The sequence below is a fragment of the Calliphora vicina genome, chromosome 4, assembly GCF_958450345.1.
Source record: "Calliphora vicina chromosome 4, idCalVici1.1, whole genome shotgun sequence".
Classification (NCBI taxonomy): Eukaryota; Metazoa; Arthropoda; class Insecta; order Diptera; family Calliphoridae; genus Calliphora; species Calliphora vicina.
In genome coordinates, this window is record NC_088783.1 from 56,980,220 (window position 1) to 57,052,308 (window position 72,089).

General features: G+C 30.5%; 5 protein-coding genes across 13 annotated transcripts in view; 2 read left to right on the forward strand and 3 right to left on the reverse strand.

The window, feature by feature from the left end:
- Positions 1-24,532: 24,532 nt before the first annotated feature.
- LOC135956302 (probable cytochrome P450 4s3) lies at positions 24,533-33,228 on the reverse strand. The gene is made up of 3 exons (XM_065506746.1): positions 33,046-33,228; positions 27,125-27,578; positions 24,533-25,512 (listed from the first exon to the last, which is right to left on the reverse strand). The coding sequence occupies exons 1-3, from the start codon at positions 33,194-33,196 to the stop codon at positions 24,636-24,638; spliced, it is 1,482 nt and encodes a 493-aa protein (XP_065362818.1). The 5' UTR covers positions 33,197-33,228; the 3' UTR covers positions 24,533-24,635.
- A 1,427-nt stretch (positions 33,229-34,655) lies between these two features.
- Positions 34,656-36,768, forward strand: LOC135956303 (steroid receptor RNA activator 1). The gene is made up of 2 exons (XM_065506747.1): positions 34,656-34,928; positions 35,117-36,768. Exons 1-2 carry the CDS (start codon positions 34,877-34,879, stop codon positions 35,938-35,940), a joined length of 876 nt encoding a protein of 291 aa, XP_065362819.1. The 5' UTR covers positions 34,656-34,876; the 3' UTR covers positions 35,941-36,768.
- A 5,809-nt stretch (positions 36,769-42,577) lies between these two features.
- sni (SDR family oxidoreductase sniffer) lies at positions 42,578-46,493 on the reverse strand. 3 transcript variants are annotated; one of them, XM_065510132.1, is made up of 4 exons: positions 46,365-46,493; positions 45,064-45,381; positions 43,346-43,397; positions 42,578-43,285 (listed from the first exon to the last, which is right to left on the reverse strand). In XM_065510132.1, the coding sequence occupies exons 2-4, from the start codon at positions 45,187-45,189 to the stop codon at positions 42,720-42,722; spliced, it is 744 nt and encodes a 247-aa protein (XP_065366204.1). In that variant the 5' UTR covers positions 45,190-45,381; positions 46,365-46,493; the 3' UTR covers positions 42,578-42,719. The 3 variants fall into 3 exon arrangements, with proteins under 3 accessions (XP_065366204.1, XP_065366205.1, XP_065366206.1); XM_065510133.1 differs by having other exon boundaries at positions 46,357-46,457; XM_065510134.1 differs by lacking the exon at positions 46,365-46,493 and adding an exon at positions 45,928-46,059.
- On the forward strand, positions 44,747-64,119 carry Trxr1 (Thioredoxin reductase 1). 3 transcript variants are annotated; one of them, XM_065510131.1, is made up of 6 exons: positions 44,747-44,987; positions 61,941-62,158; positions 62,228-62,358; positions 62,426-62,655; positions 62,723-63,479; positions 63,545-64,119. In XM_065510131.1, the coding sequence occupies exons 1-6, from the start codon at positions 44,975-44,977 to the stop codon at positions 63,672-63,674; spliced, it is 1,479 nt and encodes a 492-aa protein (XP_065366203.1). In that variant the 5' UTR covers positions 44,747-44,974; the 3' UTR covers positions 63,675-64,119. The 3 variants fall into 3 exon arrangements, with proteins under 3 accessions (XP_065366203.1, XP_065366201.1, XP_065366202.1); XM_065510129.1 differs by lacking the exon at positions 44,747-44,987 and adding an exon at positions 45,810-46,079; XM_065510130.1 differs by lacking the exon at positions 44,747-44,987 and adding an exon at positions 56,019-56,165.
- Positions 64,120-71,310: 7,191 nt separating this feature from the next.
- Mnt overlaps positions 71,311-72,089 on the reverse strand; it is a 90,579-nt gene continuing 89,800 nt past the window's right edge. For all 5 annotated transcript variants that reach the window (XM_065508746.1, XM_065508748.1, XM_065508745.1 and 2 more), the window contains one exon: positions 71,311-72,089. This exon is cut by the window's right edge and continues 4,718 nt beyond it. The gene's annotated coding sequence lies outside the window, so the exon portion shown is untranslated.

Here is a 72,089-nt window from a genome sequence, read left to right on the forward strand (position 1 = left end):
ATTTCTATTGGACGATAATTTTCAGGGTTGTTAGCCTCTCCATTTTTAGGAATTGGCGTTACATTAACAAACTTCCAACACTTAGGTTAGCTAATGGACGACAGCTTCAAGACCAGTGCCAGTATTTATTTATGTTGAGATCCGCTAGAAAGCTTTTAACCAAGCTAGCGCGAAAGAATATATTCAACATAGCCAGGAATACTTTTTCGAGCTCAGTTAATGGTTGATTGCTTTCCGGTGAGTTCGAATTATGAGCAAATAATTCAATCAAAACTTTAGCTTTATCAACCGGGTCAGTGAATGGTTGGCCGTCCCTTAAATGGCAAATAATATAAATCTGTCTAAAATATAAAATTAGGTTAGGTTATCAGGCAGCCGTCTAGTATAAACAGGAAAGAAACAGCTCACTTGGGTCCATACACTAGGTCCCTTTGTGTTATCTGAAAATAGAGAAATAAAGAGGACCAGATAGTGAAGAAAAGAGAAGAGGAAAGTCAGATAAATTAAAGGTGTAGAAAAATATAGAGAAAGAGGTCAGATAAGGAAATTAGGAGTCATTTGAAGAATACTATGTCACCCAGAGGCAAGGTCCGTGTCTGGCGTGAGTAGCCAATTGATAACCCAACTTACTCCAAGTACCTATCTTTTATTTAACAATGTAGGTTTTTTCCAAGATACAGCCAAGTATTGAGTTCTCACTAATTTTGAGCCTAAATTATATAACCTCTTGATTTGATTTTGTCTTAAAGACCCACATTAATCTTCATTTCAAGCTGTTTGTTTTGGCTGGGTCTCAAAAACTTTTCACTATATGTATTAGATTTTAGTATTTTTCATTCTTTTTTGGAATCAAGTTTATTCTTTATTTAATTATGACTGCCAAGTATGCATGTGAATGTGTTTGAATGAATATGTGAATTTCAAAGAAGATTTGAAAGATAGGTGTTATTAAATGTTTAAGACAAGTGTTTTTATAGACTTCACCTTTGTGAGATAGTTTTTTTAAAATATTTTGCTATTTTCTTTATATATTGGGTGTATGACTTAAAAATGAGGTATTTAAAATAGATGAGGTTTTTGTTTTTAATAACTTATATGTCATTTTGAAGGGTACATATCTGTCATTATACCTTTCACCTTCGTGAGAAGGGTATATATAAGTTTGTCATTTGTAATTTCCACAATATAATTTTCCGACCCTATAAAGTATATATATTCTGGATCCTTATAGATAGCGGAGTCGATTAAGCCATGTCCGTCTGTCTCTCTGTCTGTTGAAATTAATTTTCTGAAGACCCCAGATATCTTCGCGATCCAAATCTTCAATAATTCTGTCAGACATGCTTTCGAGAAGTTTCATATTTAAAATCGAGAAAAACGGTCCACAAATGGCTGAGATATGGGGAAAAAACCAGGACAACTTCGATTTTTGACCTACATATATCTGGGTTACTAAGTTATTAATATAGACAATATGGATATCTAATGATAGATCTTTTGCATCGACTTATATAAGACCATAATAAGTTGGACCTACAATGGGTCAAAATCGGAAAAAATAAATATAACCCGAATTTTTTTTTCACCAAAAAAAAATATTTTTAAAATTTAAAAAAAAAAATTTAAAAAAAATTTTAATAACAATTCGAAAAAAAAATTTCAAAAAATTAAAAAAAACAACTTTGGAAAAATAAATAAATAAAGCCTAAAAATATTTAAAATTTGTATTTTGAAGTAGAATTTGGTGAAGGGCATGATACAATAATTGTAGAAGGTAGAATCACTAGGGAGAGTTTTCAATATTTAGCCCTATAACGTGAAACTTTGATTTTGATTTTTTTCATATTTTTTTACATTTTCTTTTGTTTGACGTTACAAGAATTCTAAATTTGAGAATTAATTTTCTACTGAGTATACCTTATATTGTTGTGTCATGGTGAAGGGTATATAAGACTCGGCACAGCCGAATATAGCTCTTTAACTTGTTAATAACAATTTTGATACACAAATTATCAGTTTTTTTTATAATTTTGCCATTGTCTTAAGCTTAGATCTCATTTGCAGTTTGCAAAGTAGAATATAAGTTTCTTTTAGTTTAAGAGGTTCGAAGGACCATTAATTTAAAAGGTTCGTAGGACCAATGAATGAATTATTTCAGTTATACAATAAAATTTTGCAATTAGTATATTATGAGCTTCTTTTTTGATTTTAAAAACATCTTTAATAATAACCCTGTTCATATACTCTTTCATATTATTATCATTAAACATTTCTAAATATTTTGTTTCAGTTTTGTTCGTTTATTCTTCCACTATTTAGTTTATTCTATTCTAGTTTATACTAAGTCATCTATATTTACACATATGCATATATATATTTCTATTAAATTAAACACAAATTTGACTTTGACCCAAATGCCTCTTATTTTTTGACAATTGTACATACACTTTTTTGTCGATTTTTTTCATTCTTTGTATTTTTTTTTGGAGGAGTGAAAATTTAAAATCTTTCTTTTGTAGTCCTTTAGTCCTTTGTTTAGAGCACACAGCAAGAATTGCAATAAAAATATTTTATTTAATTAGTTTTTCTATCAAAAAGAAATAAAACTAAAATTTATTAAATGGGAATTGTTTGTAACATTTTAGAAAAGTAGTATAACTGAACTACAGTCAAAAAAAGGGGCGGGGTTTAAAAAATGGTATCTTAACCCTTATAATGTTTTGTCAGCATTTGATATTTAATGATTTTTTTCAGCTTTTTCCATTAATACTTTTTATTTTCCTTCTATAAACTCTCAAAGGCCACATTTTTCAACAGGAAGGTGTTTTAGTGTTTCATTTTGGGGTAATTTTTAATTGGTAAATCTTTGTAAAAACAGCATTAAATTTCTTTTGTAATTATAAATGCTGATGGTTTGAAAAAACACACAGAAAAGTCAATATTTGCTACACAAATAATGAAAGTTTTATTTTAAAACAAAATTAAGGACTTAGATTTAAACATTATACTGCTCTAACCTATATTCAATTGCTTAATATTAAACATATCTAATTCCCATTGAACCATATTTTAAAGTCATTTATTTTAATGACATTTTTTTTTTCTCTTCTATCAAAGACAAATTATTTTCAATTTCAAAAACCTACATAAATCCCTTTAGCTTTATTATCCAAATATGAAGCAAGCAGATGTCTTCCGTTACACTGCATCGACGAAGTTCAAAAGTTCAAACTCTATAATGATGTTTAAATACCCGTATGTATTAAATAAATAACTATTCTAGGCATCTTTGCACAACTGTATGGTAGAACGAACGCCTCAATTTAGTATTTATTTAGCCATAATTCATAATATTAATTACAAATTGTTCTAATTGTCAGTTTATTATAGATCTACTCTCAGACACACTCACTAGCACCAATATACACACTAATGCAGATAATAAACAGTTACGGTTAAATACTCACACACACATTCAATTGATTTTCATGGTCAATATGTTTTGAAATATAGAAAATTCTCTTCATTCTTCATTGAATTCATTATAAACAATTATGGCTTACAACTCTCTCTCGTGCTCTTGTTAGACACTAACGGTTGTTAGGAGTAGTTAAGTGTGTGTGGTACAGAGATGTATAATAATGTGGTACACAGTAGTATTATTTAGTACCTTTTGATAGATTAACCCCCATTTTCTCAATATCTGGTTATCGTTTATCGTAACGATAACTTCCAATTAACATTTTTTATACCCTACACCACCATAGTGGGGAGGGTATTATGCGTTTGTGCAGATGTTTGTAACGCCCAAAAATATTAGTCTAACACCCACCTTAAAGTATACCGATCGACCTAGAATCACTTTCTGAATCGATTAAGCGATGTCCGTCCGTCCGTCTGGTCGGCTGGCTGGCTGGCTGTCCATGTAAACCTTGTGTGTAGAGTACAGGTCGCAATTTTGAAGATATTTCGATGAAATTTGATACATATTATTTTTTCGGCTCAAGGACCAAGCCTATTGAAACTGACTGAAATCGGTCCACTATTTCACCTAGCCCCCATACAAATGTCCTCCCGAAATTGGACTTTATCGGTCATAAATGTTTAATTTATATATGTATCTCCACAAATTCCGCTCCAAATAAGTTTTATATTTTATATTATATAAAATTCATGTCACCAAATTTTGTTACGATCGGTCCATAACTAGTCATAGCTCCCATATAGACCCGCTTCCGAAAATCACTTTAACGTGCATAAATCGCTTAAAAATGTTGGTAAACACACAAAATTCAACATAGTTAACTTTAATATAGACATAAATCACACGACCTAATTTCATGGTGATCGGTCCATAATTGGTCATAGCCCCCATATAAGGTCCACTTCCGAAAATCACTCAAAAATATAAATTAATGAAATTTTAAAAGAAAAATTTTTTTTGCTCTTTTACTTAGTGTAGGGTATTATATGGTCGGGCTTGACCGACCATACTTTCTTACTTGTTTTTTGTATGAGGACTGTCAGTTATCACGATAAAAAATAACCAGAGATTGGGAAAATGGGGGTAAGTTTATTATTATGTTCCAAATTTCGAGTTGTTCTCCCAATAATGACATGATTTCGTGGGCTAAGTGTAGGGTTCCTAATTTTCCGGACTTTTTCCGGGAGGAAATTAAAAAATATTCACATTCCCGGGATTTCCCGGAAGTTTTTAATACTAAATTAGCCAAAAAACCAGTAATTTTTTTCGAATAACAACAAGGATAGCACCTTTCCTTTTTGTGTACTCCGTCAGCTCCAGCACCTCATTACTAGATGGATCTGCTGCCTGAACACCGAGGCCAATGTAAGAGTACGCTCACCCCTGGCCTCTCTATGCTCCTGAAAGAATGAGAAATTAAAAGTTTAATTTCCTCTTTGCCAAGATACACGTGGACAACGTATATCCCGTAACCCCTATCCGCAAACCTTATTTTGATTAATCCAGAGTTCTTGGATCAGGGCCACGTCGGTCTGGGATCGGATAAGAAATGTTGACAATTCTGCTGAAGCCGCTAAACAATGATGCATGTTTATCCCTCTTGGTAGTGCCATGTTTCGAGTACCGAAACCGAAACCAAGACCAAAATTGACAACACCCCTCACCTTATCCAAAACTTCCAGGGATTTTCGAGCCACTGAGAACCGGAAATCCCTCCCAGTATTCTCCTTACACACCATTGAGGCCACCAACTGACACAGGTTTGTAAGGAGTTTATCATTTTGTTTGGCCAATACTGCTAGTATGGTTTCCGCCGGTCTTACGGGGGTGGAATCCATACTATCACTATTGACCTCAGTGATAACTCAGAGGCGTGTATGACTTCCAGTTTTAAGGCTGGATTAAGATCGTTGAGCTTCCCAACTGTGGTTTTTAAAAATTCAAACGAATTTTTATTGCCACAGTTGACAATTTGGACGCCTTTAGCCCAGTCAGCACGTTTGATGACTGCTGCCTGAAGGTGTACATCCTGACTCTAGCACTTCTTCACCTTCTTATTTGACGAGGTGGTCTGGTCATTTCCAGATCTAGCCCTCTTAATGGTTTCCTTCTGGTGACCCTTAAGAGTACTAGATGGAGTTGTACCAGCAATTCTCCCTGCATTATTATGGCCCGGTGCCTTGATGTAGAAGATTGGTAATCTTCAGATCCGTTTCCTGTAATGTTACCCATACGGAAGCTTTAAGGGAAATAGCCCTGAGCTATTCGGTAGTAGAGGTCGGCACCTTACGAATATTTGCCAGGACGCCAGCATCAACCACCTGCTGCTCCCCAGAAGAAGACTCTCCCAAGATTACACTTATGGGGCTGTAGTTTCTTTCGAATCTAGCGACGTCCTACCTGTGTTTATTGAGAAGGTACATCTTCGGATCTCTTTTCCATCTTAGTCAGAGATTTCCTGGTCACTTTTTTGGCCCTATCCTCTTTCGTTTGGCTGGTATTATCAATAAATCGTGGATGATCACTAGGCATCTCCTCCACGGCGACCTGACGAACAAGATTGGCGACTGTAGCGCCATGTAGACAACCTTCTATCGATCGGCTCTCTTCCGTCAACGTCTCTGCCATTCCTGTCCCTACCTCCTCCCTCCTTAATTTCTTTTATTTATATTTTCGGATCAATTTTGTTACCAGGAGTGAGACCTAAAAATCGGATCATCTCACGCAGTGACCGCATGCGTGGACTAGACAACTAATTATAACAGTGTATTACCCTGACGCTGAGGGGAGCTGTTAGCGGCTAGTTTATTTAAACACTATCGTACCGTCCAGGTCCTCGGCACTGCTTCCTCTCACCTTGACCTTAAAAGTGTATATGTACCGCATAACCCCCGGTAAAGCCTCTACTATACAAGTGGAAAACCTACTAAACGGAAGAAGACTCTCCCAAGAAAATAATATTAATATTAGACCTGACAGCAACAGATTACACTATCGCCCCAATATCTTGACAAGCAGTTATTGGCCATCACAACGAATATGAATATTGCAACACTAAGATGAAAACGTATAAAGAATTTCTCCACAAAATGTCCACGTTGCCAAACAACTATTCTAATTGTATATACAAATTGTATATCATCCCCCGTTTTTACAACCGCTACCACAAAATCTTCGTTTTGGTGTTGATTGTTAATGAGTCGAGAAAGCATACATTTCCGAATTCCTTGATGTCATCAGGATAAGATCATATATTTGCAAACGATTAGCAGTGTGTTAAAGGTTGGATTATAGTAATCTTTTAAATTCATGGAATGGGTTATCATTTGCTTCATTCTTCAATGGATTATCCAGAAGTTGACAGATGTTTCTTATACAATTTATAAACTTGCCATAATAATTAATGGCACCTAAAACTGATCAAGGTACGGATACATTGTTTAGGTGTGGCATTTTTCTAATTGAATCAATCTTGAAAGAATCCGGCTGAATGCTCCTACTGTCTATTACATGTCTAAGATATTTGATTGATGATTCCAAAATTTTACATTTTTCCCAACGAATCGTAAGACCAAAACACAATCAAGTCCTGCAAGGATAGTGTCCATAGCCTTTTGGAACGCTCTGGGTGCTGATGTTACACCTGCAGACAGTCGATTAAAAATACAGATCTCCTTGTGTGTGTTGATCTTGAGTATCTGCTTTGAATTTTCATAGACATCAAATTGAAGATACGTATATGAAAAGTTCACTTTACTATTGAGTTTAGCTTTTATTTTGAAACATTTGTACAAACGTATCAGTTGCGTTTGGTACAGGTTCCCTTTGAATATCTGGTCAGATTTCAGCAGCTCATAATAGATAGGAAACTTTTGCTCCCACCAAATACAGAGAATTACCTTAGCGCCATGGATATTTTGCTTTGATGTCTATTCGGCTGGTTGGCCGGGCTTCACATATGATCTACTACTCTTCGAGTTATTGTAATAGATCCATTTTTCTTCGCAAGTAATGATTCGGTGCAAAAATGATTTTCTTTTATAGAGTTCAAGCTACATTTAAGACATACAAAATCGTCTTTTCAAGGTCTCTCAGCTTCAATTCGTATGGTACCAAATTTCCCTGCTTTTGAATAAATCCTGCTGCTCGCAAACGTTTTTATATTGCTGCTTGAGCAGCTCCCAATGATTTTGAAAGCTCTTGTTGAGAATTGGAGTAATGCCTCCAATTCTTGGTCTTCAAACTTTTTTGGCGAGATCTTCGTGTGCCAAAGTGCTGAGGCGTGAAAAATCTATACACGAGCAGATCCTCCGGTCCAATGTTCAAACTCGTTAAAAGAATTAGGAATAAAGCTAGTTCATCAATTTCTATTTTTTAAATGGATGGTCAATCATTTACTGACACGGTTGATAAAGCTAACCTTTTGGCTGAATTATTTGCAAATAATTCGAACTTACCGGAAACCAATCAACCACTACCCGAGCTCGAAAGAGTATCAGCTAATATGCCGAATATATTTTTAACGCATTTAAAAGGGTTTTATCGGATTTCACTGGTATTGAAGCAGTGTTCTTCGATGCTAGCTCGTCTATTATCTAACTTTTCCATGCCCGCAAATTTCCTGTATGTTGGAAGGTTGCTGATGTAACGCCAATTCCTAAAAAGGGAGAGGCTAATAACCCTGAAAATTATCGCCCAATAGCAATTTGTTCTGCACTTTCCAAAGTTACGGAGAGTATGGTTAACTATCATCTTGTTAAATATTTAGAGTCCAACAAATTTACTCAGCGACCCGCAGTATGGCTTTCGTGGAGGACTCTCTACGATAGAATTGCTAGCCTTCCTATCGGAAAAATTACCATTCAATTCATTCAATTATAGACCAAGCCTGCTGGAGATTGGGGCAATGAGGCAAAACATGAATGACACGCTTAACCAAGATCTCGTGACAATCTCTGAATGGGGTTGTGCGAATAGAGTCGATTTTAATGCAGGACTCAATGTTGAATGTTAACACACAAACGCACAACAGATCATGTTTTTGTGGGTGGTGTAAATATTAAGGAATCAGAAGCTCTTGATGTTCTAGGCATGAGTATTCAGTGCGATGTCCGCTGGACAAAACACATTTTTGAAGTGTCGAAAGAAGGCACTTAGGTTTTCTAAAACGTTGTAGGAAATACTTCACTCCATTTGATTTCCTTACTATTTACACCACTTATATCCTACCTAAAGAGGAGTACTGGAGTTACTCGACCGCAGGTACAGCAGAGGGCGAAGGTGCTTATCGGTGACAGTAGGGTATCCAGTAGGGTATTCGCTCGACTAATGATCGTTCGATTAATCGAATAATTTCTTACGAATAATTATTCGAACAATTTAAAAATTGCCATTTTCGAATAACGAATAATTCGAACAATTTTATGTAGAATAATCGAATAAAACGAATAAATGTTCAAATATATTTAAATTTATTAAATTGCTTAAAATTTTTCATAACTTCAAATTTAAATAAGTAATATTGACTCACAAAAGTTGTATTGTTTCTGAAATTCGACAAATAACTAAAGACAAAGGGACTTGCGATCACTGTAGATGAGTGTTCCAATAGCTCCTTCTATAAATGTATAAATATTACTGCAAGAAGTTAGAAATCTAAAAACAAATCTTTCAAAATTTTTAACTTAGGACTTTAACCAATGAAAATAAAAGTTACGGAATAAAATATTTATTATTTAGCTGGCAAAATATTAGAAGAATCGCAATTAATAATCACAATATTAACTTAGATTAAAGAGGAGTTGAATGTGATGGAGAATGTGATTTTGAAACGGTCGTCGAAAGTGATTTAAAACCGGAATTAATGAACGACATAAAAGAGTTCTAATACGTTTATATTGTATTTGAATTCAGGATCATGTTCAACTATCTCAAATCTGAGTTAATCTGATCAGAATATTTCTGTTGAAAATTTAATGATGGACTTTGTTTTCGAATGCTTTTTAACATTATCAATACTTGAATTGTTAACTTTATTTAACGTTATTTTTTTTTTTGTTTTTCTTTAACAATAAAATATTAAAAAATCGACATTAAAACTTCATTCTTTACTTTTAAAAAAAAATTAAATTATTCGAATAATTCGATTAATTTTAAATGTGTGATCGAATTATTCGAACAAGTTAAAATCTCTTATTCGAGTTATTCGTTTTATTCGAACAAGAGAAAAATCGAATAATTCGAATACCCTAGTATCCAGCTCTATTGACTCACTGCAACATTGCCGCAATGTTGATTGTGTTTCACTGTTCTACCGATACTACAATGGTATTTGCTCTGCTGAAATTAGGGAACTTGTTGCCGAAACCCGTAGTTTTTTACGCAACACATGTTCTTCAGCAAGGGTTCATCAATTCGTTGTCAACTGAACAGTGGATCGCACAACACATTACAGAGAAAATTCGTTCTACTGTCCGTATGTGGAATAAGCTTCCTCCTAAAGTCTTTCCTGTGACTTTCACTATAGGAAAATTCGAATCAAATGTCCACAAAAACGACTTCCTCTATCCTCCCTTTCATAACCTATTTTCCTAGTTCCAACACAATGCTTTGCATGAGTAGGGGTCATCGCCTGAGTGCTGGTCCAAAAAAAACGCACAAAGCATCTCTCGCACTTTGTAACCGATGGAAAATATTCACCATAAGCTTCGGTGAACAATCGGAGCTGCTCATTTTTGCAAATTAAAGAAATAATGCAAAACTGCAAAATATGACGCTTTGTTGGTACAAAATTGTATTATTAATGGTAGACATGTATCTAAATTTTGTTGACTGATATTTTACTTAGAAAACTTACAAAAACCTATTAAATTTTTTAGCTGAATTGAATTTTAATGTAGCTAGTTGAACACTTGCTACAACATTTCTCAAAGTTTTTTTTAATTTTTCTTGTTAATAGTTAAATTTAAAAAGTATTATTAGGCCTCTCAATTGGTACTATTTCCAATTTTCATTTCATCATCCCTGTTATTAGATGTGTGTGGACAATTAAATGCATTCATACATATTTACACATGTTTAACTATCTATTTATGTACGAGTAGTTGTAGTACTAATTTAAACAAAATAAATACTACTACATATTTTTTTTCTTACTCTTGTTGTTTTTAGTGTTTCTTCTTCTTCTTCTATTCGTAATGAAGAACAAGAAGAAGCAGTTGTGGAGCAAAAAAAAGGATAGAACTAAAATAACATGAATGGAGTATGTTGTACATTGAAATGTAATTAGAGAAATTAGAGTAAAATAAATTTTCTATACAAACATAGAGTTAACACAGATACACACACACATACATATGAACATAGATACATACATACGTATATACAAGAAGAATCTACAATATTTGTACAGAAATTAAGGCCGGTACTACTACTACAAGTACTATAATATAGAGCAGTTTAAACTTACAATACAACTGCCATACATTTATATGTTTAAGTCTGCTGTGATGCCTGGATATTTTTGTTTACTCCACTGGTATGATGAAAAATCTCCTACATTTCAATAAAATTCTTTCAAAATTAGACAATATTTATTGAAAATATAAAATCGGATCCAAAATACTGAAGGTGATGCCAAATAAATCATTAGTGTATCATTTTGGACAAAAGTCATCAACTTTTATTCCCTACATACTTCAATTCTCATAAAATTCCTTTAAACACAGACTTTTTCCTATATTTGGCATCACTAAATTTATTTAAACATGATGTACATAAAAGTAGTATTTAGTTTTTTTATACCCATGGGGGTATATTGATTTTGTCATTCTGTTTGTAACACTTCGAAATAAGGGTCGTAGAACCAAAGTGTATATATTCTGGGTCCTTATAAAATTATAAGAAGAACTACCGATATCCGTCCTTCTGCCCGTCTGTTGTTGACATTATAGGTCCTCGAGGGAAGGACGTAGGATAAAGAAAATTTCCCCAAATATTGTTTCTTGATCATAAATATTTGCTATTAAAAATGTACAAAATCGGTAAAGCAGAACCCGAGTTATGCAACGAAATGTGAGTCTACCTCCAAAAAAGTTGATAGTTTTTTAAAAATATTTTGCTATTTTCTTTATATATTGGGTGTATGACTTAAAAATAGAGGATTTACAATAGATGGTGTATCTTTTGAACGCAATTTTTTTTTTAATAACTTATATGGGCAATTCCATATCATCGTACGTGACGTTTGTACGCCTATAGAGTGGAATAAATTTTGCACAAATAAGAGTATCTGAAAAATAATTTGGTCTTTATGTTCCATTCAGAGGGTACTATATTTTAAAATAATAAAAAGTTCTTTCGAAACATTGTTGTCCAAAATATCGAGCGAAATAATGGTATATCGTACGTGACATAAAACGGAACTCCTTTTGAGGTACATGCTGAAATATTCGAAAATTTTCGAATCGTGAGAAGCATTATGTTTTCTTTTAATTTCTTACACTAAACGAAATATTTTTCCTTTATAATCCGTCATATTTAAATAAAAACAATCTTTGAATGATTTTTTAATAAATAAAATTTAATATCGTACGTGACATACCGTACGTGACAGATTTTTCTTTTATAATAAAACAATATATATTCTGTAAATATATGTATACAAAAACTAAAAAAGTGAAAAGAAAATATAAATTCGGTTTCAATAAACAATTTTATAATAGGAAATAAACAATCAGAGTCAAATTCATTTCATACTACAAGCTAATTGGGAGTTTAATTTTAACCTCAATTTTAGCCTAAAATACTCCAATTAAATTAAAATATTAAACATTGTCAGTTATTATTATTTTTGCCAATAAAATGTTATATTAAGCTCTAAATACCTACACATAGTAATATTTTTGTGTTTTCTCATATTCAAATCATCTTGAAAAAAAGTTTCAAGGGTTTTTGAGTTTTCAGTCGTGGTAGTCATTCTCATGGAATTGCCCATATGTCATTTTGAAGGGTACATATCTGTCATTATACCCTTAACCTTCGTGAGAAGGGTATATATAAGTTTGTCATTCCGTTTGTAATTTCTACAATATAATTTTCCGACCCTATAAAGTATATATATTCTGGATCCTTATAGGAGTCGATTAAGCCATGTCCGTCTGTCTGTTGAAATCAACTTTCCGAAGCACACAAATAACTTACATATACGATTTATACATCAATATTTCCGGAATTCTTCCGGCTCGGTTGCTATTTAAAATCGAGAAAATCGGTCCACAAATGGTTTGATATAATGAAAAACCTATATCTGGATTACTAAGTCATTAATATAGACAATATGGATATCTAATGATAGATATTTCAAAGACCTTTGCAACGATGTATATAAGACCATAGTAAGTTGGACCTACAATGGTTCAAAATCAGAAAAAAAATTTTTAACCCGAATTTTTTTATCACCAAAAGTTTTTTTCGCTAAATATTAAAAAAAAAATTTTAAAAAACAAAAAAAAATTAAATTTAAAAAAAATAAAAAAAATTAAAAAAACAATTCGAAAATTTGGAAAAAAAAATGTTTATATACCTAAAAATTGTGCCAAAAAAGCGTCATATGCGGGAAGTTTTGCTTTACTTCTTTAATTTGAAAAATATGTGCCGCTGAAGCACACGGATTGCTCACCAAAGCTGATGGTGAATGTGTTCCATCAGTTGCGAGAGATGGTTTGTTCGGTTCAGAACTGGTGATTTTGACACGGAAGACAAAGATCGCCCAAGCCAGTCAAAAAAGTTTGATGACCAATAATTGAATCTATAAATAATAACTTAGTTCATCTCCGACGCCAGATGAGGTTCTGGATCGTGTACATATCGATATTGCAGGACGTGATAAATACACATAGAAAACAGATTCGTGATAACAACCGAATTTGTTGCCAATCGAATGATTCGGTTGCACAAATAGAATTTGTCAGTTCTAACAACAGAAAGTCAGTTGATAAAGAAGAATTTCAGTTTAGTTACCCCTTCCAAAATATTGTAGCCACAACTGTAAAATTCGGTCACTAAGATAGAACCATTCGATTGGCAACAAATTCGGTTGCTAGCATGAATCTGTTTTCTCTGTGTACTATTTTATTTTTGTAGATGCTTTTTCTACGTGGCCAGAGGTTTCTACAATTTCACCAAAGGAGATTACAAATCATGTTGATGAATTCATCAGTCGTTATGGTCAATCAAAATTCATCGAGTCTGATAACGGGACAAAGTTCTTCAGCACAACTTTCAAATATTTTTGCGAAGAGAGAGGAATTCATCACATATGCACACCACCATATCATCCCCAATCCAACGGTTCGTGGATATGATAAAGAGGGTGCTTGAAAATCATATTGTAATGACTTTCCAGACGAAAATGTTAACTTTTTATAAGATACAGAGCAACTCCCAACCCAAATGCACCAAATGGTAAAAGTCCTTACGAATTTTTTATGTGTATACGCCTTAAAATACCTCTGCCACACAGTTAGGGTTCCTACAGTTTCTTCTTAATTCGTTGTGATGGCCAAATTTGTTGCTAATCGAATGATTCCGTTATAGATTTTTTCGGTTCGAGCAACAGATAATCAGTTGCAATAAGTTGAAGTTAAACAGTTGAATTTTTTTCACTCAACTACAATTAATTTGAAACTCACTGAAGCTTATGGTGAATGTGTTTCATCGGTTTCAGCAGTGGTGATTTTGACACGGAAGACTATAAACGCCCAGGCCAGCCAAAAAAGATTGAAGACCAAGAAATGGAAGCATGCAATTTTTTTAAAATCATTGGGAGCCACTCAAGCAGTAATTTCAATACGTTTGCGAGCAGCAAGATTCATCCAAAAATAGGGAAAATGGGTACCATACGAATTGAAGCTGAGAATGCTTGAAACACGATTTTCAGGTCTGAAATGATGCTTGAAAGCTATAAAAGAAATTAATTTTTGGCCCGGATCCTTACTTGCGATGAAAAGTGGATTCATTACGATAACCCGAAGCTAGGATATCGTTTTTGAAGCCTGGGCAACTAGACGAATCGACAGCTAAGCCAAATATCCATGGCGCTAAGGTAATGCTTTGTATTTGGTGGCAGCAAAAGGGTCCTATCTATTATGAGCTGCTGAAATCTGACCAGATCATCACAGAAAACCTGTAGTGAATGAAACTGATTCGTTTGAAGCGAGCATTGGCCAAAAATCGCACCGAATTTGACACTGTAATGTCCATCATGAGAACGCTCGGCCACATGTTGCAATACCTATTAAAAAGTAATTATAATGAAGTGGTTGGGAAATTTTGCCTCTCCCGCTTTATAGTGCAGATATTGCCCCGTACGAGTACTATTTGTTTCGATCGATGTAGGACGCTTTCTCCAAAGCTTCACTTTGGAACAGATTATCCGATATTGGCTTGATTCCTTCTTGGACTCAAAAAATAAGCAGTTCTTTTGGTTCGGAATACTTATGTTGCCAGAAAGATGAGAAAAGGTCATAGCTAACAATGGCCAATACTTTGAATACATTATTTTTATACAAAACAAACAACAATAGGTGGCCATATTATATTGGTAGTAGGTATATAAGATTCGTTACAGCCGAATATAACACTTTTACTTATTATAGATAAATTTTTGTGTCTAAGTGTGTTAAATAAAGTGGACTAAATATTTAAGTACCAACACGACGTATGAGTGATATGAATAGAATTAAATAAAATTTCGTTAGTTTCTTTACTTTTTTTCTCTCCATCTCTTTTCTTGCTTAATTACATAGAAATTACATTTTTCAAAGTCTTGTTTCAGGGTCAATTTTAATTCTTTGCATTTTGGTTGTTTAATTTTCTCATCAAATACAATATACAAACTTTACACTATTATTGCTTTAGTTTTAGAGAACTTTTAGTGCTTAAATTGATATATTATCTAAAGTTTTTCATTAAATCATTTTAGAGTTTGTTTTGTATTGAAAACACCATTATTAGCTATCGTTAAAAGATTAAAAGTTAAATACGAGTTAAATTTTTAAAAGGGTTTTTTTAAATGTTTATAAATTAAATACTAAGACAGATGGGCTTTTTATCTGACTGCACAGTGGGACAGAATAAAAATATGTGGGAAATGAATCAGTCATTTCTGACTGAAATTGCAAATGACAGAGACTTACAATATTCATTAGATTCCGAATATTTTATTATATTCTTATCGCTTTGTTTAGTTCCACAAAAGTGAATGCTTTATATATTTAAACGAATTTGAAAATTCAAAATTTTATTTTTTTAAATATCGACTATCATGCCTAAATGATGAGGCATAATGAAAAGAAGAAAGGTAGTGTTTTAAAGAAAACAAGTAAGAGAGATATATTCGGCTGTGACGAATCTTAGATACCCTTCACCAAATTATACTTAAAAATAATTTTTTTAGGTAAACAAAATTTAAATTTTTTATTTCGAAATTTTTTCATAAAATTATTTTTTTTTAAATTTTTTCTTTTCGAAATAGTTTTTATTTTTTTTTTAAATTTTTAAAAAATTTTTATTTTTAATTTTAATTTTTTTTATTTTTTTTAAAAATTATTTATGACAAAAAAAAATGTTGATGAAAAAAAATTCGGGTTAAAAAATATTTTTCCCTATTTTGACCCATTGTAGGTCCAACTTTATATATATATCGTTGCAATGGACTTTAAAATATCTATCATTAGATATCCATATTGTCTATATTAATGACTTAGTAATCCAGATATAGATCAAAAATAGGCAAAAAATCGAGGTTTTCCTGGGTTTTTCCTTATATCTCAGCCATTTGTAATCCAGATATATATCAAAAATAGGCCAAATATCGAGGTTTTCCGGGTTTTTTCCTTATATCTCAGCCATTTGTGGGCCGATTTTGTCGAGCAACTGAGCCGGAAGAATTTCCGACATATTAATGTATGAATCATGTATGAGTTATTTAGGGGCCACGGAAAGTTGATTTCAACATACAGACGGACATGGCTATATCGACTTCGCTATCTATAACGATCCAGAATATATATACTTTGTGGGGTCGCAAATGAAAAATGTAGAAATTACAAACGGAATGACAAACTTATATATACCCTTGCCACTTATGGCGAAGGGTATAAAAAAAAGAAGAAAAATTCGAATCTGCGTAAGGAGGGTGAAAGTGGTTACAGATTTGAATTCACCGTAGAATATCTCTTAAATAGCCAACCTATTTATTTGATAAAACCTGGTATGTTACCCAATTTACAACCAGCAACACTCTCAATTTCATCTAGAACATGGTGAAACCTTGCCATTTAAATGCCATTACTATTCAAAGGCTGGTTGGTAGAGTCACGGATTCTGTAAGTAATAGACTGTAGTAGTGACAAATAGCAAATAGCTCTTACTCCCCGCTCCCTAATACTATGGTCCAGATCTGAGCGATGTGTGGCCAATTCATCATTCATTTCCCTATATGTTAAAGAAAAGTAGATCGATCTGCGATCAGTCATATTTCGGATCAAAAATCGATTTTTCATATGAAAAACTTCAAAAATCTCAAATCCTTAATAACTTTGTAAACAAGCGTTTAATCGAGAAAACGAGCTCATTCTATGATCACTAATATTTCTGACCAAAAATTGATTTTTCATAGGAAAAATGGAGCACGATCTGTGATCACTCATATTTCTGATCAAAAATCGATTTTTCATATGAAAAATTTCAGATCGATCGAATCGAGTTTTCATATGAAAAAAAAATCCAAGAATCTAAAATCCTTAATAATAAAGGTGCTCTATTTCTGACCAAAATTAAATTTTATATGAAAAATTTTAAAAATCTGAAATCCTTGTTTATTGAGAAAGGGATCTCGATCTGTGATCTCTCATATTTCTTACCAAAATCATACGGAAAATTGTAAAGTTAGTATTTTCATGAACAGAATTGATCGTTTTTCCCAAAATTTCATAGATTTATTTGTGGCTTATTATACCCTTCACCTTCGTGAGAAGTCATTGTCATTCCGTTTGTAATTTCTACATTTTTCATTTTCGACCCTATAAAGTATATGGGGGATTTCATGTCAAGTGAACCAACTTTTGAAATCGATGTCTTCCGATCGGGATGAAATTTGCACCAAGGTTAGCTCTATTGGATAGTAACTCAGACACAATTTTTCAACAACATCGGTCGAGAACTCTCTGAGTTATAGGGGGTAAAATTTTGACAATTTGGTCAAACAGGGGTTTTTTCTTATCCATGTAACTTATTACCTATTGTTCTTAGCAAAATGTGTTCCAAATAGTATAGATAGCTATTTCTTCGATCTTTCGAAAAAAAATAAAAAATTTTTAATATTTTTTTTCCGAAATCAAAAACTTTTTTGACTTTTTTTTAAAATACGCTATTTTTTTTTATTTTTTTTTTTTTCTTAAAATAAAGTTTAGATATTTTCCTTGAACACCTACTTGGTCGCTTAGTGGGATGCGAGTGGGATATCTATCAAAATAAATATTTTGTAACTCAAAACATAAAATTTTTGACTTTTTTTGCAAAATCAAAAACTTTGTTGACTTTTTTTTTCAAAATGGACCCTTTTTTAATCTTTTTTTTTAGGTCAAACAAAAGCTTAGATATTATCCTTGAAGACCCTTTTGGTCGCTTAGTGGGATGCGAGTGGGATATCTATCAAAATAAATATTTTTTAACTCAAGACTTACAATTTTTGACTTTTTTTTTTGCAAATACGATTTTTTTTCCAAATGGGCCCTTTTTTTAAAATTTTTTTTGTACTCAAAAGAAAGCTTAGGTCCATTCCTTTAAGATATTTTTAGTCCCTTAGTGGGATGCGAGTGGGATATCTATCAAAATAAATATTTTGTAACGCAAGACATACAATTTTTTAATTTTTTTTTGCAAAATCAAAATTTTTTTCCAATATGGGACCTTTTTTAATTTTGTTTTTGCTCAAAAGAAAGCCTAGGTCCATTCCTTTAAGATATTTTTAGTCCCTTAGTGGGATGCGAGTGGGATATCTATCAAAATAAATGTTTTAACACAAAAATTGTATGTCTTGAGTTACAAAACATTTATTTTGATATATATCCCACTCGCATCCCACTAAGCGATCAAAACCATCTTAAAGGAATAGGCCTAAGCTTTCTTTATAGCAAAAAAAAAAATTACAAAAAGGGCCCATTTTAAAAAAAAGTCAAAAAAGTTTTTGATTTTGCCAAAAAATCAAAAATTGTATATCTTGAGTTACAAAATATTTATTTTGATAGATATCCCACTCGTATCCCACTAAGGGACCTAAAATATCTTAAAGGAATGGACCTAAGCTTTCTTTTGACTAAAAAAAAATTTTTAAAAAAGGGCCCATTTTGAAAAAAAATTCGAATTTGCAAAAAAAAAGTCAATAATTGAATGTCTTGAGTTACAACATTTTTATTTTAATAGATATCCTACTCACATCTTCCTAAGTGACAAAATAGGTCTTAAAGGAAAAGACCTAAGCTTTCTTTTGAGCAAAAAAAATTTTTAAAAAAAAGTCCCATATTGGAAAAAAATTTCGATTTTGCAAAAAAAAATTAAAAAATTGTATGTCTTGCGTTACAAAATATTTATTTTGATAGATATCCCACTCGCATCCCACTAAGGGACTAAAAATATCTTAAAGGAATGGACCTAAGCTTTCTTTTGACTACAAAAAAAATTTTAAAAAAAGGGCCCATTTGGAAAAAAAATCGTATTTGCAAAAAAAAAAGTCAAAAATTGTAAGTCTTGAGTTAAAAAATATTTATTTTGATAGATATCCCACTCGCATCCCACTAAGCGACCAAAAGGGTCTTCAAGGATAATATCTAAGCTTTTGTTTGACCTAAAAAAAAAAGATTAAAAAAGGGTCCATTTTGAAAAAAAAAGTCAACAAAGTTTTTGATTTTGCAAAAAAAGTCAAAAATTTTATGTTTTGAGTTACAAAATATTTATTTTGATAGATATCCCACTCGCATCCCACTAAGCGACCAAGTAGGTGTTCAAGGAAAATATCTAAACTTTATTTTAAGAAAAAAAAAAAAATAAAAAAAAATAGCGTATTTTAAAAAAAAGTCAAAAAAGTTTTTGATTTCGGAAAAAAAATATTAAAAATTTTTTATTTTTTTTTTTAAATATTTTTTTTCGAAAGATCGAAGAAATAGCTATCTATACTATTTGGAACACATTTTGCTAAGAACAATAGGTAATAAGTTACATGGATAAGAAAAAACCCCTGTTTGACCAAATTGTCAAAATTTTACCCCCTATAACTCAGAGAGTTCTCGACCGATGTTGTTGAAAAATTGTGTCTGAGTTACTATCCAATAGAGCTAACTTTGGTGCAAATTTCATCCCGATCGGAAGACATCGATTTCAAAAGTTGGTTCACTTGACATGAAATCCCCCATATATATTCTGGATCCTTATAGATAGCGGAGTCGATTAAGTCATTTCTGTCTGTCTGTTGAAATCAATTTTCTGAAGACCCCAGATATCTTCGGGATCCAAATCTTCAATAATTCTGTCAGACATGCTTTCGAGAAATTTGCAAAATCCACAAATGACTGAGATATGAGGAAAAAACCAGGACAAACTCGATTTTTTTATAATTTTTGCCCTATATCTGGATTACTAAGTCATTAATATAGACAATATGGATATCTAATGATAGATATTTCAAAGACCTTTGCAACGACGTATATAAGACCACAGTAAGTTGGACCTATAATGGGTAAAAATATTTTTTAACCCGATTTTTTTTTCACCAAAAGTTTTTTTTTCGCTTAATATTAATTTAAAACAAAAATAAATGTTTAAAATCTAAAAAACTTAATTTTTTTTTACAAAAAAAAAAAGGATTTTGTTACCTAAAAATATTTAAAATTTTTATTTTGAAGTATAATTTGGTGAAGGGTATATAAGATTCGGCACAGCCGAATATAGCTCTCTTACTTGTTTTAAATTTTGATTAAATTAATTTTGATTAAATTAAAGGAACACAAAATAAAGCACTCTGGGACTTCTAAATTTAAATACTACTAACAAAAAGAAAATGTCCTTTAGATAACACAAGGATACATTAATCCTATTAAAACAATTTAGCGATGTTTTGATAATAAAACTGGAAAAATCTACATTTAAATAGCATTACAAGAAGAAATGGTATAAATTTCAAAAAATTTGATCACTGCCTGGCGGTATTATCTTAAAATAAGGTTATTTCAAAACTGAGAATTTAAAAAATTCAAAAACATTTGATCACTGCCTGGCGGTATTATCTTAAAATAAGGTTATTTCAAAACTGAGAATTTAAAAAATTCAAAAACATTTGATAAAATACAAAATTTTGTTATAAAAATCTAAAAAAACTGACTTGTATTGGGACAATATTATCATTTTGATAATTGAGTAATTAAATACACATGTAGTTGTCCTTTGAACTTATGTACATTTATCTCATCATCATAACTCTTTATATTTATTTTTATGTTCCACACAACTGTTAATATTTTCTCCTCAAACACAATTAAGGGGTGATTTGTCTGTAAGCTTTTCACCATAGTCCTTGAGGCTTTAATAGGAAATTCTAAGTACTTGTGTGTGGAACAATAAAACTTTGTGATGCAAGCTTTTTAGCCATAAAGATTAAATAATTCTTGCTAACACTAAACAGTTTAGAAGACATTGGTGATTAATTGAGAACACTGTTAGTAGCTGAATATAATTTGTATAATATGCTAGAAAAACATTTTTATAGCTATTCTATTACAATTATGTATTATACATAAATATTATAGGTAATAATTACGAAATAAAATTAATAGTAAAAATAAAATATAGCAAACATGTAGTAGTTTATAGTAAGTAGTGATTATAAAAGCTTTGAAGGTTTTAAAAATTTTTCCTAAAAGCTTTTGTTATTTATGTTAGCAACATTAAATAGTTGCTATATGAATTTAACTTCCACAAAAGTAACGTTGATAAAATTTAAGTAAATGTGGTGAAAAGTTTAAAAACTATTTAATTTTGTTTATTAAAGTCATACGATTACTTTCTTGTTATTTAAAATTTTTAAGATGTCTGTCCCTATTTAATTTACAAATGTCCTAGAATTACTAGCTAAAATTTTCTTTATGAACGACTTAAGATTATTGTTTAAAATTTCCAAAATTCCGTCTAAAATTTTCTTTATAAGGGTTTTGTCCACAAAGTTTTTGATAAAAGTTCTAACTGTTTTAAATTTTCTATATAACTGTCATAAATGTTACTGTCTTCAAGGCCTAACATTCATGTTTAATAGATTCACTATTGATGTCCTAAATTTGTTTGTTAAATAAACACTGTTACTGTTGGTCCTTGTAAAATATCTACGATTACTGTCCTAAATTTTCGTTATAAAAGTGCTACGATCGTTGTTTAAAATATCCACGATTACTTAACTAAATTTTCTTTATAAAATACCTACGATCGTTGCTAAAAATGTCCATGATTACTTAACTACATTTTCTTTAAAAAAGATCTAAGATCGTCGTTTAAAATATCCACGATTACTGTCCAAAATTTTCTTTATAGAAGACCTACGATCGTCGTTTAAAATATCAAAGATTGCTGTCAAAAATAACAAAATTAACAAAATGTTCTTTATAAAAGACCTACAATCATTGTTTAAAATATCCACGATTACTTAACTATATTTTCTGCATAAAAGACCTACGATCGTTGCTTAAAATATCCACGATTACTTTACTGAATTTTCTTTATAAAAGACCTGCGATTCTTGCTTAAAATATCCACGATTACTTAACAAAATTTTCTTTATAAAAGACCTACAATCGTTGTTTAAAATATTCACGTTTACTTAACTAAATTTTCTTTACAAAAGACCTAAGATCGTTGCTTAAACTATCCACGATTACTGTCATACATTTTCTTTATAAAAGACCTACGATCGTTGTTTAAAATAACCACGATTACTTAACTAAATTGTCTTTATAAAAGACCTACAATCGTTGTTTAAAATATCAACGATTACTGTTATATATTTTCTGTATAAAAGACCTACGATCGTTGCTTAAAATATCCCCGATTACTTTACTAAATTTTCTTTACAAAAGACCTAAGATCGTTGTTTAAAATATTCACGATTACTTAACTAAATTTTGTTTACAAAAGACCTAAGATCTTTGTTTAAAATATCCACGATTACTGTCATACATTTTCTTTATAAAAGACCTAAGATTGTTGTTTAAAATATCCACGATTACTGTCATATATTTTCTTTATAAAAGACCTACGATCGTTGTTTAAAATATCCACGATACTCTCATAAATTTTCTTTATAAAAGACCTACGATCGTTGCTTAAAATATCCACGATTACTGCCATAAATGTTCTTTATAAAAGACCTACAATCGTTGTTTAAAATATCCACAATTACTTAACTAAATTTTCTTAATAAATGATCTAAGATCGTGGTTGAAATATCCACTATTACTGTCATAAATTTTCTTTATAAAAGACCTACAATCATTGTTTAAAATATCCACGATTACTTATCTTAATTTTCTTTATAAAAGACCTACGATCGTTGCTTAAAATATCCACGATTACTGTCATACATTTTCTTTATAAAAGACCCACGATCGTTGTTTAAAATATCAATGATTACTTAACTAAATTTTCTTTATAACATATCTACAATCGTTGTTTAAAATATCCACGATTACTGTCATACATTTTCTTTATAAAAGACCTACGATCGTTGTTTAAAATAACCACGATTACTTAACTAAATTGTCTTTATAAAAGACCTACAATCGTTGTTTAAAATATCCACGACTACTGTTATATATTTTCTGTATAAAAGACCTACGATCGTTGCTTAAAATATCCACGATTACTTTACTAAATTTTCTTTATAAAAGACCTGCGATTCTTGCTTAAAATATCCACGATTACATAACAAACTTTTCTTTATAAAATACATACGATCCTTGTTTAAAATATCCACGGTTACTTAACTAAATTTTCTTTATAAATGATCTAGGATCGTTGTTTAAAAAAACCAATATTACTTAACTAAATTGTCTTTATAAAATACCTACAATTGTTGTTTAAAATATCCACGATTACTTAACTAAATTTTCTTTATAAAAGACCTACAATCGTTGTTTAAAATATCCACGATTACTTCATAAAATTTCTTTATAAAAGACCTACGATCGTTGCTTAAAATACCTACGATTACTGTCATACATTTTCTTCATAAAAGATCTATGGTTGTTGCTTAAAATATCCACTAGTACTTTCAAACATTTTCTTTATAAAAGACCTAGGATCGTTGTTTAAAATATCCACGGTTACTTAACTAAATTTTCTTTGTCAAATATCTAAGATCGTTGTTTAAAATATCCACGATTACTGACATAAATTTTCTTTACAAAAAACCTACGATCGTTGTTTAAAATATCCATGATTACTGTCATAAATTTTCGTTATAAAAGTCGAACGATTGTTGTTTAAAATATCCACGATACTGTTATAAATTTTCTTTATAAAAGACCTACGATCGTTGTTTAAAATAACCTCAATTACTGTCATACATTTTCTTTATAAAAGACCTACGTTCGTTGCTTAAAATATCCACTATTACTGCCATAAATGTTCTTTATAAAAGACCTACAATCGTTGTTTAAAATATCCACAATTACTTAACTAAATTTTCTTAATAAATGATCTAAGATCGTGGTTGAAATATCCACTATTACTGTCATAAATTTTCTTTATAAAAGACCTACAATCATTGTTTAAAATATCCGCGATTACTTATCTTAATTTTCTTTATAAAAGACCTACGATCGTTGCTTAAAATATCCACGATTACTGTCATACATTTTCTTTATAAAAGTTGTACGATCGTTGTTTAAAATATCCACGATCATTGGTTATACTTACGCTTAATACAAATGATTGAAAACTCCAATATTTTTATTTAAACATTTATTTCAAAAATACTTATAAAACATCTAATTAATCTATTTATTGCATTATGATTTAAATCTAATATTAAAAATTTTAAATATGTATCTTAAATGTGCTTTTCACGCAACTTCATTTTAATCTGTATGCCATTGCCGCTTTTCATAACCAATTCGGCCAATGGTTGTGGTTTGTAATCTTTCACGGGTAAAAATTCAAAATTACGCAATAGACACGACAGGGAACATTTCAATTCCAACATGGCGAATTTTTGTCCTATACAATTACGTGGTCCAGCACTAAAGGCCACAAAACTAAAGGGATGTAGATTGTTTTCCTTGGAGAAAAATCTATTTGGATCAAATCTCTCGGGATCGGGGAAGTTTTTCTCATCACGATGCACCATATACGTTAAAATGCTAATACTTGTTCCCTTGGGTACAATGAGAGAACCCACATTAAGATCATCGGAAATACGACGTGAATAGAATGGTACGGAGGGGTATAAACGTAATGTTTCCTTTATAACAGCCTCCAAATAAGGCATGGCTTCTTTTTCTCGACCCTCCAGAGCAACAGCTTCTTCGTAGGCCTTTTGCTGCTCGGCCGCATTTTGGGACAGTAAATAGATGGCAAATCCTATGGCTGAACTGGTGGTATCATGACCCTCAAACATAAATGTGTCAACTTCTTCGCGTATCTCACGATCACTGAGCGGCATGCCTTCCATTTGGGAGATCAGCAACATGTCGAGAAAAGCTAAACGTCGTTTTTGACCTTCAATATTGTCGGATTTTTGGGCATCATCTAAATTGTGTATTTGCGAATCTTCCAGAAGTTTGCGTCTTAGTTTAATAACACGATTCGTTTCATCGTGCATTATTTTAATGGCAGCATTTCGTTCCTGGCCCGGCTTGGTGTATTTGAAAAATATATTCAAACGTTGCCAGAAGGAAAAGGATTGTTTGTGGAGAATGCGACAGATTCTGGAAGGGAAACAGGAGAGTAAGTTTTATAGAATAAAACATCACATATTTACATAACATAATTAAGTCGATGATGTCAAAGTAAAACATTGTCATGCTTCTTGTTTAATTACTTAAATTTTCTTTATAAAAGGCCTACGATTCTTGTTTAAAATATCTACGATTACTGTCTTAAATTTTCTTTATAAAAGGCCTACGATTCTTGTTGAACTTATCTACGTTTACTGTCTTAAATTTTCTTTATAAAAGGCTTACGATTCTTGTTTAAAATATCGACGATTATTGTCTTAAATTTTCTTTATAAAAGGCTTACGATTCTTGTTTAAAATATCGACGATTATTGTCTTAAATTTTCTTTATAAAAGGCCTACGATTCTTGCTTAAAATATCGAAGATTATTGTCTTAAATTTTCTTTATAAAAGGCCTACGATTCTTGTTTAAATTATCCACGATTATTGTCTTAAATTTTTATTATAAAAGGCCTACGATTCTTGTCTTAAATTATCTTTATAAAAGGCCTACGATTCTTGTTTAAAATATCCACGATTACTGTCTTAAATTTTCTTTATAAAATGCCTACGATTCTTGTTTAAATTATCTACGTTTACTGTCTTATATTTTCTTTATAAAAGGCCTACGATTCTTGTTTAAAATCTCCACGATTATTGTCTTAAATTTTCTTTATAAAAGGCCTACGATTCTTGTTTAAAATATCCACGATTATTGTCTTATATTGCCTTCATAAACGGCCTACGATTCTTGTTTAAAATATCAACGATTATTGTCTTATAATTTCTGTATAAAAGGTCAACGATTCTTGTTTAAAGTATCCACCATTATTGTCTTAAATTTTCCTAATAAAAGGCCTACGATTCTTGTTTAAAATATAAACGATTATTGTCTTAAAATTTCTTTATAAAAGGTCAACGATTCCTGTTTAAAATAACCACGATTATTGTCCTAAATTTTCTTTATAAAATGCTTAGGATTCTTATTTAAAATATCCACGATTATTGTCTTAAATTTTCCCTATAAAAGGCCTACGATTCTTGTTTAAAATATCCACGATTATTGTCTTAAATTTTCTCTATAAAAGGCCTACGATTCTTGTTTAAAATATCCACGATTACTGCCTTAATATTTCTTAAATTATACACGATTACTGTCTTAATATTTCTTTTGAAAAGTCCTACGATTCTTGTTTAATATATCGACGATTATTGTCTTAAATTTTCTTTATAAAAGGCCAACGATTCTTGTTTAAAATATCCACCATTATTGTCTTAAATTTTCTTTATAAAAGTCTTAGATTCTTGTTTAAAATATCCACGATTATTGTCTTAAATTTTCTTTATAAAAGGCCTACGATTTTTGTTTAAAATATCCAGTTTTACTGTCTTAAATTTTCTTTATAAAAGGCCTACGATTCTTGTTGGACTTATCTACGTTTACACTCTTAAATTTTCTTTATAAAAGGCCTACGATTCTATTTTAAATTATTGACGATTACTGTCTTAAATTTTCTTTATAAAAGGCCTACGATTACTGTCCTAAATTTTCTTTAAAGTCAATCTAATCGACATCAGTACCATTTCCTGTTTTTTTACCCACCTCTGCACCGCCTTCACATACTCCGATTCACTTTGCATCTGTGCATGTTTCTTAATACCCATGGCCGTCTCACAGATAGCATCCAATGCAAATAGCGTTATATAAGGATATATATCAAATTGCTCTCCATTAGCTTTCTCTCTCAGTTTACTCACTAATATTTTGCAATTCTCTTCCATGGGCTCTTTAAATTCACTTAATATACGAAAATGAAATGCTGGTGTTAGGAATTTTCTGCGTGTATGCCATGATTCACCACCATTTGTTAGCAGACCCTTACCCAACCAAGGCTCCACAATACTATAGTTGTCTGACTTGTACAGCAGAGTATTGTTGCTCAACAACTGTTTAATATCCTCGGGATCTGAGAAGAAGACCATCAGATCTTTGCCCAGCCAAATGCGAAAAGTGGCACCATGTTTTTTGCGCAATTCAGCTAACCAGGGAAGGATATCTGAATGAAAATAAGAGAGAGAAGGATATTTTTAGAATAATTTTAGTGGGGAAAGATGTTGAAATGTATTAATACATTTTTAAGTATTATAAAGATTAGATTTATCAATCAAATTCAGTCAATGTTAGACATTGTAAACAACGAATATAACAAATGTTTAATGTATAAATAAATACCTTATAAATTTAAACACTTCACTCTAGATTAGATAAGGGATTTATTTATAGGTTCATTCACCCAAATATGAAACTTCATATTAAATTAGTTATCCAATAACCGATCAAATAATTTTAATTAGAACAAGTAAGAGAGCTATATTCGGCTGTGCCGAATTTTATATACCCTTCACCAAATTATACTTCAAAATAAAAATTGTAAATATTTTTAGGTAAACAAAATTTTTTTTTTTTTGGAGTTTTTTAATTTTTTGGAAAAAAATTTTTTAAATTTAAAAATTTTTTTTGGTTTTTAAATTTTTTTTTTTTAAATTTTTTTTTTTTATTCCGATTTTGACCCATTGTAGGTCCAAGTTACTATGGTCTTATATACGTCGTTGCTAAGGTCTTTGAAATATCTATCATTAGATATCCATATTGTCTATATTAATGACTTAGTTATCCAGATATATGTAGGTCAAAAATCGAGGTTGTCCTGGTCGAGGTTGATCTCTGCCATTTGTGGACCGATTTTGCTGATTGTAAATAGTAAACTTCTCGAAAGCATGTCTGACAGAATTATTGAAGATTTGGATTCCGAAGATATCTGGGGTTTTCAGAAAATTGATATCAACAGACAGACGGACGGACATGTCTTAATCGACTCCGCTATCTATAATGATCCAGAATATATATATCAATGAATTTTTTCATATGGTATTTTTTGTATAAAATCAAAGTTTTAAATATCTATTATGTATTATTTTCATTTGTTAATATGTTTAGTATTGATAAACAAATACTTTCAAAGTTAACCTTTCTATAAGAGGTAACAAAATCAAAAAATATTTTAAAGTAGAAAATGAAACGGACAAAACTAAAGCACCCCTTCAAGGACTATACTATAAAAAAAATGTTAGTTAATTTTTTGTTGCAACTCCTTTGTTTTGGATAGCACAAGAACATCTCTTGTCATAGAAGATAATATATTTTTATGGCGTTTTTCGATATTCCTCCCAGGCTATTTTAACGGCATGAAATAAATCGTGAAAATTTCCGATCCTTATTTCAACAAATTTCACGATTTATTTTCATATTAACAATGTGCCACAAGTTCTCAATAGGATTGAGATCGGGAGATTGACCAGGTCAATGAAGAACTTGAATCTTATTGCTGTGTAGCCAAGTCTTACAAACTTTGGAGGGGTGCTTAAGATCGTTATACTGTTGGAAGCTCCCTATAATTGGCATCTCTTCACTGGCATAAGGCAACATTACAGCTTTCAATACATCACGGTACATGAACCAATCCATAATCCCATAAATTTTATGATTTGGCCCAAATCCTTGACCAGAAAAGCAACCCCAGACCATTACATTGCCTCCTTCAAGTTTAATTGTTCCTTTACAATACTTAGGATTCAGTCTTCCTATGTTTGGTCTGCGTACACGTCTTATTCCAGTGGAACTTTTTAAGTTGTATTTGGATTCGTCAGGGAACAGTACTGTCTTTCATTTTTGAACACTCCAGTCGATGTGGGCTTTGGCAAATTTCAGTCTAACTTTCTTGTTCTTAACTGATAGAAATGTTTTTTTGCTGGTTGACAGCTGAATAATCGGGCTTCTACTACTCTTCTACGGATTGTTCTTTCGCTAACGCATAATCTAAAACTTGTTCGTACTTGAATAGCTGATGCTGTGGGATCTTTTTGTATTGCTCTTTTGAACAAGGAATCATAATATCGTGTTTTTTTTCGCGAACGAACTCCAGAATGCACCGGTGATATGCAACCAGTCTTAAAAAATTTTGAAACGAGAATGGAAATAACTGATCTGTTAATTGAATATTTTTTAGTCAATTCATGTAGTGATAACCCCGTCTTCCAGTCCTCAATAACTTTAATTTTAAATTCACTGGAGTACTTGTTCCTTGTCATTGTTTTTTTTCACAATAAACTGTATAAAACTTAAATTTTGCATTTTTAAGTCCATTCATTGTGATTCCCGATAATTCACATTGCAAATATGCAGTACCGAGTCAAATTTTTAAACATCTTATAAGAGGATGCTTTTGTTTTGTCCGTTGCGTTTTGAGTTTTTATATATTTTTTTTTTTTTCATAATTTATTTATTGTATCTTCATTATTTAATGAACTAACAATAAGTGGTTCAATTTTTATATCTAATATTATTATTTAATTAGTCCAGCCAGTGCCGGACGAAAAAATTTTGTGTTCATGGTTGTTTTGGTTAAATTGGCATTCTTCCTTCTAGATTAGGTCTGCTGTGTCCCTCCTTCTTAATCGACTGTGGCCACGGTTATCTAATATGTTGCGGGCCAGCGGGTTTGGGTGAACTTTAAGTTTTTTTAAATATTTTTGTACGTTTTTCGAGATTTCAGTTTTTACAATGGGCACGTTTAGATCTTTGTGTATATTCGCGTTTTTAATATACCAGTGGGCAACTGCGATCATTCTTAGAAACTTGTTTTGGCGTCTTTGGATTTTTTCTACATTTGACGCTGAGGTCGTGCCCCATAACTGTATGCCATAACACCATATCGGTTTTATGATCATGTTATAAAGTAGAAGTTTACAATCTAAACTAAGCGTGGAGTTTCTGCCAATAAGCCAATTCATTTGAATTGATTTCAATTTCATTTGAGTCAACTTTGCATCTATATGACTTTTCCATGTAAGGCGACGATCGAGATGTATTCCGAGGTATTTCACTTCCGATTGTTGAATTATTGTTTGGTTATTGATATGAATAGGGGGGCATGATTTTCTACGCAATGTAAATGTAATGTGTGTACATTTTTGCTCGTTGACTTTAATTTTCCATTGTTTTAACCATTTTTCTAATTCAAATATGTGGTTTTGTAAGTAACGAGACGCTTCTTGAGGGTTTTCATGAATTCTTAGAATAGCAGTATCTTCAGCAAATGTTGATGTATGAGTGCGATTGTTAGTTGGCATATCAGACGAATACATCAAATATAGAAAAGTCCCAGGATACTGCCTTGGGGGACTCCAGCTTCAATGGGTTGTGCAGTACTTAAAAAGTTTCCCTCTTTAACCTTAAATGTTCGACCAGTTAAATAGCTTTCCAACAGCTTATGTGTGTTTGCCGGTAAATTTTGACTCAATTTGTATATTAATCCAGCATGCCATACCTTATCAAACGCTTGAGATATGTCGATGAAGAGTGCAGAACAGTATTTCTTTTCTTCAAACGCTTTTCTCACCATATTTACAAGTCTATGAGTTTTTATATGATTTATCATTTTAAATTAATTTTTAATAAAATTATCTTTTACTAAATGAACATTAACAATATTAGTTAATAAAATATATACAAAATACATCCCGAAAAAGCCGTTTTTATCAAAAACATTATGATTTGAAAAAATCCATTGAGGGGGTGCTTTAGTTATGGCCAATACTGTACTTTATAGGGTCGGAAATGAAAAATGTAGAAATTACAAACGGAATGACAAACTTATATATACCCTTCTCACGAAGGTAAAGGGTATAAAAAGAGAACGTTAGCAAAAATTTGTTTGGCATTTTTTTAATTTTTTTAAAATTATAAAAGACGAGTGATTAGTGTTCAAAATATCTACAATTACTCCCTAAATTTTCTTTATGAAAGATCAACGATTGCTATTAAAAAAATATCCACAATTACTGTTCTAAATTGTATTTATAAAGGTCCTACGATTGTTGTTTAAAATATCCACAATAATTATTTTAAATTTTATTTATAAAAGTACTGCGATTGTTGTTTAAAATTTCCTAAATTTATATTTTAAAATATCTACGATTACTCTCCTAAATTTTCTTAATGAAGGACCATCAATTGTTATTAAAAATATTCACAATTACTGTCTTAAATTTTATTTATAAAGGTCCCACGATTTCTGTCTTCAATTTTATTTATAAATGTCCTATGATTGCTTTTAAAATATCTTCGATTATTGTCTTAACTTTTCTTTATAAAGATCCTACGATTGTTGTTTAAAATTTCCACGATAACTGTATTCAATTTTCTTTATATAGATCATTTCTCCCCAAAAATCGAAATGTAAAACAAATTTTACTCCCAAATGATTGACCTGGCTCCGTGACTGATCTAAATACTTTAACCCCAAAAACTTCCTGAAATATTTATAAATATCAGCTGTGCCCAAACGCTTTTAAAAATTCCTCAAGTCTGGTAAGCCTAATTTGGACCTACCACACTCCGAGCATAGAATAAATACATAGAAGGGAAGGGGAGAGAAATTACTCTATTTTCACACATACAGATGATACAATAACAAAATACATTGAACATGAATCAGGTTCTTGACAACAGCCTTGGGTTTTTTCCTCGCAAACATTCAGTTTTGATATAAATTTTAAAAACGTTTGAAAATGATTTTATAAACACTTGAAAATTAATGCTTTAAAAAAAAAACTGGAGTTTATTCTCAAATTGTTTACAAACATTATCCACAGATCGGGGCAGAAGTCTGTAAATTAATTTTTCAATGTGTTATTTGAATTAAAGCAAATAAATGAACTTCAGCCAGAATAATATAGCGATTTACCCATTCCTTAGAACAAATCTGGAACCAGTTATTTAATCAACGAAATTTTTTCCTACTCCTTCCTACCACTATAAAATTTTTAATTGATTTTAATCAAAAATATTTTCGCTTGTTTTTAATTTGTTTCAATTACATATTATTGTTTACATTGAAAATATACATAAATGTAAATAGATTAGAAGAGAGCTAACTAACCTCTCTCTTAAGTTACATCTGTAAATAACAGAGATAACATTACTGTTTAGTAAACACCACTGTTAATATTATTAGAGGTATTCATGATGAATAGAGCTCTTGAATTGTTTTGTTGTCTATCATATGTATAGACAACAACAATGTACTGTATGTCAAGGTTGACATTGCTAATTAACTGATATTATCGACTTTGATAGCAATAAAAAACCATCTACATATTACTTCGTTACATTTATTTTATTTTTGGTTTATTTTTTATTTTTTTTAATGTGAAAAGTAATTTTTGACATTCTGTATAGTTATCATATATTTTACATTTGATTTGTCCCAATCTGATCTACATTATGAACATCGCTATTGTTTTTATTCGTATTTTTGATTATGAACATAAAAAAAATATTTACAATCAAGTGAAAATACAAAGTCCAACTACAATTATTGTTACTTTTTGCATCTGTTTTGTTTACAAGAAGACTAAATAACTACATAATTTTATGGTTAAATAACACACAACGAAACTTACCTCCTTTCTTGGCATTTTCAATTAATTCACCAACAGTTGGCCCCGGTACATTGGCAGACCATTGTTTGAGTTTAATAAATTCGATAATTTTTGGCAAATAACGCATAAACACTGCCCACAAGGCAAATGCTATTAAAGCCAATGTATTCATGATTACGAAAAATAATAAAATTATTCTTTTATTGTATAATAAATAATTCTTTTAATAATAAATGACCACAATTTAGCTACGAAACATTATTATCGGTCAAGCGTTTAATAAAAATGTACACACACTGTCAGTTGGAAACTTAGTAAAATACTAAACTGATCGTCTTTCTTTAATGATCTTAGATTCGAATTTTTCGTTTGTACACACAAGTTTTTTACGCTCAGTAATTGTTTTTTGAAGCCAGGAAAAGTGTTGTAGTGTACTCATGAAGAAACTGGTTCTATGATAAGGTACGTACATATTTGTACTTGTATCATAAACAATTTAATAAGACAATTTGGTATACATACCTTAAAATACCTGTATGTAATTCCATTAGGTTCTTAAATAATATGCAGAACATTTGAAATGCCTCACTTTCAACCCATCTGGTTTATAAACATTTCTAGGGGATTTAAAAGTACTTTTCACATGGAGACTAAAACCACTGACATGCAGCACTGGGCCATTAATCAAAATATAAATCTTAATATTAAGAGAGTGTTTATAACAATACATTGAAAGAGTGTTTAATCTAGTTTTTAATTATTATCAAATAAACATTACACAAATTTTTAAGTAAATAAAAATTATGTTCAAAGTCTCTTTACTACGTCACGGTACGCAGTCTTGCTTTGTTTTGGTATCATGATATAGCATTTTTTAAAAGAAACAATACTGATTAGAAAATAACACTGTGAGTCAAATTTTGGGTCACCATTCATACTACAAATGACAAATGAAAGTACATGGATTATCAGTAGATCAAAACCAAATTTTATCTCTAAAATTTAGAGTCTAAATTCTTGTTTTGACCGTTTCATCTTCGGTTATTATATTTAACTATTTCGAAAATGTTTATTCTGGAACTAGCCCATGATTAGCTAGACTAAAGAAATAACTTCCATTTCTTCTTTAGAATTTTTTAATTGAGATTAGAGATGCCAAACGTGGAATCACGTTCCCGATGAGGAGCACGAACAAAATGAAAATATTTCGATTGCTCAAAGGCTAAAAGATATTATTAATGAATGTAAAAGCCCCCAAATAACAATAACGAAACTAATTTAAACATTATATTGATCGGAACATTTTTTTAAATATTTCAGACTGGTATATATTTTGTATATGTTTCAAAAATCTTTATTTTCTCAAAAACATTTGCTTTTTATTAACACCAATATATAATAATAATTAAAAATTTAAGATATTGATAAATATTAGCTTTTTTCTTAAATTGCCAGCAATTTCCATTCAAGTTACAGGTTTTCCTATTAATATTCATTCAAATTTCCCAAACCGTTATTATAACAATAACCATTGTGAATAATTTCTAACCCAACCACAATAAGTGTCATTTCTTGCTATCAATTATGTATGAATGCGCACAAAACAAGAAGCAGCATTGGCGAGACGTGAATTTTTGTAAACGTCAGTGAGAGGAAAATACAAGAAAAGCAGACTAAAAAAGAAACGAAATTAAGAGAAAGAGAGACGTCACTGCAGAAGCAATTGATTTTATTTTTAATGTAAAAGTAAAATTTAGTGATATAAATTTAACAAAAAGTTGTGCAAAAATTCAATAACTTTAGAGAAAAATCAAACAATTAACTATTTTATAATAAATTGAACCAGAAAAACATGGCCGATAAACCACCAACAGCAATGCCACCATCAAGTGAACCATTTCCAGGTAGGGAAAATATATTTTTTTCAAGTTGTATTTTTTTTCCTCGTACGCTTTTAACACTCAACACGGCCGTTGAAAAGAAAAATAACAACCAACAGTGAATAGAGAAAGAATGGGAAGAGTGTTGGAAAAAAAAGTGTGGCGAGGAATTTCAATGTCACCCATAATAATGTCCTTGTGGTATTTTCTAGGTTCCCGCACACCCGGCTGGAATGATCCACCAACATTGGCCTATAATCCGCTGTCGGCATCATCGGGCGGTGGCCCTGGTCGGCCACGTATTAGTCTTAACAAACGAGTGGCCTATCCATTGCAAGGAACTGTAACGCCCACGACCACATCAACAAAGCCCATGGCAGTCGTGTTACCAAATCAGGCAAGTGCTGGTCTGCCGCCGCCACCACCACCCACAACAGCCACTATTATGCAACCCGTGGCTGTGGTCCATCCCATGCCCCACACCACAAGTGAACAAGAAAACATAACGCTACCCACAGATGCTGTGAGCACAAGTTTTCGTAGCCTAAGGGAACGAGTTCCTCTAGTGCAGGAATCGATTAATGTACGGCGGGAGGAGATCGAGCGACGTTTGGGCGTCATAGAGCAACTTTGGCAAACGGGTAATCTAAGTCCGGCAGTACAACAGAAAATCTATCGTTTAAGTCAGGCCGTATCACGCCGCTCATACAATGAGGCCATGGAAATCTACACATCGCTAGTGGCAAATCATGCCAACGAATGTACAACCTGGGCTGTAACACTACGACATATTGTATTGACAATACCAGTAAATGATACTGCGACCGCCAGCACTGAGCTATTGAGTAATGCCGCCACCACCACCAGCATTACTGCCTCAAATAATGCTATAGGAAGCTCCAATTTAGTTACTGCTGTACCCACCATGTCTGTTACCGCAATGCCACGTTCCTCAACGGAAGAAAACCCTTTGTCCTCCTCCTCCTCATCCAACTCGACTTCATCCTCCGCCGCCTCTAGAGTTCAACACATATGATAAACATTTGAAAGGGTGGCAGTTATAATGAACAACACAGCAAAACAATATTTTAGCATACACACTTTCCAAGCAAATTTTCAACTTTTACATTTGTACACGCATTTAAAACAAGTGGATTGAAAGTTTTAAACTTTTTTCCCCTTAATTTGTGGCTATTTAAACCAACCAACCATCCATTCTTCATACATACAACTTTTCCCAAGCATTCTTTCAATTAAGGAGAAAGAAAGAAAACCAATATGCAAACAATAACAAAATTTAATTAAAATAATTACGGCCTTAATCAAAAACATTTCACAAATTAAGATTAACAAAGATGTACCAAACAATTTGCTGCATCTTTATGACTTTTAATTAATGTTTATGATTAAAGCTTTTAAATACCTAATCCATACACTAAACAAATTATTTAATTTGTAGCTCTATTCCTGCTCATTTTGAATCTTCTAAGTTTTTCTTTATGTATCATAGTTTTTTTTTAGCTTTTTTTATTCGTTCTTAAATGATTTTTGCAATATATATTATTTGCTTTTACTTAAAAATTTATATTTTTTTCTTCAACTCTCTCAACTTTAGTTTTATTTATTGAATTTGTGGCTTTTTTTAAAATAAAGTAAAAAGAAAGCTAAACGTAAACCAACAAAAATAATAAAAAAATCTAAAACCTTAGTTAAGCTTGAATTCCAACAAAACGAATCTAACAAATTACCTAAAGATTAATTTTTCATTTCAACTGAAAAATACTTTTTAATTGTCTAACAAGAAAAAAAGAAGCAAAAAAGTTTGAAAGAAAATAAAAAAAGATGTGAAAAATTTAAGAAAAAATGTTTTATTTAAGCAAAATATAACTGAAACTATTAAAAATAGTTTATTTAAGATAAAAACGAGCTTAGAGATTAACTCAAAGCTAACAAGTAAAATGATATATTTGGCTGACCCGAATTCTTATATACCCTACACCAAAAGATACTGTAAGATAAAGAGTTAAACAATGTTCTTTGTTTAAACAAAAAAGATTTAATTTTTTTCCGAAATTTAACCCATTGTAGACCGATTTTCTAAGCTGTGATATACAGTGATTTACACACAATGGAAACTTGTTTGAAAACTACGAAAAGTCCGCTACTTTTTGAATTCTCCTGCTCTCAACTGAAAGGGCAACACTGCTCATGTCAAAATTTGAACAAGCTGTGTCATTTAGTTCGTGTTTGACAGCCATTGATAGCAGGCTACTTCGTGACTTGAGGAGAAATTGAAAAAAATGTGAAATTCCTCTGCTCATTAAACGGAAAAACCATCATTCAAATTAAGGCTAAGCTTGATAAATAAAAGCACGTAAGATGTCGAACGTTCTTTACGCCCAGTTGAGTTCTCTACACCCGAAACAATTGAAAAAAATCAAGATTATGGTGTTGGCAGATCGGAGATTGAAAGTGCGAGAGATTGTGGAAGACATAGGCATCTTACATGGCTCAGTGGTTTCAATTTTGAGTGATCACCAGGGAAACCAAAATATGCAAATGCATGTTTTTTCTGGTGAGTCTAATGAGCACATGGATAAGATATTTACACGTTTCAGAACTATTTAAGAATTTTGGCATTGATTTGTTAGTGCATATTTTACCCTTAAATTCATATTTTTGCATATATTTGTTTTAAGAGCATATTTATGTCATATTTTTGCGTTTTTAGAGCATATTTTACTGTTTAATAGCATATTTTCACTTACTTATTTTTCGCTGTTGTGTTACAGGTTTTTACTTTCTTTGTTTAAAATTCAAAATTGAAAAATAGATGGCTTTTCACCAAAAAAAAAAAAAAATTAAATTAAAAAACAAACAATTTTTTAAAATTTAAATTTAAAAAAAATTAAAAAAATAATTCGAAATTTTTTTTTTCAAAAATTGAAAAAACTGAAAAACAATTTTTGTTCACCTAAAAATATTTAAATTTTTTATTTTGAAGTATAATTTGGTGAAGGGTATATAAGATTCGCTACTGCCGAATATAGCTCTCATACTTGTTTTAATATAAAATAAGCACTATTTTAATAATAGCGACATCTAAATGTCAAATTTTAGTTCTAATTCAAACTTAACCGTTGTTAAAGCAATATTGTCTTTTAAATTTGCTCCTGTAACATCAGTTGATGTCGAAAGAACATTTTCTATGTATAAAAATGTTTTCAGATCCAATAGACAACGATTTTTATTTGAAAATTTAAGTCAATTTTTTTTGGTTAAAAATTATGTAAAAGTTTGTTTTTTTAAGAGCATATTTTTTAAATTTTAACATCATATTTTAAAGTTTTTACTGCATATTTAAAGAGCTTAAAACGCTTTTTTAGAGCATATTTCCGGTTTACCTGGTGATCACTATTCACCTATTTAGCACCGAGTGACTATTTCTTATTTTCAAACCTTATGAAAAGTCACGGCGGAAAGATATTTGACTCCAATGATGAAATCATCTCACAAAAAAATACATACTATTTCGATGACCTCGACAAATCTTATTTTTTGGAATGGTTACAAAAATTGGAGAAACGTTGGACAAAGTGCATAGAGCTTATAGGAGACTCTGTTGAAAAATAAAATAATTTTTTATTCAAAAACCTTTATTTCATCACCCATAATTTCTGTTTTCAAAAACGTTCTATTCAAATACATATAAGTTTCAATGTTTAACAAAAATACATTTTGATGCCTTAATATAAAAAGGCCTCGTGTTCTTTTTAAGTCGAGATTTTTTTTTAATTATGATATACAGTATTGGCCATAACTAAAGCACCCCCTCAATGAATTTTTTTCATATGGTATTTTTTTGTATAAAATCATAGTTTTAAATATCTATTATGTATTATTTTCATTTGTTAATATGTTTAGTATTGATAAACAAATACTTTCAAAGTTAACCTTTCTATAAGAGGTAACTTAAAATCAAAAAATATTTTAAGGTAGAAAATGAAACGGACAAAACTAAAGCACCCCTTCAAGGATATAATATAAAAAAAAAATTTAGTTAAGTTTTTGTTGCAAATCCTTTGTTTTGGATGGCACAAGAACATCTCTTGGCAAAGAAGATAATATGTTTTTATGGCGTTTTTCGATATTCCTTCCCAGGCTATTTTAACGGCATGAAATAAATCGTGAAAATTTCCAATCCTTATTTCAACAATTTTCACGATTTATTTTCATATTAACAATGTGCCACAAGTTCTCAATAGGATTGAGATCGGGAGATTGACCAGGCCAATGAAGAACTAGAATCTTATTGCTGTGTAGCCAAGTCTTACAAATTTTGGAGGGGTGCTTAGGATCGCTATCCTGTTGGAAGCTCCCTATAATTGGCATCTCTTCACTGGCATAAGGCAACATTACAGCTTTCAATACATCACGGTACATGAACCGATCCATAATCCCATAAATTTTATGATTTGGCTCAAATTCTTGACCAGAAAAGCAACCCCAGACCATTACATTGCCTCCTCCATGTTTAATTGTTCCTTTGCAATACCTAGGATTCAGTCTTCCTCCTTTTGGTCAGCGTACACGCCTTATTCCAGCGAAACTTTTTAAGTTGTATTTGGATTCGGCAGGGAACAGTACTGTCTTTAATTTTTGGACACTCCAGTCGATGTGGGCTTTGGCAAATTTCAGTCTAGCTTTCTTGTTCTTAGCTGATAGAAATGTTTTTTTTGCTGGTCGTCAGCTGAATAATCGGGCTTCTACTACTCTTCTACGGATTGTTCTTTCGCTAACGCATAATCTTAAACTTGTTCGTACTTGAATAGCTGATGCTGTAGGATCTTTTTGTATTGCTCTTTTGATCAAGAAATCATAATATCGTGTTTTTTTCACGAACGACCTCCAGAATGCACCGGAAATTATCGACCAGTCTTAAAAAATTTTGAAACGAGCCTGGAAATAACTGATCTGTTAATTGAATATTTTTTACTAAATTCATGTAGTGATAAGCCCGTCTTCCAGTCTTCAATAACTTTAATTTTAAATTCACTGGAGTACTTGTTCCTTGTCATTGTTTTTTTTTTTCACAATAAACTGTATAAAACTTAAATTTTGCACACTACGTCTTCCTATATTTTTATCTTTTGGAATTTTTAATTCCATTCATTGTGATTCCCGATAACTCACATTGCAAACATGCAGTACCGAGTCAAATTTTTAAACATCTTATAAGAGGGTGCTTTTGTTTTGTCCGTTAAGTTTTGAGTTTTTATATGATTTATCATTTTAAATTAATTTTTAATAAAATTATCTTTTACTAAATGAATATTAAATGAACATTAACAATATTAGTTAATAAAATATATACAAAATACATCCCAAGAAAGCCGATTTTATCAAAAAAATTATGATTTGAAAAAATCCATTGAGGGGGTGCTTTAGTTATGGCCAATACTGTACTTACAAAAAACACGAATTAGGGCCTTTTTATATTAAGGTGTCGATTTATAGAATGTTATAATGCTTTAGCATTGGCAAAACAATGGAAACTTTTACAATAATGTGTTATGCCGATTTCAATATTTATTTTATTTGTAATATAAATTCTCTGAAAAGTATTTTTTAACTTTTTAATGGGACTCACTATCAGTGGAGACACACCCTTTTGTGTTACTATCAGTATCTAGGTGAGGTAGAAATTACAAATTTATTAATTAACAACATTGCGAAAAATATCGAAAAGTCATTTTCTAAATAACCAACATAAAAAAGAAAACACTCGTATATCATTTGGTAAAATATTCCAGTATCTTGCAGATTTTAAAATGATTTGGATTTGGGGATTTCTCGTAGATCTTGAAAACATACAGCCCAATTATGAATAAAAAAATTCCGTGGGAGTTTTTTCCCATTGAATTTTAATAGGAAAAATGAGAAAATGGGAAAAACTCCCGGGGAATTTTTATTCATAATTCGGCTGATAAATCTTCCAAATCTTCTCTTGGCAATACGAAAGACTCTGTTCAAGCTGTGTGAATAATTTAAATTATCCGTTTTAAAAATTTAAAAAAAAATTCGGTTTGCTCAATATTTGGGAAGAAGACCTTGTAAAACTACCAAAAGACAAGATAATTTAATACCATACCATGGCATTTTATACGACTTTATAGGTCGCAAAGAGGGTTGAAATGTACCAAAAGTGGGGATTAATTCAAAAGCTGAACTTTATCTTTTTCATGTTTGGTATTGGGTTAAAGTGCATTAAATAATACATCACAAACTGATAAAATTACAGTTGTGAGTAACTTACTTTATTGGCAGTGAGCGGTCAAAGTCAAATAATTTTTACAAATTTTGCTTGCTGTGGTTAAAATTGAAAATTGTGATATTTCGAGAGCTTATATTTTTTGTTAAATCTTTTAAAAGTAGAAATATTAAAATGGAACCATCAACTTCAGGTATTTGAGAACATAAATAAATAATTTTTGTTTAGATAAATGTTTTGAAAATATTTTTTAAGATTTTTTTTAAAGTTCTCCATTATTGGGGTTTTTTCGATATATATGTAGATTGAGTTGAAAAAAGGTCAGGGCGAGATCGGGTAAATTCCATTAAATGCTCTTAAAATATGAACTTTCAGCTTATATATACTGATAAAAAAATCGTGCGGGTTTATTGTGGTTTTTTACTTATTTAAGTTATAGTGAAAGAACTCCTCTGGCTAAAAAACATATTCTCATACAAAACAGGTTAAAAAAAATTGTTCTTACATTTTTTTTAAAGTTGTGTTTTTATGTATTGTTCATTACAAAAATTTATAATATTGTCTTTTGTAGCTTTTTTTAAAAAAAAAATTTACATTTATAAAATTTTGTGAAAAATAAAAATTAGATTTTAAATTAAATTTATGCTAATGTAAATACATATAATAAATTTATGTTTTGAATTTTTTAATAGCATATTAAGTATGCTTTTATTTCCAATTTAATTCATTAATTTATGGCTTTCCAATCCAAAGTTACAGCATAAATTGTGAACTAAGGTCTTTTTTTCCAAAAAAAAACAATAATGCGCTTAACCTTTTTTAACATTTTTTTCTAAAATGCTGTGTTTTTATAAAAAAAATATAATATTTTAAAACTACGGCTTCTATGAATTAATCGCCACTTTGGGTACCATTCAACCCACTGTGCGTCGTGATTATTTGCTTATATCTCAGCCATTTGTGGGCCGATTTTTCCAATTTGAAATAGCAACCCAACCTGATTTATTAATGTACTAATCATATTTATGTGTTGTTTGGAGGCTTCCCAAAGTTGATTTCAACAGATTGGCGAACATAACTATACAGACTCCGCTATAATATACAGTGGTTGACAATACAATGGAAACTTTTGCTAATATTCAATTAGTAAGTCACATTATTTACAACAAGCAAGTAAGAGAGCTATATTCGGCAGTGCCGAATCTTATATACCCTTTGTGGGAACATTTTTATAAATATTTTTCTTTGCTGCAAAAATATTAGTGATCAAAATATGTGTGAAAATTGTATGGCAAAAATATTTTTATTCAAGTAATCCAGTGGTTTTTTGCTTGTATGCCGATTCTCCCGATTTTAAATAGCAACATTACCTTACCTTATATGTATTATTGCAGCAATCATGTTTGTTATTTGTAGGCATTATTTCACTTTATTTCACATTTTCTTTATTATCTCTTTATTTAACAACTTTAACAAACTACAACTACTTTTACAAAATGTACAATTCATAAGCCACTCGTATCCTTCCAATCTTACTCCTCTCACTACCAGGGCAATTGCTCACCATTGTACTGATAGAAACCACCATTATGTTTTGCATTGAACTTCATAACAGTCTCTACAATTTCAGCCGTTGTGGGTTCAACATCTAGCGGCGCCTTCACACCACCCATATCGGTGCGCACCCAACCGGGATGTAAGGCAACACACAATATTTTATTGGGATACAAATCAATGCTCAACGATTTTGTGGCAGCATTGAGAGCAGACTTTGAAGTGCGATAAGCATAAAGACCACCTTCGACATTGGACTCAATTGAGCCTAAAACTGAGCTCATATTTATAATGGCGGCACGATTAACGCCAAAATCTAAATTTTCCTTGGCCTTTGAGGCTTTTTTCAACAAAGGCAGACAGGCTTTGGCCAGCATAACCGGTACCACGGTATTCGTTTCGAAAGTACTCATTAAATCTTCAGCTTTGGTAAGATGGATTCTGGTGGATTTGGGTGAAACGCCAGCATTGTTGAAGAGGACATTCAGACCATTGTCTTGGGTAATATCTTCGATTTGTTTGATTAAATTATCGTAGGAATTGTAGTTGCGTAAATCTAAGGGAGGATAGTTCATAGTTATTTTATATTTTAATAATCTTAAGGTATTACACATACCAATTTCCACAATGTGTATGTTGGAATTTTGAGAAGCCAATTCTTGAAGTTCCTGAAATGGAATAGGAATAATAAAATTATTTGAAGCATATAGAAGGGAAATGTAATGGTAGTTAGATAAAGTAAATCTAATTAGTCGCTAAATTTTCTCAAAATTTGCTAAAGTTTAAAAGTTTCCATTGTTTCTCAAATGCTTTGAAGGATGCCACAACTATAAATGTTCTTTTTTAAACTTTATATTTTAAATGAAAACCTAGAAAATTTATATTTGTCAAGTCAAAATTTAAAAAAAAAAGCTAATCCATTTATTTAAAAATTTTCCGAGCTCATAGGTCCTTATAGGTTAGGTTAGGAAGGGGTGTACACTATGTGCACTTCCACTCGGACACCTTGTGGTCCATTGTGATTCCCTTCAATAGATGTAGACAATGAGGATAGCCTTAGAATAAGAGAAGAGTCCAAAATACCGCCTGTTAAAAATAGAAAGAAAGAAAGAGAATTTTTTACGGATTTGGAATCGCCGTAGAACGTCCCTTAGATAGCCACCCTATTCCCCTAATGAAACCTAGTATGTTGCTCAGTTTGCAGCCAGCAACACTACCAAGTTCGTCCAGAAATCTATTTCCTAGCCATCTAAGTCTGTGACCCTGTAGGTCCTTATAAGGTTAAACATAAAATAAATAATAAATTTGTCGTTAACTAACCTAAAATTTTCTATGGAAAGGACAGTGTTTTACAATACAATGGAAACTTTTTGAAAACTATATTCCGTATTTATAGGTTTCAAAAACATGACCTTTAACCAAATGTGAAACACTAAATACTAAAGCAATACAAATTTCTTGGATTTATTTTTATATTTTGGAAAAGTTTCCATTGTATTGGCAACCACTGTATATTGTTAGTTGGTTCAAAATTTCTATTAGAAATGAAATCTATCGATAATGAGCTAAAAATTTATAAAGGTATACAAATTTAATTTATAAACCTCAATATTTCCTCTACGTCGCTAGTTATGCTCAAAATTCTCTATATAGGACATTTGTCACTTGTGAAATTCTTGATGATCAACATTTCCTATTAAGAAATCATCTTTCTTCATGACTTTAAAAATATCCCTACAATTTTTACCTAAAATTCCATAAAAATAATGCCCACGAACGATAACCGTTTATTTTTTTAAAATACAACCCTGCGAAATAATTCCAATTGGAAATCATGTTGACATTTTGCAAATCACTAGAAAAAAATAGAAACAATAAGAGCGACTGGAAAGTTGTTGTCATATTTCTTTCAAAACCAAAAGAAGATAAAAGGGAATTTCAAAAGTGAAAAAAAGCTAAAAGTAAACGCAAAAACCAACGGCGCTTATTTCATTTCTAAGTTTTCTAGAGGAAACAACGAAGTAGAAGAATTTAATTGAAAAAAGTGAATAAAAATACCAAGTGGTGTTAATAAAAATTGTAAAAATATTTATAAAATAATTTCGAAGAAAAAAAGTGTGTGAAAATAATTGTAAAACAATTAAGTGTATTAATATTTATCACAAATTTTGCAAAAGTTCTGGATACGCAGCAAGAATTACATTTAGAACAACAAAAACCGCAAGAAGCAGTACAACAACTAAAAATGGCACCCATAAGTGAGTACACCAGACAATTTTTCCTCCTTATTTTTTAAGACAAATCAAATGGGGAAATTATATGTATGTACATTACCTTGGCTTGATCCTTATTGCGACATGTGGCAAATAAGTGTTGTGGTGGTTTGGGAAGTTTAACCAATGCTTTAACTAGACCCAGACCAAGGCCACGATTACAACCAGTAATTAGTATAGAATTCATGATTTCCGGGTCTTTACAAAGTTCAATTGTAGTTCGTGATGAAGTTGTTTTTGTAGTAATAATTAGTTTAAAACACGTTGAATAGTGCGACGACGATGAATGGAAACGATGATGAGGTTGCTTGTAGGTTTATTTTTTGTAGGGTTACGATCTATGTGAAACTATTACGTGCCGTACTTTTGATAAACTTATCTGGGAAATAAAAGAAAACGTCAAAACAATAAAGATTATAATAAAAATTTTATATTTTTTACCACACCATAAAGATAAGCAAATGAGATTTTCTAAAAAGTTCAATTAAAATTAACAATTCTATTGTTAATAAATAGAGAAAATTTACAAATTTGTAGAAAAAAAGCTTCATTAATAGTAAAAGAAAATGCAAAAACAAATATGTCGGCCTTTTTTTTAATTTCTTAACAATTGTTGCTTTTTTTGCATATTTAATTTTGTGCTCTTTCTTGCCAGAAAAGTTATGTTATCATTTCTCTCTTTCTCTTTAACAACCTCTAACATTCCAATAAGTTGTTTTGTTCTTGTGTTCTCTTTCTCTTTTTAACCTGTTTTCACATATTCCAAGCCGACTTCCAAGGCAGAGTATAAATGTCAAACGATTTGTCAGTTTATAAGCAAGAAAAAAACGAGATATTTGCAATATTCGTGTTAAAAAGTGAAATTAAAACAAAATACTTATTTTAATTATTAAATTAACATAATTATAGTATTAAGTATGTTTACGATATGGAATTCTCGTGCTTGTGTTACATTTATACGTTCCTCCAATTGCACGATTGTAGCGGGCACTTCGCGACGTAGTTCCTCCACAAATTTCATGCACAAACGTTTTATGAGCAACACTCAAAGCCAAAGAGGAGCAGCCACACAAAATCGTAAGTTTTCTGAATAATTCCAATGTTATTTTGCGAAACAATTATTTAGGAATTTGTTGCAATTATATAATTGTTTGAATTTCACAAAATTGTTTATAATTTTCACATAAATTTAATGAGTGATTCTTGAATTTGTTTTTGTTTGCTATGTGACGACGCGATTTTTGCCAAGTCATTGTTACTTTACATTTTTTTTGTTATTTTCGCCAATTCACAATTTTGCTTATCTTGTTGATTTCTTTTACAATATAGATTTTTTTATTTTGTATTTATTTACTTTCTAACCTCACTAGTAGTCTTGTTGGGCCAACTTGTTTTTAGAAACAGCTATAATTTTGATTTTAATTTTGCAATTTAATATGAAATTGTTTTTTGTTATCTATGATGATAGTTGTTGTTTTGTGAACTTCTAATTGGAAGGGAATTCTATAATATTCCAGTTCAATAATTAATATTCTCCTCAGCTGTTTGTGTTGTCAGGAGTTGCCAGAAAACCTGTTGCTGTTTTCCCCAGTGACATTTCAGAAAATTTCTTTAATTTGGTTGATTTTTATTCTAATATTATTAAATCAATTACAGTGAACTCGCGATAACGTGAACTAATTTTTACCTAGGAGGTTCACGTTTACGAGTTTGTTCACGTTTTAGAATAGTCTGTATAAAAATAATTTTGTTCACGTTTCTGGCATGGGTATATATAAGTTTGTCATTCCGTTTGTAATGCATTTTTCATTTGCGACCCCACAAGTCGATATAGCTATGTCCGTTTGTCCGTCAGTATGTTGAAATCAACTTTCCGTAGCCCCAAATAACTTAAATACATGATATCTCAGTCTATAAATGGCTGAGATATAAGGAAAAACCCGGGATAACCTCGAAAAATAAATTTTTTGTCATATTTTTTTCAATAAAATAAAAAAAATTAAAAAAAAAAATTGGAAAAAACTTTTTTAAAATAAATTAAAAAACAAATTCGAAAATTTCGTTTCTGTTTTATGCCGCAACGCACCCAACTGAAACTATTCAGAAATGAGACGGTGACGAACACCAACGTTTTTCAGTTTCAGTTTTCGTTATCGGCGTCGATTACGGTATATGCGGAAACGTAGCTTTACTTGTTTTAGCTTAAAAGATTAATGGATTTTTGACGAAAATTTTTAAGACCTCAAATTAGCGTTGGAAATTTTCAATATACCTAAAAAGTAAGCAAACTATTGTAATGTAGCAAAACTATTAGTTAAACAAACCAATTGATTACTTCATTTTAATTGTATTAAAATACAATTATTTAAAAGCAACATTGGATCCTCAGTTCAATATGTTGCTTTCAAACATACATTATTTGTGAGAATGTTAAAATCCTAAAATTCTGTTATAGCAAAACTCCCAGTTTTATATGAATAAAAATTCACCGATAGTTTTTTCCTATTGAATTTGAATAGGAAAAATGGGAATAAAATTGTACTGATTTTCAGACAAGTGGTAAGTCAGTATGTATTAATTATTGCTAGAATGATAGATCTCTTTGTCAGCTAATTACACATTTTTCACATTTGGCGGTAAAATATCTTGTCAAAATTTTTAATTTTTAAGTCTAATAATACCACTTGGTGATTGATATACATAGATGTGTTTTTGTTTTTAACCACACGTCTTGACAATACAAGAATTTGGACATTAACTTAACATTAAGAGAGGTGTCGAAACGCAACAAATTCATGTGGATACGAAATTGTAAACCACTTCCGTATTATATTGGCGATGAGAATATAAGATTTGCAACAGACGAATATAACACTACTAATTGTTGTTGTTGTTGTAGCAGCATAAACAATTTTACAATATTTAATCAGGGGGTTCTGCATATTGTTCAAGTCCAAGGAATTGTGCTACTTCGACAGGATCAGTCCATAAATCCACAGGAAATAGTGAAGTAGGATTGCACAATGTGCGCATTTCCAATTTTTGAAAAAAAAAAAATTCAAATGTTCAACTTTCGCTTTTTGAAAAAAAAAATACGGTTCAATTCCTAACACTTCGACGACATAAATGCCAATTGTCCACTCAGTTTGTATATTAACAGCTGTGAATGTTTACATTTTTTAAATAAAGTTTTCAAGGTGAAAAAATTTAAAAAAAATTGCAGGAAAAGTGTAGTAGGAAAAAGTGTTTTTTTTTTTTAAAAAAAATATTTTACTAAATGTTTATATTATGTGTAAAATTTAGTGTTTTTATTTGTAATGTTTTTGTGAAGTTACGAAAAAGTTCTTTGTCTTCTGTAGTATAGAACTTATGTTGACTGCATTTGCCCAAGGAATGATACATATGTGGTTATTTTTGGGAAGGTCAGGCTTCATTCCATACTCAATTTTTTTTGCAACTACTTGCACCAAAGCCAATAATTTTCTTTTTTCTAGAAACATACTAAAATTGTTTGTAACTACGTTTACCCATGCATTAGATCTTAATGTAGCAAGTTTTTTAACTAAAGCGAATGTCAAAGACACACAATTGCTTACCCAAAATTTAATTATAGCGGAGCCCCAAGAAAACGCCAAACAAAGAAGAAATGCTATTTGTAGATAGTGCTATGAGAATATAAATTGAAATTTTGGTGAGGTGGAGGGTGGGTTATAAGTAATATGGGGGAGGGTGAGTTACGGTATCCTCCTACGGTGTAATTGATTGCGTCTCTATGTATGCCGTTCAAAGCTGTAATATACGAGCGGCGATCAAATGGATCAAAAAGATCCTGCACATACCTTTATATGATCTCCTCGTATTTGTGTAGTTCCTGTCTGACATGCCTCGGATAGACTCCAACTTTGTAATGTCGAGTTTGGATGACTCTTCCGGTTAGTTTCCTCGTGAAGCGGTGTTAACACGACAGCCGGTTCTATGTAACGAAATGAACCGAAAATCTTCGGCCAAGGAGTTTCAACCCAACAACAATACAACTAATTGTTTTATTTTCTGATTGAATTTAAAATGTCATCAGGTCAACCAATTATTTTGACCATGACTGTATGTGTTGTACAATTTGTTAGTTTTCACATTGGAAAATTATTCATATCCTGGCCTTTGTTATTATTATTTAAATCTAATACATCATTCATAGAGTCCGAATGAAACAATTTCTCTCAGGCTTAAACCGAAACTAACATAATATTCGGCCGAATCTAAACAAATTATCAGTCTATATATATGTATATAAAAATGAAATGGTCCATGTATTTAATGGCATCACGTGAGAATGGCTGGAACGATTTTGCTGATTTTTTTTTATTCGATTCAAAATTTTCAGAAGATGGTTTGTAAAGAAAAAAATTCAAAAATTCCAGGTAAAACTCGATTTTTTTTTTTGAGTCCAGTCAACTGTAATATAAAAGATCCCTAAAGTATGCAGTACAAATTTAGATAATTTATTTGCAAATAAATAAGAACAGGCAGGTGTATGTGGGTTGGAGAAACTTGAAGAACTAACATTAGCAAATGATACCGGGCAAAGCCGAGGCGGTCAACTAGTTTATAATATAATTTAATGTTCTATATTTCCTAAAACTTTTGTTAAAAATCACATTGTTTCTTTATCTAAAAGAGCATTTTTGGAGGGATTAGTTTTTCTGGAGCAGCTTTAAATTTGTAATAGATTTCTTAAATGTTTTTCAAAAACATATAAGATGGCTCATTTGAACACGAATACAGTAGTTCGACCCCTGTTTTTTCATTTTTAAAGTTTAAGTTTTAGGTAAATAATGACCGAGAACTAATGTTTACGTAATCCAAAACCGAATATTCGGTTCAACTCTTATCATTAGTAAAAATGTATTTTGCTTTAAATCTAAATGCCTAATAAAAGAGGCACATTAACACAAATTACCTTTTTCAATTTATAATTCATGTTTATTAACTATTTTTATTCTAGTTGCTATGACACTTGTAAAGTCAAAACTTTCAATTCGTAATCATTACAAGTGTTTTTCTTTCTAAACGGCATACAGAAACTAAACAGTGCAAACTAAACATCGGTGCTAATAAAAGAAAAGTAAAGTAAAAAATCTTAAAAATATTTAACTAAAATATTTGTGCTTTAAATAACTAAGCAATTGCCAACAAATCAAAATTAAGAATACGAATGAATAATAAACTTTAACTCAGTTAATTGATAAAAAAAAATCTGATAAATAACAAATACAAGCAAAAGGCGTTAAAATTGGAAGAACAACTTCAATCGATTTTTCTCCCACAAACATTTTTTAAGAGGTGGTTTGTTTAGAAAACCTATAGATTAACACTACAATACCTACCTATATAATTTACTTTTTTTATGATTCTATATTTGATTTTCTTAGTTATATGTATTATAATAACTTCAACTTCAACTAGCAGTTGCGAATGCCTAAAGTCATATTCAAGGATATTACTTCCATAAAGTAATTAGTTTTCTTTCAACGTCCTAACAAGTAAGAGTTATTGTTTTTACTCCTTACAAATTCCTCTGCTTAAAGTCATATGAATTATTTTGTATTTTTACCCGCATCTGAAGCTAAAAATTCAAAAGATAAACGTCGTTCCGTTTATCAATCTGATTATCTTGACATACGGTTAAAACGTAATATGAGTGATGAAGAGTCGGAAGTTACAAATGTTGAAGAGGATGAAGAGGAGGAACAACAAGAAGACGAAGAAATTATTATTAATCATGATGGTATGAAAGGTTTTATATATTATTGTATAATAATGCACTTGCTGCTGTTGCACACTAACCTAGTGTGAGTTTAATTGTTCACCTGGTTTTCCTCCTTAACGTCTCGGTTGCAATTATTCTGTTTGTTTTATTTCTGCAATTAATTGTTTGTGTTTAACTTAATTGCAAAGTTTTTTTTTATACATGCATACATACATATTTTGTTTATAGTAGTTTTTATTCTACAATATAATATGCAGTGTCATGTTGTAGAAATATTATCTGGAATTTTCTTTATATTGTAGAGAATTGTGTTTAGTTTGTTTTATTTATTTTCTTATTTATAAATTGTTTAAATTTGAAAGTGTTTTAATGACGTCACTAATGATTACTAATGGCTTCGGAAATAAATAACTATTTCTTTTTAATAAATTGTCATCCCGGTAGTTGGTTTATATTACTTTTAATATTAAGTGATTTTTTTTCTATATTATTTTCAGTATTAAAGAGTGAACAAGTTTAAAATGATTTGTATTAAAGATTAGAATTATTAAGTTTATTTGTAAACTATGTAATTATTAAACAATATTTATGTATATTTGTTATAATTTACATATGTATTTCTTTATCATATTGTTAAGATTAAAAGGGTTTTAGATTAGATAAGATTATACATATAGGATTTGATTAGATTATATAGATAAAAAAAATACCTTTTAACTTTTTATTATTAATACAATATTATGAATTTACGATTGTTATTATTTTGTCAAGTTGACAACAGTAAAATGACTTTTAGAAATTTCAAAGATTATAGAAAATATATGTAAATTCCATTGATATTTTCTATGAAAGAATAATATCTTTAAACAAATGGTTTGGTATTTTTTTTATTATATTTTTGTAAAAAAAAACAAAATTTTTCTGCTCTGATTTTTTAGTGTTCGACAGAAATAATTTTTTTAAATCGAAACTTTTCCTCTCCGTAACAATATTAATATTTTTTCCATATACATTGAAAATCGATATATACGTGAAAGTAGAGACCATACAATGTAACACTGCGTACTCAGTTTTTTTTATCGTGTCAGATAGCTTTGGACTTTAAAATTTCTCAGGATAAAACGTTTTCAAAAAAATTATAAAATAAATGCACATCCATGATGGTATCAAGTATTTTATATACATTATTGAACACTATTTATATCCTTTGAAATTTTTAGTGATTTGTGAGCACTTTGGGGGCCACCCACTAGCCCCCATTCCAACTATGATCCCATGTAAATACAAATCAACTCAAATACACTTCAGCATTATCGAATTATTTTCAAAATAAATAGCTTCTAAACCATTGTGTGCCAGCAGGATAAGAGCAGCATGATTTATGGGGATCTTGCGCCATTTTATTTCAAAGTTCCATCATATCTCATGGTATGTATATAACATCCCGGAGATGACATTATTTCTTTTGGGGGGATATCTTTAAGAGCAGTCTCAGTAGGAGATATCTGCATAGGAGGTGGAGGGAGGTTAAGGTAGTTTTCATAACTAAAGACTCTAAGGCCAGCCACTCGAAACCAAAATAAACCTTTAGCATATCGTGTTATCTCTTGATGACACTAGAACGACTAATAGATACACATCTAAGGATAAAGAAGGAGCTTTTAATTACATAAAGATATAGGTATTAGTGATTCGTTAGTGGAACTTTGGGTTTACGATTTGGACAGTTTCAATGCTGGATAACAGGATTATCAACGCAACAAGGTGGAGTTCAAGAAACTTACTTAGATTATTTGAGTCCTCGTTAGTGAAACCTTTGCGGGAAGGTCACACTAAGATATTGTGTGAGGCAGGTCTTATCAGTCAGGAAAATATTCCCACGGGAATCTCTGATCATAGGGTCGCGATTTTTAACTTCGGTGTCTCACCCCCAGTAGGGATGAATGGATTGGATCCGATCAACGGTTCGAAGGGGTGCAGTTTTCATTGATGGATCCAAGATGGACTCTGGTCGATAGCGAAATTTAATGGTCATATAGACCCTCTAACGAATGCAGCGTCTTCCAGGCAGAGATCTTCGCGATCTGGAAATTCACGGAGTTGATAAAAGCACACGCCACAGAGGTGTCTGTGACAATTTATCTTTGAAATGTCATATAATACATTCTAGCATATTGGAGGATTGCAGGAGAGCTCTTGAAGAGCACACTACTAATTTTCTTCTTCTTTATTTTCTATATCTCTATATCTGACTCTTGAAGGGAATCACAAGGGACCTTATGGTCTCCGAGTGGAAGTGCACATAGTTCAAACCCTTCCAAACTAAACTAAATGGTATCTCAACCACTTACCTCTTCAAATGTGCTCACATAGAAACCAACGGAATTTCTCTTATTTTTTTTGTTATATTTCGGTAGAACAATGTCACGAAAATATAATTTATTTTTAGAACATCTGTAAACTTTAGTCCACTGATGAATCAGTAGATGTCAGTCGACAATATAAGTACAATAAGAGGTATCAATGTATTGCTTTTGACAGTATTTGTACCCTTCACCTTCTTGTGAAGGGTATACACATCTGCTCAAAATAATAGATACACCAAAATTTATTTTTTAAAAACGAAAAAAAATAATGGTATATTGTAAAATTATAAAAAAAATTCAGTCGATTTTTATTTATAGTTAAAAGGAGAGTAAAAAACAAAAACAAAATATTTCATAATTAATAATAAATATTATAAAGTAAATTAAATTTCTTAAATTTCGAAAAATTTGGTGCTCATAATAATAGATACATTTTTAAAAATTCTTATTAAACAAAAGCTAATAAATTTTATCTTAAAAAAATTAGTTTATTATTAAAGTAAAGCTAGTATCCAGTATATCCACCTTTGTTTTGTAAAACTTTCTCCACTCTTCTGGGCATACTGGATATCAAGTTCTGACACTTCTCCAATGGAATCTCGTACCATATTTTTTGCGTTTTCTCCCATAAATCGTCTTTATTTTTGAAAACTTCCTTCGAAAGCCTTATCTTTAATTCACTCCACAAGTTTTCTATTGGGTTTAAATCAGGGGATTGGCTGGGCCAGCTTAAAACAGGTACGTTATTCTCCAAGAACCAGTTTTTAACTAATCTTGAACTATGTTTTGGGTCGTTGTCCTGCTGGAATGTCCATATTAATGGCATATTTTCCGATGCATATGGAAGCATTACGTTTTCCAATATGTCTCTATACCCACTAGCATTCATGGTATCTTCTATTCGGAATATCGGACCAACACCATTCCATGAAAAGCAACCCCAAACCATTATGTTTCCCCCGCCATGTTTTACCGTCTTTTTTGTAAATTTTACGTGGAATTCTTTTCCTTTTGGTCGGCGTACATTTCTTTGGCAGTCGTTTCCAAACAAATTTATTTTTGTTTCGTCGCTCCATAAAATATTTCTCCATTTTTTTCGCCTTCACACCCGGACCATTGTAAGTGCTCTTTAGCAAATTCTAATCTTGTCTTGATATTTTTTTGGCGCATTAGTGGCACTTTTCTGGCAATTCTTCCAGGCAATTTAGCTTGTAAAAGACGACGACGAACTGTTTGTGGACTGATTTCGTTACATAGCTCCGCAGAAATAGCTTTCGATAATATGAAAGGGTCTTTTTTAACCATAAGGACGATCCGCCTATCTGTTTCTGGACTGGTTTTCTTTGGTCTACCGCGAGTTTCTCTTTTTTGTTTTTTAGATAAAGCATTTTGGACAAAATGTAAAGATCTTCCTATGCTCTTTGCTATTTCCCGTAATGATTTTCCTTGATTTCTCATCGTTTGAACAATTTTTTTCTCATCTTCGGTACAATGATGATTTCGTCCCATTTTCTTCAAAAGAGTCCTATTTTTTATAAAATTGTTGCTAAAATTTAAATTATACTTACTGTTTCACGTAAATAGGAACAAAAAATTGCACAAAAAAAAAAATTGTATATAAACAAATTACAAATTACTGATGTGTATCTATTTTTATGAGCAAATAATTTTTTGTAATTCAAATAAATTCGTTTTTAAAAATCAACATGAAAGCAAATAGTTGCCAGATTTTTGACTGACATGACATTGCCAGATAGAAATTTTAATAATATGATGTATTCTTAACGCTTGCGAGGAAATTTTCAATGTTACCGCCATTTAAATTTTTTCCAATTAGGTGTATCTATTATTTTGAGCAGATGTGTATATTTAGCTTAGCAGGTTTTTATATGAATGCAAGTGTAAAATTTAGCACTGTCTTGAAAAATACAACGATGTTACATTATTAATTTATGAAATGAGAATTGTTGATTGAATATTAAAAATCACATTGAGAAATTATTAATTGAACTTGAATTATTTAAACAAATTGTTGGGTTCTCAACTAAATACAAAATGTATTTCAAATGTTTTGCATCAAATTCATTATAAAATCAACATCAATAAGACTTTTTTATAGGTTTATATCGTATTTAACTGTAAAAACTAGAAATTCCATCTTAATGAACAATTTTCTATAAATTATACTTTGTTAACTTGTTTCTTTCTTAAAATTTTGCTAAAATTTCTATATTATAACAAAATCATGATTCACATACATAGCAATTAAACTGGTTTTTTAAACAAGCATGACTTGGGAAAAAAGTATTTAATTACAAATCCAGCAGAGAACGTGAGTTTTGGCAGAGCAAAAACCTTTCAAATGTTAAGTAAAGGTTCTTTCTTTATCTATCGGTCACTCGCACTATCAAAGACACATGCTTTTCTCTAAGCATGCGAATTATTTGTAGATTTATTGTTAGTTTTCTTATCTGTTTAAGTTGTATAAAATACTATAACTACTACTTGAATATTGGTCAAATTAATAATTTGACAGTTGAAGGTAATATATGGGGATTTTTGCTAAAAATATTATTAAAATTCTCTCACAGTATTACTCTCCCTGTGAATATTTGTGTTTGAGTAAGAGTTTGCAAACTACAACGTAGTTTTTTTTTGAATTTTTTATGCATGTTTTTCAAATCTCTTTAGAATTTTAATATTCATTACAATACATCAACTACTGCTACTCTTCTCTACTCAACCTACTACTCGTGCAAATAATGAAATGTGAAATATTAACACAAAATAAATGTGATAGATGAAATCATCATTATATTTTGTTGCTGTTTTTTGCCAAATACAAATTTGATTATTGCTCGTTTACAAGTGGCTATAGAGAGAGTTAGTGTTTTGTGTGAATTGAAAGATTGCAGCCGTCTTTTTTACAAATACTTAGTTGTTTATTAAGAATTTCAAAAAAATTTCCAAACAAATCTAACATGGGTGCCGTTTTCTCACGTTTATATTGTCCGCGACCAAAAGGATTAGGTATTAATTTAATAAATTTGTGCATCATTTAAAAAAAAATACCTAGTAACAAGTGGTATTTTCTTTTAAAACGGCTAAAACATACTTATATTTTCGAAAATGAATGTGTTTTTTTGTTTTTAGATTTTATCATTTATAAATTGATGACAAATATTAAGAAAAAAAAGTAAATAAAAAGTATGACTGCATGTTTGTTTCTTTTAAAGTGTAGAATGTATAAGTTAATGAAACAAATAATTTATTAAATTTAATAGATTATGAAATTTGAACAATAATCTTCTCTCCCCTGGTTTAATGTGGAATATAATATAAAATGTATGACGTTGCATTAAAGTAATTTGTATTGTCAATGACAAAATAAATATGTATAAAATTGATAATAATCAATAATTTAAAAAAAAAAATAATAATGAATGCTAACTAAAATTGTTTAAAGAAATACAAATTATTCTAAATTATTTCAATTTAGAAAAATAATTGTTAATTGAAATATTTATAAATTAAAAAAATGTTTTTATTTTAATGAATTAATCAAAATAATTAAGTATTCAAAAATCTAAAATTCTAAAAGCTATTAAAATGTGAGGATGATTGATTGCGTTTTGAAAATTTGAATTAAATTTCGAACATATTCTTTTGACCGAAACCTGATTTTATGATTTAAATCAGAATCACTTTTTCCACTTTGTGGATCGATATAACTCACAGCATAAATATCTGAAAAATGTCGCTATCGATATAAAATTTAACAAAACCATGTTTAAAATATACAGAAATGACGTGGCAATCGGTCCATTATTGGTCATAGTTCCCAATTCCGAAAATTACTTTACTTTGCTTTATTAAATCTCTTAAAAATATTGATATCCACATAAAATTCAACACAAATAAGTTCCATATAGAAAGAAATCAAGCAAATTTAATGGCGAGCGGTCATTAAAGGTCCACTTCCACCTGTTTTGGTTTTAGCACCTGTTTTGGCTATTACATGGACGAGCTTGATCGTCTATATTTTCTTACTTGTTTTTAATTTCATCAACATTTTTAATGCCACAAATAAATTAAAATAAATTTTTTAAAAATTTATTTTCATTAGTGGCCTAAAATCTGAAATAATTTTTTAAAAAATTTTAACATTTTTGTAGTATTTTATTTGTATACTTTTATTAACTTAATTTAACAAAAAACAAAGGACATAATTAATTAAATTCTAAAAATGAGAAAACAAAATTAAAAGATTAATTTATTACAAAACAATGGAAACTTAGGTATTATTTTAACAAATATGGTCTAAACTTTGCAATAACTCAATATTTTGTTGGGTATCCCTTATTTTTTATAACTGCTACACATCGACGATGCATTGAACGAATTAAAGAGTCAATGGTCTCCTTTGAAATATTTTGCCATTCCCTTATAACCGCCTCCGATAAATCTTCCTTCCTGGTGTAATTTTGGGTCATTATTTTACAATATACAATTTCCAATAGATTTTCTATGGGATTGAGATCTGGCGATTGGGCAGGCCACTTCAAAACACGTACCCCGTTGGATTGTAACCACTCGCTTACAACCCTAGAGGTGTGAATCTCCAAACTATGGGCATATTTTCCTCAGCGCATGGATACATAACATCGTTTAATATGGTTATGTATCCTATACCTGTCATGGTATCTTTTATAATATGAATTGGGCCCATACCTTGCCCTGAAAACATCCCCATACCATAATATTGCCACCGCCAAACTTTACAGTCTTATTTGTGTACTTTTCCTTTTTCCCTTTGGTCGTCTTACAAATGTTCTCCCATCACTGCCTCTTAAACTGTATTTGGATTCGTCGGAAAAGAGGACAGTATTCCATATCTGTATCGACCAGTTTAAATGATCCCTGGCAAATTGTAGACGAGCAGAACGGTTCTTTTTAGAAATTAGTGGTTTTTTCACAGGACGATAGCAACAAAGACCAGCCGCATTTGCCCTGCGACTAACTGTTCGGGTACTTATTTCTAATTTTAGGCTATTAACAACCTCTCAGGAGTTATTTTTGGGAATTTCTTGAACTCTCTCGCTATTAAATTATCTTGTCTAGGAGTAGTCTTACGAGGTCTTCCACCTAAATGTTGAGTTTTTACAGAACCGGTCTCACGAAATTTCTTTATAATTTTTGAAACTGCTTACGAGGTCTTCCACCTAAATGTTGAGTTTTTACAGCACCGGTCTCACGAAATTTCTTTATAATTTTTGAAACTGCTGATTTATTTATTGAATATTTGTCACAGATACTTTTTTGTTTTAAACCAGCTTTAAAATCGTTAATTATTTTATTTCTTAAGTCTTCACAAATATTAACTTTAGCCATTTTCGTTAACTTTGAAAAAAGCAATTATGCGAAAAACTTAGAAAAAGAAATTGTGAAAAATTACCAGAATTTAAAAATAAATAAAATAACTGTAAACAGGATGCTTTTTACATCGTTCTTTTAAATATTATTTTCGTTTTGCACTTCTTTCTTGCAGAAGTTTAAAAGTTTCCATTGTTTTGTCAGTAGCGAAATAGTGAATATTTTTAATTTTGTTCCCTTTTTTTCAGAATATAATTAATTATGTTGTTTGTTTTTCAGTTAATTTATATAAATAAAACTATACAAGTAAAATACCAAAAAAAAAGTTTTTATTTTAAAAAAATATTTTAAATTTTGGGCTACATATGGAATATTTAGAAAAGTTTCCATTGTTTTGTCAACCACTGTATATACAAGTTGATTTATTTTTTATCGTAAATAAAAATCAAACAGAGTAAAGCAGATTATTATTTATACATACACATCTGCTCAAAATAATAGATACACCTAATTGGAAAAAATTTAAATGGCGGTAACATTGAAAATTTCCTCGCAAGCGTTAAGAATACATCATATTATTAAAATTTCTATCTGGCAATGTCATGTCAGTCAAAAATCTGGCAACTATTTGCTTTCATGTTGATTTTTAAAAACGAATTTATTTGAATTACAAAAAATTATTTGCTCATAAAAATAGATACACATCAGTAATTTGTAATTTGTTTATATAAAATTTTTTTTTTGTGCAATTTTTTGTTCCTATTTACGTGAAACAGTAAGTATAATTTAAATTTTAGCAACAATTTTATAAAAAATAGGACTCTTTTGAAGAAAATGGGACGAAATCATCATTGTACCGAAGATGAGAAAAAAATTGTTCAAACGATGAGAAATCAAGGGAAATCATTACGGGAAATAGCAAAGAGCATAGGAAGATCTTTACATTTTGTCCAAAATGCTTTATCTAAAAAACAAAAAATAGAAACTCGCGGTAGACCAAAGAAAACCAGTCCAGAAACAGATAGGCGGATCGTCCTTATGGTTAAAAAAGACCCTTTCATATCATCGAAAGCTATTTCTGCGGAACTATGTAACGAAATCAGTCCACAAACAGTTCGTCGTCGTCTTTTACAAGCTAAATTGCCGGGAAGAATTGCCAGAAAAGTGCCACTAATGCGCAAAAAAAATATCAAGACAAGATTAGAATTTGCTAAAGAGCACTTACAATGGTCCGGGTGTGAAGGCGAAAAAAAATGGAGAAATATTTTATGGAGCGACGAAACAAAAATAAATTTGTTTGGAAACGACTGCCAAAGAAATGTACGCCGACCAAAAGGAAAAGAATTCCACGTTAAATTTACAAAAAAGACGGTAAAACATGGCGGGGGAAACATAATGGTTTGGGGTTGCTTTTCATGGAATGTGTTGGTCCGATATTCCGAATAGAAGATACCATGAATGCTAGTGGGTATAGAGACATATTGGAAAACGTAATGCTTCCATATGCATCGGAAAATATGCCATTAATATGGACATTCCAGCAGGACAACGACCCAAAACATAGTTCAAGATTAGTTAAAAACTGGTTCTTGGAGAATAACGTACCTGTTTTAAGCTGGCCCAGCCAATCCCCTGATTTAAACCCAATAGAAAACTTGTGGAGTGAATTAAAGATAAGGCTTTCGAAGGAAGTTTTCAAAAATAAAGACGATTTATGGGAGAAAACGCAAAAAATATGGTACGAGATTCCATTGGAGAAGTGTCAGAACTTGATATCCAGTATGCCCAGAAGAGTGGAGAAAGTTTTACAAAACAAAGGTGGATATACTGGATACTAGCTTTACTTCAATAATAAACTAATTTTTTTAAGATAAAATTTATTAGCTTTTGTTTAATAAGAATTTTTAAAAATGTATCTATTATTATGAGCACCAAATTTTTCGAAATTTAAGAAATTTAATTTACTTTATAATATTTATTATTAATTATGAAATATTTTGTTTTTGTTTTTTACTCTCCTTTTAACTATAAATAAAAATCGACTGAATTTTTTTTATAATTTTACAATATACCATTATTTTTTTTCGTTTTTAAAAAATAAATTTTGGTGTATCTATTATTTTGAGCAGATGTGTATGTATATGAAATTTTGTTATGGTGACTGTCAAACTACATTTATTTAAGAAATCTCTTTCAAATGAAGCTGTCAAAACTCTAAGTTTCTTATAAATTACGAACCTGTTGAAGAGTGTTAATCGCTTTTACAATTTTATTTCTCTCAACGATTTATATATCAACAAATTTCTCGCATAAATAATTTCCTTTCAGAATTTTTGAAGTGATCCCTTCTTGAAAATAAGTGCACCCCTTATTTTCGATCGCTAATAAAAATGTGTAAAATTAAATTTCTCACAACATGCAATATTAATAAAACTTAATAGGTTGTAGCATTGTTTAATTTTATTAGTTAGATAACCTACAGTGAAATGTGATATTGTAAACCTTTTATCTGTATTAAAAAGTTGAATATAATATAATAGTGTAAATTTTAGTTTAATACAAAAACAATAAAAAATGTTTTATAGTTGATTAATTGTTATTTAATCTAAGTATGACAGTTGGTGGTTTAAATTGCAATTAAAACAAGCATTAGAAAGCATTACAAATATTTTTCAACGATTTTCGAAGTTTCGAAAATAATTTCGAATTTTCGAACATAGCAGCAAAAGTTAAAATTTTTAATAAACTTTCAAAAACTATATCAATTTCGAGTTTACAGCTTGTGAAATTTATTAAATATCACAAATTTGTTAAAAGTTAATTACTGAGATTTTCTAAAATTCGAGTAATTGGGATGATTCTGGAAACAGTAGCACGTTTCTATATTGTATTTATGTGAGGAACTTTCCATTCGAAATATTTATAAACTTCTAGTTAAACACAGAACGAGTAGGAGTAAATCCTTTATTGTGTATATACTATTAATATATTTAGTTTGAACATTAACTAAACCATCCTGTTAAAAACTAAATGACTACCAGAATTTTTAAACTTTTTCGATTCGAAAACTTCTAACAAGTTGTAGAAACGGGGTGCAGTTTTCTTGTCTCCCTCGTACATAGTTCTACGGAAGCGAAAAATTAATATTTACACATTATTGAAAAGTGTTTTTAGTTCTTACAAAAGTGTAACAAATAAACAAAAATAGTGTACATAATAAACAATAATCATAGATAAATAAAATTCAAGCCAAGAGTGTAAATAATTAATAGTGATGCAAGCATTTAAAAACATCTACATTTCAACAAACAAACATCAACATCAACTCACAACATTCATCATACACACACCAAAAACACCATACAGCTTAAGCTAAGTTAGGAATTCTCATCTTATTTTTTTTTTTACTAATTTCCTATTGCTAATTTGCAGATGAATACGATTACGACCTAATTGTAGTTGGAGGAGGTTCAGGTGGTTTAGCTTGTGCCAAAGAAGCCGTTGCAAATGGAGCTAAAGTTGCCTGTCTAGATTACGTAACACCCACACCACTGGGTACCAAATGGGGTATTGGTGGTACCTGCGTCAATGTTGGTTGCATTCCCAAAAAACTAATGCATCAAGCCTCTCTTTTGGGTGAAGCAGTGCATGTAAGTTTCTATATTAGAATATGTTGAATTATAATTTATTAATTTTAATTTTTAATTTCAATAATAAAGGAAGCCGCTGCTTATGGCTGGGAAATCCCTGACAAAGATAACATCAAACCAGACTGGAGTAAATTGGTGCAGGCTGTACAAAATCACATTAAATCCGTGAATTGGGTGACTCGTGTGGATTTGCGTGACAAGTAAGTTTTTGCTTTCTACCTTCATAAACAGAAAATTGTAATTACTAATTGAAATTCTCCAATTTAGGAAAGTTGAGTACATTAATGGCTTGGGTTCTTTGAAAGATCCTTACACCGTTGTGGCTAAAATGAAAAATAACTCCGAACGTTCTCTAACTGCTCGTAATATTGTCATAGCTGTTGGTTGCCGTCCCCGTTATCCCGATATTCCCGGTGCCATGGAATATGGCATTACCAGTGATGATCTTTTCAGTTTAGACAGAGCCCCCGGCAAAACCTTGGTGGTGGGTGCTGGATGTAAGTACATATTTATTTTTAACAATTAGTGAACATTGTTTTTATTCTCTTACTTTTTTTTTATTAGATATTGGTTTGGAATGTGCTGGTTTCCTTAAGGGTTTGGGCTATGATGCCACCGTTATGGTGCGCTCTATTGTCTTGCGTGGTTTCGATCAACAGATGGCCAATATTGTTGCCGACTCTATGGTTGAACGTGGCATTCCCTTCTTGCACAAAACCATACCCAAATCGGTGGAGAAAACTCCTGAGGGCCGTCTCTTGGTGAAATACATTAACACCGAGACTCAAGAAGAAGGCAGCGATGTTTACGATACTGTCTTGTGGGCTATTGGTCGTAAGGGTTTGGTTGAAGATCTCAATTTGCCCGGTGCCGGTGTTCAGGTGAAGAATGACAAAATCGCTGTCAACGAGGCTGAACAGACAAATGTACCCAATGTTTATGCTATTGGTGATATTATTCATGGTCGTCCCGAATTGACTCCTGTAGCCATTCATGCTGGTCGTCTATTGGCTCGTCGTTTGTTTGGCAACTCCAAGCAGGTTATGGATTACACAGATGTGGCCACCACTGTATTTTCTCCCCTAGAATATGCCTGCGTTGGTATGGCTGAAGAGGATGCCATCAAGAAGTTTGGTGAAGATAACATTGAAGTATTCCATGGTTTCTACAAGCCCACAGAATTCTTTATTCCCCAAAAGAGTGTGCGTTATTGTTATGTTAAGGCCGTGGCCGAACGTAGTGGTGACCAAAAAGTATTGGGTCTGCATTATGTAGGACCCTCAGCTGGTGAAGTTATTCAAGGTTTTGCCGCTGCTGTCAAGTATGTTTTCTTTTACAAAATCTTTAAAAATATTTATTTTAATATTTCTTTCTTCTACTATATAGATCTGGCCTTACCATGAAAATCTTATTGAACACTGTTGGTATTCATCCCACTACCGCTGAAGAATTTACTCGTCTTGCTATTACAAAACGTTCCGGTTTGGATCCCACACCCGCTTCTTGCTGCAGTTAAACATTGACTTCTTTGTTATCTACATTTTCCTTGAAGAAATTACTACAACACCAACACCAAACACGCTTTCTGTATTCGAAAAAACATCCTCTTTGTGTCTTGTATTAGTTTTCATTCCACCTTTCACAAAACTTAAAACATCTGTGTGTATTTGCCAGTAGAACTGGCTTCGTCATCATCATTCATTTGCTGTTTACCACCACAAATTTATAGGCTTTTTCTTAATTTATTTTTCTATATTTAAATTCTTTAAATTATGTTGCCTTTTTGTCTCAGAATTATTTTGAAAATAATTTCGTTATATTGGGCAAATTTAAACTAATTAAAAGCGTAATCATTATTGTAGAATGCCTGTTTCAAAAACAAACCAATTTGTAATACAAAACAAACAAAATAGAAAACACCACAATTACTTTAATAAAAAGTTTATAAAATTATATACCTATTACTCTTGTTGTCTTATTTAAGGGTTTTATATTATTTGTTTAGGTTAAAATAAAATGCTTGTTTTACGCAATTTAAACCATTTGTCGTCATTACTACTTAAAAAAAAGCATAGTAAATAAAAATTAAACATAAACTTGACTTTAAGTCATTAAGTAGTGGTCTTTTTTGGGGGTTTACTGCGTAACTAAATCCGAAAACGGAAATGTTCGAAATTGTGTGCTAAATACATTGTAATTCGTAACGATTTCCTTTGGAACCGAATTAGGGAGTAAGCCCCCTGCATTTGTTTTGTTTTTAGTATGGGTTCCTCATTGGTTAAGTTCCAGAGATACGTTTTTTTTCATTTTTTGAAAAAAAAAATCGATTTGTTTTTTTTTTAAATTTAAAAAACAAATTTTTGGGTTTTTAATTTTTTTTTAATATATAGCGAAAAAAACTTTTGGTGACAAAAAAAATTCAATTAAAATTTATAAATTTTTTTTTTCCGATTTTGACCCATTGTAGGTCCAACTTACTGTGGTCTTATATACGTCGTTGCAAAGGTCTTTGATAGAGTTGTCAAACCAGTTTTCAAATTATTCGAAAAACCGGTTTTTTTCCAATTTCCCGTTTTTTTAATCCGGTTTTTACAAAAGGACGGTTTTCGAGTTATTCGACAAACCGGTTTTTTTGTCTCGAATTATTCGACAAAATCGAATATTTTTTAAAATTTATTTTAAGATTTTATGCGATTATTTTTAATACAAAAGTAAGAGTGCTATATTCGGCTGTGCCGAATCTTATATACCCTTCACCAAATTTATACTTAAAAATATTTTTTTATTTTTTTTTTTAAAAATATTTTTTTCTAAATTTTTTTTTTAATTTTTGATTTTAAAAAAATCTTTTTTGGGGAAAAATAATTTCTGACAAAAAAATTCAAAAAAATATTTTTCCGATTTTGACCCCTTGACTTACTATGGCCTTATACATACATATATGTCGTTGTACAGGTCTTTGAAATATCTATCATTAGATATCTATTGTCTATATTAATGATTTAGTAATCCAGATATGGGTCAAAAATAGGTCAGAAATCGAGGTTGTCCTGTTTTTTTTTTATATCTCAGCCATTTGTGGACCGCTTTTCTCGATTTTAAATAGCAATCGAGCCGGAAGAATTCCCGATATATTGATGTATGAATCACGTATGTAAGTAATTTGGGGGCCACGGAAAGTTGATTTCAACATAGTGGTGAACAGATGGACATGGCAATATCGACTTCGCTATCTATAACGATCCAGAATATATATACTTTGTGGGGTCGCAAATGAAAAATGTAGAAATTACAAGCCAATTGACAAAAAAGGCTAAAAACCGGTTATTCGAACCGGTTTTTGATAGAAAAAACCAAAAACCGGTTTTTAAAAATTATGCTTTTTCGAATTATTCGAAGAATATGTCGAAAACCGGTTTTTAGAATATGTCGAATATTTGACAACTTTAGTCTTTGAAATATCTATCATTAGATATCCATATTGTCTATATTAATGACTTTGTAATCCAGATATCTCAGCCATTTGTGAACCGATTTTCTCGATTTTAAATAACAACCGAGCCGGAAGAATTCCGGATATATTGATGTATGAATCATGTATGTAAGTTATTTTTCGGAAAGTTGATTTCAACAGACAGACAGACGGACATGGCTTAATCGACTCCGCTGTCTATAAGGATCCAGAATATATATAGTTTATAGGATCGAAAAATTATATTGTGGAAATTACAAACGGAAAGGTGAAGGGTATAAAAATTTGCACTTAAAAACCAACACTGTGCGAGCGACTGCTCGCTCGCTCGGGTTCTGCTAACCGGGAAAAGTTGTATCGGTAAAAAGTTTTAGTCGGTAAATAGTTATAGTCCCGGAGTTTCGGCTATTTTGGTGACTTTTTGTCGACATTGTCAACGAAGCTAACAAACAGGCCTGTCATAGAATTTCATTCTGATCGAAAGTGGAATAAATTTCGTATTTTGCTTCTTCAGAAAAAATAAAACGAAAATTTCTTTCGTTTTTCAAAGTGGAATTGATATTTGATTGTAATTTTTTGGTTTTTTAAAATTTTTAATCAATTTCTGTACCAAAACCTTAACATTTGTTTTAATATGAAAAACGCTGACAAATTAAAATCAGAATTATGAAATATTTTTGGAATTAATAAATTACTAGGAATCTGAAGAACCTAACACGAAATCGATCGGAATAAAAACTACGGCCTGAAAATACGCTGTTTCATTATCGACATCTGCTTCAGAAAAGTTCAGAATAGAATTACTTAAATGTATTAGTGAGTCTCTGGTTCCAATGTCTACATATGGTCCCAAAAGAAGTACCTGGTCAATAGTACTATCGTCATTAGTAAATGTCTATTGTAAATAAATTATCTGGGGTTTAATAAGTCATTACTACTTATTATTGTTATTTTGTACGCGTCTTGTTCTAAATGAAACACATTTTATTTAATATTTTTGTTGGTTTAATAATTCCACTTTTGTTTTTATTTATTACACATACACACATTTTGTTAATATTATTTTTGTATGCATGTAGTTTTTTTTCTTATATAATTTTGTTTATTTTTATTATTGTTGGTTTTTATAAATTTGTATGATAAATAATATTATATTTTTTACTTATTACTTATATATATATATATTTTTTTAAAACATTCAAAAACATTGACAAATTATTATTTATATAGTTAGTTAAATTTAAATATGCCGTCAGATAACAGAATATCAAAGTATTTGAAAGTTGAATTTATTTTAGTTAATTGTGTATTTTATCTAAAAAATATTCTCTTCTCGTTACTTAAATAAATCCCAGCTTCAATTAGCCTGGAATTCTGTATCAAAACTGATAATGGTTTTGCCATTTTATTTGTATTTAGAATTTACAATTACATATTTGGAAAATAAGAAAATTAAATTGTAAATTAGATTTGAAATTAATTTTAATGCCAAATAAGTTTCTAGAAATTTTCCCAATTTAAATTTGGAATTTTAACAAAATTCATTAATTAATTATTCCTCATTTGAATATCACAAATATGATTTTGGTTTGGTTGGTTTTGTTTATTTAATTTTAAAATCAAGCTTAAAAAGAGTGTCCTTTGAAAAAATAAACAGATTTTGTTTTAAATGTAATTTGCCTTTCAATATTTTATACCAATATTAAGTCCATATTTTGAAATTTAACTACGATTAACCAGTTTTCTTATTATTTTATTTGTTTTTTATTTTGTTATTTTACTTTAGTTAACTTAATTTCTTTCTCAAGTCTTTACTTTATTATTTATTTATGAAATACAATATTTGTTTGTCTTTATTTTATTTTAAAATCACAATTGTTTGAAAATAATTACAGTGGCAATAAACTGATTTTGAATTTGAAGTTTTTTTATTCGTCATAAACTAAGGAAATCAACAAATGAAATATCAAACTAAAAATAAACTTTAAATTAAAATAATACTGGCCATATTAAACTGTTTTTTTAAACTATGTATTTAGTTTTCTCTGACATCCTAATTTTCTGCCACTGTAACTCTTCTCTCCGTTAAACGTTAGAAAGAAAATCATATTTTTTTAATAAGGATTAGAGAAATAATCTTCGTTAATTGCTCTAAAGAAATTTAAAATATGTTATTTGTTCATTGACTTGTTTTGAGTTGAGTAACTTTATTTTTAAGATTTTTGTATAAACTTTTTTTTATAGATTTTTTTATAGTTTTTTTTATATATAAATTTGCTACACATCAATATAATTTCTACTAATATATCTTAAAATTAGTTTTAAAAAATGTTCAGGGTTGATAAAGTATATTTATATTTCTTTTTTCTTAGTTTCACAGATTTGTTTTTTTGTATTTTATTTTATATAAATATTAAAGTTAAATAAACCAAAGAATTTGTTTAGCATGATTGTAGAGAGTAAATATTGAAAATTGTTGTTGGTCCAGTGAATAGTTTTTTTTTTTTTAAATTGAGTTATGTTTGATAGAATTTCGAAATAATATGCAGTATTGTAAAATTGAACTGAAATAAAAAAAGTTATAATAAATTATTAATACATATACATAAATAAATAAAATATAATAAAAATCAGTAACCATTAGGGGCTTAATTTATACTATATGATATAAATTTTATAGAGTTCGGAAAAATATTCGATTTCAGATTGTTTACTTTATTCTCCCTTTTCTGTGAACCGAAATCGAGTAACGTTTTCGTTTTTAAAACGAATTCACACATTTTTGAGTTCTGTAGTTCGAAACCACATTGTTTAACTTTCGACTAAACAAACATATTTTAATATACCCCCTGTTCTGTTCGAATGATTTCAAAAACGAATAATTGACAAATTGATGTTCTGCTTTGATGTTTTGGTTTCACATAATTTTGTTTACATTCTCACTACTTAATTTATAGACAACAGAGTTATGTCTTTGATATGACAGTTTCCGATCTATGTGTACTTATCTATGGCAATAAGTAGATCTGGAATCATAAAAAATTTGTTTGAATATGAATTTTAAATTTTGATATTCAAAAGTCTGAACATAGATAATTATACATTCAGACGAGACACTACATTTTGTCAAACAAAAATACAAGAAATCAAGTCTGATGCAATTACAAAGTAGATTGAATAACTTGTATTTTGTTGTTGCAAGAGTTAAAAGAGTTAGGTTTTTGACAATTACGTCTCTATGTTATTCTATGAGTCTGAACTGTTTTTATGGTAATATATCAAGTGATTTCAAAAACAAATCTCCTGATTTATTTTTTATTATTTAATTTTAAAAACCCGGAGTGGTTCAAATCTGAATAACCAACACATTAGCGTATCATTGGAGGGATATTGTTCTTTTGTGTTGCTGAAAATTTTCGATATTTAGATGTTTTTCTTGAACAAAAGCGAAATCGGTTGTGATGGATTTATTAATCTCGTTTTGTGCATTGTTCAAAATTTAATTTTGATAATTTTCCTTTATTTTGTATTTGTTGACTAACGGTATTTTCAACTGCGATACTAACATTAAGGTTGATTGATTATTTAGACCTTTAGCCAAACTTACCTGTAATTTGAAAGTCCAATGCATAGTATTTCCAATGTAATTGTTCATACACGTATATTGTAATTTTTGATAAATTGGGTAAAAAGATCATGCACTACTGAGCCACATTCATCGCCTTCTTTTTTTGCGGTGGATTGATGAATGGACACTTCGAAGATCGTTAACATGGTCAACACTGCAATCGTTGTTTTGATTTTTCTTTATGGCATTTATATATTTCTGCACCCAAGGATTTAGTAGGAATGAGGTAGCGATTCGAGTATGTTGTACTTCCAAATATGTTGGAAATATGTACCTGAGACTATTGTAAGGAAGGATTCTGTGCAGAGAACAGATGGACTTTATTCTGATTGTTCAAAATATATGGTGAATCATATCAACCCTATCTATATGACGCCGACCATCATGGAATGTTTGGCGAAATAATATTCCTGATAGAAGCTGAACTGTAGGTGCAGCGCTCAGTGTCAGTACTGTGATGCATCGAGGTCTGGAATGTATCTAATATCTTTGGGGACATTGACTTCTGCACATTCATACCATTATTTGACAGACACTTTTCTGTATCGATCGTAGGCGGTTCATATTTTTTTAGGGACACGTTGATATATACATATACAGATGTTTCTAAGTCTGTGAGTATGGGTCGATTATGGATGGCAACTGAACTTCAGTTGCGTTGTCAGAGGACACCCACAAATTTCTGGTTTCAAATTTGATACCAGTTGTATCTATAAAACCATTTTGGAAACTGACAACACAAACTTAGGTCCGTTGCCATCCACAATAAATCCATTATATTCCCTGGATTCGGAAGGGCCTTGCTTCAGGCTACATGATAATTGTAGATAGTAATCCTGTAATTAAATCTATCTCTGGTGTTTGCACGATTTCTTTGATTGATACATGAAAGCCGGAACTAACAAAAGCAGGCTCTCGCTTGCTAGACGACAAGATCCTTGAGGATTTATCGGGAGTGGATATTAGGAGTAGGATGGATTCGTTTATTTGGGCATCAGAAAAAGCTGTACGAGTAAGGGTATTTATGAGGTATACTGCAGACAGAAATTCTGTCATGTCCGCCATTGAGGCCTTGAGGTAATGGTTCGAAACAAAAAGAAGTGCTTAGGCCTCAATTGCGGCTCCGGAATTATTGTTCGAAACAAATAGACATACAAGGGAATATTGTCTCTCTTGTAAACTAAGGCTGGTATTATAAAGATACCGAATATATGATGGGTAAGCAGAAATGTTTGCAGAACAGCATGACAGTGTAGCAAGTGGCCGCTGGAATTACTAAATTACGAAGTAACCCCCTAAACATACCTACATACTATCGCTGGCTAGTAGACATTTGGACTCTGTTTGAGTAATTTATACAAAATTGTTCTGATTTTGTCTGTTCAATAGTAAAATTGGTAAATAGTGTTCTACTAGAAGGACGAAAGAAACCCAGCCAGCCAGATGGACGGACATCTTTAAGTCTACTCAGAAAGTGATTCTGAGTGTTAGACTAATATTTTTGGTCTTTACAATCATCAGCATAAACGTATAATACCCTCGCTACTATGCTGTAGGATATAAATAGTTCGAAACCCGATTTCCAACAAATGTTGGTTTTTAATGAGCTAATCCCCCATTATAATAGTTCAGTAAAAGGGAATTTAATGGAAATACTACTTATATATGGTTCGGTTCATAAATTCACTTCATTAATATCATGAAAATGTTAGTATCATCATTAGACAGCTGGGGTGTGTTCGTATATTTAAATTGGATAATTCAGTCCAACGGCATATTATTATATTGACACAAATTAGAACAATTAACGTACTGATGGTAGAAATCCAAAATATAGTTTATAAAATTCAAAAAATTAAGACAGTCAAATTTAGTTTAATAAAGAAACCTAAAATTGAATTCAAAACAAATTAAAATTTAACGAAAAACCAACTGCAAAAGTTTTGTAACTTCTTTTTTTTTAAAAAAAAAAATGAATACCAAGTTTTAGATTTTGTTTTGTTGTTGTTTTTTTGCTCATTTGTATAGAAAATAGAACTTGTTTTCACACAGTTTGTTGTTTTTTTTACAAATATTTATTTTAAATTTTTTTTGTTTTTAATATTAATTAATTAATTTACACATTTAAACATACAATTAATACATTATTATTTATAATAATTATAATTTATGTATATTCAATTACATTAGATGTATATTAAATATATTTTATTTGTTTTTGTTTTTCTTGTTTTGTTTATTTATATTATACTTTAAATTATTTCTCAATTTATTATTTGTTTGCTTGTTTTTTAATAATTATAAACTAATATTTATATTTAAGTTTAGATTTATATTTATATTAAATTTATACAAATTGCATTTATATTTATAAGATATATTTATATTTATGTATACTTTATATAACTTGACTATATTTCCACTTTTTTTGTAATTTGTTTTTTTTAGAATGAATTTCTTTTATAATTTTTTTTTGGATTTTTTTTGTTTTAGTTTAATTTTGCTTAAATTATTACACACAGATTTTTGTTAGATTTTTAAGGTTGAGAAAAAGGGGAGGGAGTTTTTAAAGTTAAGAGAAGAGTTGAGGAGGAGGGGGAAGGTTTTTTTATAGGATGGTTTGTGAAAATTAGGGCCCAGGGTAGAAAAATGTCTTAAAAACTGTTTTTGTTTTATTATTTTTTTTAACTTAACATTGTGTTTTTTCTTCTTTTTCGTGTTTGTTTAATATTTTATTTTCTCACTGTGAGTTTTTTTGTTTTGTATATAGAGTAGTAGTATAATATATTTTTTTATATTTTTGATTATTTTTATGATTTTTCTTTTCTGTT

What these genes read in the sequence shown, in the direction of transcription:
- LOC135956302 (XM_065506746.1), bottom strand. Translation starts at nt 33,196, where the DNA reads ATGAATACATTGGCTTTAATAGCATTTGCCTTGTGGGCAGTGTTTATG. An exon ending in TGAAAATGCCAAGAAAGGAG is followed by an intron (nt 27,579 to 33,045) that starts GTAAGTTTCGTT and finishes ATTTTCATTCAG; the next exon opens with ATATCCTTCCCTGGTTAGCT. An exon ending in TATGTGAAGGCGGTGCAGAG is followed by an intron (nt 25,513 to 27,124) that starts GTGGGTAAAAAA and finishes TTTCCCTTCCAG; the next exon opens with AATCTGTCGCATTCTCCACA.
- Trxr1 (XM_065510129.1), top strand. Translation starts at nt 45,920, where the DNA reads ATGTTTACGATATGGAATTCTCGTGCTTGTGTTACATTTATACGTTCC. An exon ending in CGTGTGGATTTGCGTGACAA is followed by an intron (nt 62,359 to 62,425) that starts GTAAGTTTTTGC and finishes TCTCCAATTTAG; the next exon opens with GAAAGTTGAGTACATTAATG. An exon ending in CTTGGTGGTGGGTGCTGGAT is followed by an intron (nt 62,656 to 62,722) that starts GTAAGTACATAT and finishes TTTTTTTATTAG; the next exon opens with ATATTGGTTTGGAATGTGCT.
- sni (XM_065510132.1), bottom strand. Translation starts at nt 45,189, where the DNA reads ATGAATTCTATACTAATTACTGGTTGTAATCGTGGCCTTGGTCTGGGT. An exon ending in GCAATAAGGATCAAGCCAAG is followed by an intron (nt 43,398 to 45,063) that starts GTAATGTACATA and finishes ATTCCATTTCAG; the next exon opens with GAACTTCAAGAATTGGCTTC. An exon ending in CATACACATTGTGGAAATTG is followed by an intron (nt 43,286 to 43,345) that starts GTATGTGTAATA and finishes ATCCTCCCTTAG; the next exon opens with ATTTACGCAACTACAATTCC.
- LOC135956303 (XM_065506747.1), top strand. Translation starts at nt 34,877, where the DNA reads ATGGCCGATAAACCACCAACAGCAATGCCACCATCAAGTGAACCATTT. An exon ending in ATCAAGTGAACCATTTCCAG is followed by an intron (nt 34,929 to 35,116) that starts GTAGGGAAAATA and finishes GGTATTTTCTAG; the next exon opens with GTTCCCGCACACCCGGCTGG.